General features: G+C 40.6%; 2 protein-coding genes across 8 annotated transcripts; one reads left to right on the forward strand and one right to left on the reverse strand.

The window, feature by feature from the left end:
* The first annotated feature begins 1,067 nt into the window (after positions 1–1,067).
* On the forward strand, positions 1,068–20,193 carry GINM1 (glycosylated integral membrane protein 1). 2 transcript variants are annotated; one of them, XM_045865730.3, is made up of 8 exons: positions 1,068–1,242; positions 6,154–6,213; positions 6,383–6,479; positions 14,478–14,629; positions 15,310–15,466; positions 16,041–16,171; positions 17,538–17,701; positions 19,490–20,193. In XM_045865730.3, the coding sequence occupies exons 1-8, from the start codon at positions 1,123–1,125 to the stop codon at positions 19,599–19,601; spliced, it is 993 nt and encodes a 330-aa protein (XP_045721686.1). In that variant the 5' UTR covers positions 1,068–1,122; the 3' UTR covers positions 19,602–20,193. The 2 variants fall into 2 exon arrangements, with proteins under 2 accessions (XP_045721686.1, XP_045721685.1); XM_045865729.3 differs by having other exon boundaries at positions 1,069–1,242; positions 16,038–16,171.
* Positions 20,194–21,593: 1,400 nt separating this feature from the next.
* Positions 21,594–60,148, reverse strand: KATNA1 (katanin catalytic subunit A1). Of its 6 annotated transcripts, XM_045865727.3 has the most exons (13): positions 55,396–55,535; positions 54,994–55,095; positions 53,886–53,944; positions 45,535–45,709; positions 42,242–42,399; positions 36,313–36,493; positions 30,358–30,479; positions 28,994–29,099; positions 27,766–27,924; positions 24,566–24,692; positions 23,912–24,046; positions 23,282–23,408; positions 21,594–21,957 (listed from the first exon to the last, which is right to left on the reverse strand). In XM_045865727.3, exons 4-13 carry the CDS (start codon positions 45,694–45,696, stop codon positions 21,759–21,761), a joined length of 1,476 nt encoding a protein of 491 aa, XP_045721683.1. In that variant the 5' UTR covers positions 45,697–45,709; positions 53,886–53,944; positions 54,994–55,095; positions 55,396–55,535; the 3' UTR covers positions 21,594–21,758. The 6 variants fall into 6 exon arrangements, with proteins under 6 accessions (XP_045721683.1, XP_045721682.1, XP_064454282.1 ...); XM_045865726.3 differs by lacking the exon at positions 54,994–55,095 and having other exon boundaries at positions 55,396–55,533; XM_064598212.1 differs by lacking the exons at positions 53,886–53,944; positions 54,994–55,095; positions 55,396–55,535 and adding an exon at positions 58,672–58,927.
* Positions 60,149–60,961: the final 813 nt, after the last annotated feature.

Below are 60,961 nucleotides of genomic sequence, written 5' to 3' on the forward strand. Positions count from 1 at the left end.
AGTTCTCAATCAATATTCAATCCTATTAATCTGAAATGCCCGAATTTCTTGGCATTCTCTGCTTTAGATAGTTTCATAAAATATTTTTTAAAAAATATTAAAGGGGTGGGGCGCCTGGGTGGCTCAGTCGGTTAAGCGTCTGCCTTCGGCTCAGGTCATGATCCTGGAGTCTCGGGATCGAGTCCCGCATCGGGCTCCCTGCTCGGCAGGGAGTCTGCTTCGTCCTCTGACCCTATCCCCTCTCACGTGTTCTCTCTCTCTCATTCTCTCTCTCTCAAATAAATAAATAAAATCTTAAAAAAAAAAATATTAAAGGGGTAAGAAAAGTCTACCATCTTCATTTTGTAGATTAAGGAACTGACTAGAAAAGCCCCCAGAGCCCAGGTGGAGTGGTTTCCTGTTGAGTGTTGTTCCCATGGCGTCTCACAGTGATCCCCTGAATGTTGAACATTTGATGCGTGGTTGATCCTCAACCCTGGCACAGTAAATCACTTGGGGAACCACCGATGCCGAACAGCAGCCCAGACTAAATCAGACACTCGGGTGTCCCGTAAGACCCCAGAGTCAGTAATTTTTAAAACTGCCCAGGCAATTCCCATGCGCAGTCATGGGTGAGAACTACCGATGTAATAAAATTCCCCCTCTAAACGTGACATATTGTTTATAATGTATAGTTTTCTGCGATATTACCATTTTCATTTTATACATATGTAAAACATGTACACACAGAGATATAGCTATGTGCATACGTATACATACTAGTCTCCTAAGCGTATATACTGATTTTAAAAATAATGTCAATGAAAACATTTTCACTCCTTCGGATTGGCACTTCTCTCCAATCCAGACCGCCAGTCTAATGACCAAAGCCGACCTTCCCCCGCTTGACTCCACCCCCCGACGTTTCGCGGCGGCGCGCATGCGCAACCCGCTTTCCCCGGAGCCCCAGCCGTCCGCTGCCACCGGCTCCTTCCCGGGCCCGTCTCGCCTCCGCCCCGCCCCGTCCCCCAGGGTCCCACCCCCCGGTAGCCTAGCCCCGCCCCTGACACCGCCCCTGACACCGCCCCTCGGGCTGGCTCGGCCCTCAGCTCCCGGCTGTCTGCCGCCGCTGGCCTGTCCAAAATGGAGGGCTCTCCACCGGCACCGTTTGCCCTCCGGCTGCTCCTGCTCGCGGCGCTGCCGGCCGCCGGGTGGCTGATGACGGTTACCAATGAGCTGCCATTGCCGCCCCAAGCCCCGAAGGTAGGGCAAGGCGGGCGCGGCTCGGCCGCTCCTTCGCACGGATCCTCCCGGGAGGCCCGGGCCGGAGCCGTGGGACTTTGGCGTCCGCATCGACGCCTCTTGCCACCGGCCGGCGGGCCAGGGGCAGGGGTCCGGGTGCCCAAGAGAGGAGTGGGGCGAAGCATCCAAGGAAATGGGGGCAGCCTGGGAGAAGGCGGCGAGAGAGCGAAAAGGGTTACTTAATGTGTGGTTAAGCCTAGTGCGGCGAAACTTAGGGATTCTTAGGGCAGTCCCAGCTGTTGCCAGCCGGAGGGGGTTTTGCCGTCGAAAGTACGCGATCACAAGTGCTCTCAGGCTTTTGTAATGGCGCCTTCCTGGGGTAGAGCCGGCACTGGGGCCAGGCAGCGTTCGGGAAAGGTGGAAGTGGCTGGGTGAAGAACAAGAGCGATTCCAGGCCACCTGTCTGCTCCCGCGGCGGCGGGAAGCGCTGCCTTCCCCACGGCGTGCAGGGCTCGGGGTGCGCCAACGCCGGGTCGTCGGGGCGGGAGAAGGAGAAGGGCTGGAGACCCGACACTTAACCCTGACGTCGTGCCTGTCTTTGGTGCATGTTAGGAGGAGTGGATCTTTAAGCGTGGCGGGACCAGCCTCGCCAGCATCCACTGGGAACCGGCTGGAAACGCACAAATCCGATGCCCTGGGGCTGGGGCCCAATAATTTGTGTCAGCAAGCCCTCCAGGTGATTCTGAAGCTAGCTAAAGTTGGATAACCACTGCGCCCTTGTACTAGAGGGTATTTGGTTCTTCTCGCTTTTGCCGGGGAGTCATGCTGAAATAAACCAGTATTTGCCGTTCATCGATTGAATGTATGGTTGGGGAAAGTTTGAGGATTTTAAAAGAGGAGTTTTCCCAGAATGAAAAGAAACAATACAGGTATACTTTTTCTTACTGGTCAAGACTTGAATACTCTAAATTCAGGGGTGACTTACACCATAAATATCACTTTAAAAAACTTTTTTTTTTTTTTTTTTTTTACTTTTAATGACATGACTCTCTCTGAGAACAAAAATAACGAGGATATCTCACTTTCAATTCTGCTGGGACATTTCAAGAAGGCACAACAATGCAAGCCGTAAGAACCACTTGTATCTGAAATTTTATGGACCACAGTGCAACTGGTCAAAAATATGAATGTGATTGGTGAGCGCCAAGAGACCAAATAAAAATGAAATGATTCTTAAAGTTCTGGAACTCCATTGTTTTCCAAATTTTAAAGATTCATCATAATCACTTGTGAATCCAAGGATACTTAAATCTATAGTCTGAGAAAAATGCATTTTGACTGCAAGCTGAAAGTATACTGCGCTGTGAACTTAGCTCATCATTTCAGTTCTCCCTTTTTATGCCCTCCTTCCACTTTTGGAAAGTCCAGATCTAAACTCAGAATTTCATAGATGAAAGAAAGCTGAGCAGGGAGAGGGAGACTCTCATTCCTTGGAAATGTTTATATGGGAAGCTGAAGCCTCTTGATCTAAATTGTTCAGTGTTTTATTTTTAAAATTTTCCTTTCTTTTCTTTTCCTTTCTTTTTTTTTAATGTTTAAGCCCCAGTTCGGGACTTGAACTCAAGACCCTGAGATCAAGACCTTAGCTGAGATCAGCAGTTGGACGCTTAACTGACTGAGCCACCCAAGTACCCCTATTTTGAAAATTTTCAAATGTACAGAACATTTGAAAGAATGTTATGGTGGTCACCACATTAGATGAGTGCCATCTAGTAGACTTTGGTGTAGTGATGGTGTTTGCTCTGTCCATTACGGTAGCCATCGGACTGCTGTGGTTAGTGAGTGCTTGAAATGTGGCTGACTAGGGAGACTGAGGAACTGGTTTTTAAACTTTTATTTATTTAATTTTAATTAATTTAAATACAAATAACCACATGTGGTTATTGGATACCATATTGAATAGTGCAAACTTAGACCACCATTAATATTTTACTGTACTTACTTTATGCTTTATCACCTATCTGTTCATGTGTTCATTTTTGTATCTAACCTGATCTGAATGTAAGAAAACAAAGTCAGGAAAATTCTCTCAGTGATGCAGATCTACTGGATTATAGGCATTTTTCTGTTTTGTTTACATGTGCAGTTGTTAGAAGTCAAGGTTACCCAGATTGTAAAATAATGCAAATTTTTATAGTACATTCTTCTAATATTAAAATAATTTGGTCACCAAAGAGAGGCATCCAGAGGACACATATTTGTAAATATTTATTTCATATATTTCCCTGAGACTTAATTCATTTATTATTATTATTTTTTAAGATTTTTATTTATTTAACAGAGAGAGAGAGAGATTGAGCACAAGTAGGCAGAGCGGCAGACAGAGGGAGAGGGAGAAGCAGGCTCTCTGCCGAACAGGGAGCCCGATGCGGGGCTCGATCCCAGGAGCCTGGGATCATGACCTGAGCCAAAGGCAGCCGCTTAACCGACTGAGCCACCCAGGCTCCCCGACTTTATTTATTTATTTTAAACGCGGTATCTATTACCTTTGTCCTTAGGAAGCCATGTGAACCAGCTGGGCATCTTGTGAGTGAAGGAGTTAGAGGAAAAATTGAAAATGGGTGGGTAGAAACTTCAGTTCTGCCACCCACTCTTTAAGTATCTGTCGTCCTGGCTCACAATCTTGAACTTCCAGTTCTGGTGGAGGTTCTCAGGTAGAGCAAGAAATATGACCTATCTCCGAACTTGGCCCCAGGAGGCAGTAAGGGATTAGGGTCTCCTCTGAAATGAAATCATTTCGAAAGAGCAAAAAAATTAATTGAATTTGGTTCCTGCAAAATACAGCAGGATAATATCTGTTAATTGTCTTTTACAAACCCCAGATTTTACTAGGCAAGTGATATATGTAAGTGCAGTAAATTACTAACAATATAGTGTATGTTCACTACTGAAATGCAGAAGCTAGGGAAAAGTTTCTTAGAATACGATCATTGGAGGGTTATCTCTGGCTGTTAGAAGAACAATAGAGTGTATAGTTAACAGATCCTCTAGTTTGAAAAGAGGAATTCTTGGCTGGAATTAGAACACAAAAAAAATATAACCACCAGTTTGATGACTTACTGAATGTTGGTTTGTTCTAGAGATGAGTGTACTGGTTCTAGCCTATGCTTAGTTCTAGATTAGGATGGACCAGGCTGATTCTTTTTTTTTTTTTTTTTTAAAGATTTTATTTATTTATTTGACAGAGAGATAGCGAGAGCAGGAACACAAGCGGGAAGTGGGAGAGGGAGAAGCAGGGAGCCCGATGTGGGACCCGATCCTAGGACTCTGGGATCATGACCTGAGCCGAAGGCAGACGCGTAACGACTGAGCCACCCAGGCACCCGGACCAGGCTGATTCTGAAGCTTCATAGGCCCCCATGCAAGTTGGCAAGTGTCCCAAATGTATGGTATAGGCTTTCCATGCTTAGGGTCCTGTTCCTTGAGTAGAATCACTTCAACCTCATAAAATCACTTCAGTCTTATTCTCTCATTTGTTGGAAATATATAAAGTATTAGAGATAGTCACGGTGCCAAGAGATACACTTGTATATTATTTTGACTATGAATAATTTTCCTATTTTCTAAGTTAAGAATACCCCCCAGGAAAAAAAATATTTTTTTTATTCTAGGATAACAGTGTCTAACTGTGAATAAACATAGGGAAGGATTTGCTTTACAAATGACAAATTGTAATTCCTGTGAGTATTGGTGAATACTTCTTAAAATTGTGCTTTCTTCTCTTTAGAAAGCAGGTCATTAATAAACTTAAATATTTGAGTAACTGCTTTTGAGCATACCTTGAGAGGCACTAAAGCGGACCTGTGCACAGTATATACTTGTCCACAGACATTAGGGGACATATTTAAGAAGAAGGGTTAGAGCAGGGATGCCTGGCTGGCTCAGTTGGAGGAACATGCAGCTCTTGAGTTCGAGCCTTACACTGGGTGTAGAGATTACTAGGAAAAATAGAAAAATTTTAGGGGCGCCTGGGTGGCTCAGTTGGTTAAGCGACTGCCTTTGGCTCAGGTCATGATCCTGGAGTCCCTGGATCGAGTCCCGCATCGGGCTCCCTGCTCGGCGGGGAGCCTGCTTCTCCCTCTAACCCTCCCCTCGTCATGTACTCTCTCTCTCTCTCTCATTCTCACTCTCTCAAATAAATAAATAAATCTTTAAAAAAAAAAAAAAAGAAAAAAGAAGAAGAAGAAGAAGGGTTAGAGCAGTTTTGTTTATGAAAACAAAAAAATTGGAAAAGACTCAAATGTCCTTTGATAGTGGAACACATAAGTAAATTGGTAATCATTTGATGGGCTTTTATACAGCACTGTAAATAAATGTCTTTACCTGCAGGCATCAACAGTTTTAAATAAAAGAAGTTCTAGAAGAATACATACAAAATTGTATTATGTAAAGCTTAGAAACAGAGAAAACTAAACAACATATTGTTTAGAGAGAGACAAGCACGGTAAAATTATAAAGAAAAGCAAGAAATGATTAATGTGGAAGACAATATAGGGATTCCTTCTGAGGGGAGGGAGGGGAACAGGACAAAGAGGGTCACGCGGGGGACTTGTGAGGTGTAGACGATACTCAAGTTTTTAACCTAGGTAGTAGGTACGTGAGTGTTATTTTTTTTTAAACTACATTTGCATATTATATGCTCGTAAATGTGAAATATTTCATAATTAAGTGGAAGAAATACAGATTATGAAAAGTTGGAATTGTGAGGACCTAAAAAAGGCTGTAAAAATAAAAATGCTGGCTTTTAAAAAAATGTTCTTTAGATGTTATAAGCGGTTATACAATAAATATAGTTGAGGGGAAAAGAAAAAGAACTGAGCTGTTTTTACTTTGTGAAATGCATTACCTATCCACTTTATATATGTTTTGCAGGACAGCATCAGAATTAATGTAACTACCCTGAAAGGTGTTGGGGAAGTATCTAAAGAACAGGTTTGTCTGTTTTTGATTATGTTTTAATATATCACTTAGCGAAGTAGTAGGCAGCCTATGTTATTTTTCCCTGCACATCTAATTTAGTTAGATAATGTATTTTTGACATGAAGAATTTGTCATCATTTACAAACCATTGGAATTAATGTATATGCTGCTTTATTTTAAGGTTGTTCTTAACATAACCTATGAGAGTGGACAGGTATATGTAAATGACTTCCCTGTAAATAGTGGTGTAACCCGAATAAGCTGTCAGACTTTGATAGGTGAGTACTACTAAATTATTTCCATAATTGTTCCGTTTTTAGTAATACTAAACTCATGAAACACGGTTCTTTGATGTGATGTATTTCCATTTTAAAATAATAATGTACATCATTACTGGAATGTATAATAAAACTAATGTGTTTAAAGTTCAAATCCTACTTTATATTGGTTATTCCTGGCATATTCACATTTCTTTCTCATGAGATTGTCATTGACTGGAGCTGCATTTCTGGTAGGTTGATATCAATGTAAGAATGTACGGAGAGGTAATAAGTGGAGATTTACAAGTACGAGGCAAAATCTTGGAGGAGTGCTTATCACAGCTGTAAGAAAATAGAAAAATAAATTGTTGCTCTAATTCTCTAGTTTTCTGTTTCTTCTACCCTTATGTCCAGATAACATTTTTTTAACCTTTTAAAATCTTGAGTTGTTTAAAGACAAGCAAATATGTTATATGTTATGTTGTATCACAGTATTTGGAGGAAATAAAGAATATGAGAAATATGTATAGTATTCTTGTAACATATGCATTGAAGGCAGTAAATTTTTCTCTAAACAATTGTATTTTGTGCTTGATTTGTTACGTACTTTCATTGTCATTCAGTTCACAGTGTTTTCCAGTTATTTGTCTTGATAGTCTCTTGTCCTGTGGGTCATTTAGAAGTTAAGGTGCTTAATTTCCAAACATTTTGAAACTTCTGTTTTTATTGTTTCCACCTCTGTCATCAGAGGTGCACTGTGTGTAATTTTAACCCCTGAAATTAGAGACTTGCTTTGTGGCTTAGCAGATGGTCAGTTTTTTTTTTTTTTTTTTTTTTTTTAAGATTTTATTTATTTGATAGAGAGAGACACAGCGAGAGCAGGAACACAAGCAGGGGGAGTGGGAGGGGGAGAAGCAGGCTCCCCGCAGAGCAGGGAGTCCGATGTGGGACTCGATCCCAGGACCCCGGGATCATGACCTGAGCCGAAGGCAGACGCTCAACGACTGAGCCACCCAGGCGCCCCCAGATGGTCAGTTTTAAGAAATGGTGATGTCCTTGTGTCCTTGAAAAGAAAGTACATCATATAATTACTTGGATATGATGTTCTATATATATCCAGTAAAATTTTTTGTTAATCATGTTGTTCAGTCTGTTAGAGAAGTACTCCTTTTTCTGTTTGTTTGCTTGTTCTATCAGTTATTGAGAATGGTATGTTAAATCTCTACTCTCTAGATTTGTCTGTTCTCCCGGCTTTGTCAATTTTTGCTTTCTATATTTTGACATAATATTACCAAATTCGTACAGATTTGAACTATTATGTCTTCCTTGTAGATTGATTTTTTTATCATTGTAATATGGCCTTCTTTATCTCTAGTGATATTTTTGCCTTAAAGTCAGCTTTATCTATATTATATTTTAACAGTAATTGCTTTTTGGCCAGGCACAAGTGGGAGGGAGGTGGACTGTTGTGTGGTATCTTTCCATTTTCTTTCAATCTTTCTGAGTCCTTATAATTAAGGTGAATCTGTTATAAGCAGCATATACTGGTGGGTCTAATTTTAAATCAGTCTGTCAATCTGTCTTTCATTTTGGATTTTGATTTATTTATATTAAATCTTTAATCTGAATCATTTGTTTCCTATTTGTGTCCCACCCCCCATTCCGTGTCCCTTTTTCTTCTCCTTTTGGCCCTCTTCTAGGTTATTTTTTCTTTCATCATTAGCCTCTATCTTGTTGGTTTTTATATTATTTTCCTATTTTTTTTTTTAAGATTTTATTTATTTATTTGACAGAGAGAGACACAGCGAGAGAGGGAACACAAGCAGGGGGAGTGGGAGAGGGAGAAGCAGGCTTCCCGCTAAGCAGAGAGCCCGATGTGGGGCTCGAACCCAGGACCCTGGGATCACGACCCGAGCTGAAGGCAGATGCTTAACGACTGAGCCACCCAGGCGCCCCTTTTCCTATTCTCTTAATGGTTACCTCTGAGATCAATAAACTAGTATTTTTATCACTTCCCAAACAAAGCAGGAACCTCAGAACATGGAAACTCCATTTATTCCCTTCCTACTTTTGTGTTGTTACTGTCCTACATTTTAACTCTCTGTGTTCTTAAATTCTAATACTACGTACATGCCTGTAATTATGTAACATAATTGTTCTTACTATATTGTGTAATCCAGTACTCATTTATGTTTACCTTAATGGTTGCCCTTTCCATCGCTCTTCATTCCTTTCTGAATGAAGAAATAAATTTAGGGGAACAAGAACCACAAAACCCACATCTGTCTAGAGGCACATAGACACTGAATGAACGTGTATGTGTGTGTTTCTTGTTCCCCTTGGGGCTTATCTTCCCCCTGCCTAAAAAATTCCCCTTAGTAGGGGATCAAGAAATCCATTTAGTGCAGATTTGTTAGCTGTGAAGTATGTGAGCTTTTGTTTAAAAACATCTTTACTTTGCCTTCATTTTAGGAGGATCTTTTTATTGGGTAGGGAAACAGGTTAGTACTTCCTAGGTTAGCATTTTTTTCTTTTTTTTTAAGATTTTATTTATTTGACAGAGAGAGAGAGACAGTGAGAGAGGGAACACAAGCCGGGGGAGTGGGAGAGGGAGAAGCAGGCTTCCCGTGGAGCAGGGAGCCCGATGCAGGGCTTGATCCCAGGGCCCTGGGATCATGACCTGAGCCGAAGGCAGACGCTTAATGACTGAGCCACCCAGGCGCCCCTAGGTTAGCATTTTAAAGACCAATTTCATGATCTTCTCACTTCTGTGGTTTCTTTTTGAGAGAGAGAGAGAGCACATGAGAAGGGGGAGGGTCAGAGGGAGAAGCAGACTCCCTGCTGAGCAGGGAGCCCGATGTGGGCCTCGATCCCGGGACTCCAGAACCATGACCTGAGCCGAAGGCAGTTGCTCAACCAACTGAGCCACCCAGGCGCCCCACTTCTGTGGTTTCTGTTGCGAGTCAGCGTCAGGCTTGTTGCTCCAGGGAGGATAAATTAAGGTTGGGTTTTTGTTTTTGTTTTTTTCGGTTGCCCTTAATATTTTTTTCTTAGTTTTTGGTTTTCAGTAGTTTCACTGTGATGTGCCCAGGTGTAGGGTTCTTTCATCTGTGACTTGATGCCTTCCTGGAAAAATTTTTGACCATTGTCTTTTCAAAAAGTGCCACAAGTCCTCTTTCTTATTCCCTTCTTGCTTTTCATTTACATGTATGTTTTCACAGGGTTCCATATAGATTTTACACTGTTTTCCGTTTTTTTTTTTCTATCCTTTTTTTCTTTTCATCCTCCCCACACACGAATTCATCAGCTCTGCCTAACTGAGTTAATTTCATTTACTGGACTTTACTTCTAGGATGTCCATTTTATCTTCTAAAAAATTTTTTTTGAAGATTTCATTTATTTATTTGACAGAGAGATAGAGAGAGAGCACAGGTAGGCAGAGCGGCAGGCAGAGGGAGAAGCAGGCCTCCCGCCAAGCGGGGAGCCCAACGTGGGGCTCAATCCCAGGACCACGGGACCACAACCCAAGCCGAAGGCAGCCACCCAGGTGCCCCTCTTTTTTCTTTATTTTCCATCTTCTGCTCAGGCCCTGGATACTGGCCCAACTCTTTTTTATTTTATATTTTTAATTTTGATTTTAATAGCTTACACTTATCTGGTGAAATTCTCCATTTTATCATCTATTTTCTTTTTTTTAAGATTTATTTATTTATTTTAGAGAGAGCATGAACAGGGTGGGGGCAGAGGGAAGAGGGAGAGAATCTCAAACACACTCTGCACTGTGCATAAGCCCAGCAGTGGGGTGTTTGGTCCCACGGCCATGAGATCACCACCTGAGCCGAAACCAAGAGTCAGATACCCAACAGACTGCATCACCCAGGTGCCCCAATTTTTTTCTTTTTCTTTTTTTTTTTAGATTTTGTTTATTTGAGAGAGAGCATGAGCAGGGGACGGGGCAGAGGGAGAAGCAGACTCCCTACTGAGTGGGGAGCCTGACGTGGGGCTCGATCCCAGGACCCTGAGATCATTACCTGAGCCAAAGGCAGACACTTAACTGACTGAGCCATGCAGGTGCCCCATCATCTATTTGTCTTGAACCTATTACTTTCAGTAAATTTAAAGTTCATGTCTGCCCAGTCTAATTTTTTGAGCCCCTCTGGATCTGTTTTGTTTTGATTCTTCTCCTTCAATATATTATTTTTGAAATTGTGTATGAAAAGTTATAAAGTCTCTGGATAATATTACCTTACTCCAAAGAGAATTTACTTTATTTTAACCCCTGGTAGGCATGATAATAAGGGGCAGAATACCTTAATTTTTAAATCAAGGATTGGGCTGATTGAAGGCTGGATTCTCATCTTTGTAAAGCTTAGTCTATTTCTTATTAACTGTTATTCCTCAGATGTAGCTCATCATAGGTCCCAAGTGAAAACTTGGGGGTGTTTATGAGGGCCCCTCCTTTTGTGGTTCCCACAATCCCACTGTCATGAGCCTGCCAGAGGTTCTGCTTAACTTCTTCTTAGTGTCTTAGGTATAGGGTCAGTTTCTCAGCCTAGCCTGACTTACTAATCAGCGCATGTTTCGGGGCGGGGGATGGGGGGGGAAGATTGCATAGAATGTTCACTTCTATTCTTCCCTTCTCTCTAGGATCTTGTCACAAGTCCTAGATACCTTTGTAGCCATAATCTTTATTGTATGCCCCTCTACGTGGGACTGCCAAAATCTGCCCATTTAGCTCTGTTTAGCTTCTCTGCCTCTGAGGCATTACTTTCTATTGAGCTCTCCAGCTTCTCTACCTGTTCCGCTTGGGAATCAGTAAATGCCTTGGGAGGGCTCTGGCTGACTTTTTAGCTCTCCGCTGCCTCTAGACAGATGTGGGTTTTGAGTGTATATGTGTGTGTTTCTTTTTTTACATCTTTTCTAGTGGCTCTCGGCGAGAAGGTTGGTATACAACAAGCTAATTGTTCATAGCTAGGAAAAGAAGTGCCGTTATTGGTTTAAGTAATGATTCCATTGATGGCATATTCATTAGGAATTTGCCACGGAGTGTGACCTGGCTGCCCTCTGTATTACTGTATGTCAGTCACCTTGCTGGTCATCCCAGTTGTTGCATTGAGTTTCTTTGATGGCTGAAGTAAATGCCCATCCTATCAGTTACAACAATCTTCAAAACAAATACAACAACATGAAGTCTTCTTCTTAATGCTTTTAAAAACTTCTTCTTCTTTTTTTTTAAAGATTTTATTTATTTATTTGAGACAGAGAGAATGAGAGAGAGAGAGAGCATGAGAGGGGGAGGGTCAGAGGGAGAAGCAGACTCCCCGCTGAGCAGGGAGCCCGATGCGGGACTCGATCCCGGGACTCCAGGATCATGACCTGAGCCGAAGGCAGTCGCTTAACCCACTGAGCCACCCAGGCGCCCTAAAAACTTCTTCTTTGTTAGGTGTATTAGTTAGTTGTTGCTATGTAACAGTTTAATTCTAAACTTAGTAGCTGACACCAGTATTATCTCATGGCTCCTGTAGATCAAGAACCCGAGCTTGGCTTAGCTGGGGAAGATCTGCTTCCTAGCTCAATCATGGTTGTTGACAGGATTTAGTTCTTGTGAACCGTTGGACTGAGGCCTCCATTCCTCGCAAGAGGTTGGCCGCAGGGCTCCCTCATTCCCTGGCCGCATGGACCTCTCTGGGGGCGTCTCACAACATGGCAGCCGGCAGTATCAGCGAGAGGACGAGGGAGACTGCCGGTAGGAGCGAATACTCACAAGACAGGAGGCACAGCCTTTCTAATCTGATCACAGAAGTGACTTTCCATCACTTTCACTTTATTCTGTTTGTCAGGAATAAGTCACGAGGTCCAGCCCACACTTAGTGGGAGGGAATCACGCAAGGACATGAATTGCCGGAGTCAGGGGTCCTGGAGAGCCATTTTGAAAGCTGCCTACCGCAGTCAGGAAAGTCAGAATATCAAGGGCTTTTTTGGTTTTAATTTTATTTTATTCTCCATCAGGGGTGCCTGATTTGGGGGCTGAAGAGTCACCACTTTGATGTCTTTATATGACTGCATTTTCCCATCCGTTGAATCTCTTGTGGCCTAGTGCGCCAGCCTTTGGACAGACAGATAAGCTGACGAGGAGCCTACTGGTCTGTGAGCAAGACCAGTGGGCAACCAGGGAAAACGCTGAGCTGGACCACGGGAGAGGGGAAGTTTTACAGTTCGGAGCCGTAGAGGATGGGAGGGAGGTTAGGCAGACCGGAGAGAGAAGAGCAGCAAGTCCCCCCAGAAGGAGCCTGAAGAAGGAGCATTCAGAGAACTAGCCGATAAGTCAGAGGGATGCTGCTTGAAGGTGTTTGAGCAAGGCGGCTGTATCATCAGAACTCGGTTGCAGAAGACTAATCTGGCACCGTTACATGAATGCTGTGAAGGGGAGGGACTAAAGAAGGGAACAGTTAGGTAACTGTTATGATGGCAAGTAGATGATGAGCTACATATTGGATGGGGAGGTAGCGGGGACATGGAAATGACAAATACAAGAGAAGCTGGACTTGGAATGGCCCAAAGGAAGCAACTAACTGGATACAGGAAATGAGGGTGAAGAAATCAAATGTAACCTTGCAAGTCTGGAGAAGGGTGGATTCATTTACAGAAGCAAGGACGTCAAGGAGGAACGGTTTTGTGAAGACTTAGGTTGAACTAAAATGTTAGGTCACTTGGTTCTCAATGGAAATGTCTGTACCTGTTTACAAAGTTAGAAATGGTAGTCTGTACCCCCCAGAGATTTTGATTTATTGAGATTGAGATGAGGCTCTGGCCCCTGTACCATTCCCCAGCTGATTCTGACGCATTGGTCGGATTTAGAACCACTAGACCGGTGTTTGAATAGTACTGATAACTTCTGATGGCATATTTTTTTAAATTATGCATTTATAATTCTGGGCGGAATCACTACTGAACAAAAGCCATAGAACAGTAAACCCGATGCATACTGTCAAGGGGACGCCGCCTAGTCAAGGAGACAGGCTTATAAACAAAGAGCTACACTGCAAGAAAGTTAGTGCTTAAAAAAAGGCATGAACTCAGCGATATAGGGGTACAATAGCTAGAACTACTTAAGTAGGAGTTTATTAAAAATGGATGAGGAGCGAGTGAGTAGTAGAGAACATTCCAGATAAAGGGGAATAGCCCTATAAAGGCACAGAATCCATTTAAACAGCTGGATCTGTATGCAGAATATCCATCTGGGTTCCTTTTTGGCTAACAATCCTTATACGATAACATTTGAGGGACTAACGTTTGAGAAACTAAATGTTCCTTTTGCACTAGTTTCATTGATTTATCTTTTTGCGTAGTGTTTTCTGCCTCTGTAGGGTAGTCGCTGGCTCTGTGGATCAGCTGCACTGTCACACCCCTCCTCCACTGCTGGGTTTGGGGGGGATTCTTCGCTAGAGAGGGGTATGACCAGCAGCTAATCCTGCCCTGTTGTCCCTTAGTGGGGAGTGATTACAGGGCTGTCCCATCCTCTTCCCCATTCCTGCCCTCTCCAACAGCAACAGGTCACTTCCTGGAGAAAGAATTGAGAAAACAACTCCGTGTCCTTACTGCTTGGGCCCCTTGTATCCCTGGATTTTGTGAATGAGTGAAGGGATGAATGAATGGACTTACTTTACTATAACATGGGATTAGCTGTGTCTTCTGGCCTGCTTCTAGGTAGTTATGCCTTGTTCGTTCCTCCTTGACAAACTATCTAAAAGAATAGGAATGATGTTGCTAGCGTGGTAGTCTAAAGACCATCAAGCGTTTTTCCCTTTTCAAATGACCGTAAACATTGTGAAGATTTGTCAAGTTGTCTTTATTTTCATAAATTCTGTAACATCAGTGAAGTCGGAGATTAAGAAAGGCAAAGAAATTATTAACACAACTGTCTTGTTCCATGTAAATGTCATCAAAATAATCAAATTCAGTAATAGATTTGGTGGCATTTGTTTTGTTCAAAGCTGTCCCTTCTTTTTTTTATAGTGAAGAATGAAAATCTGGAAAATGTGGAGGAAAAAGAATATTTTGGAATTGTCAGTGTAAGGATTTTAGTTCATGAGTGGCCTATGACATCTGGTTCCAGTTTGCAACTAATTGTCATTCAAGAAGAGGTAGTAGAGATTGATGGAAAACAGGTAAGATAATATGATTATTAGTTGGGAATTAAACTCTAAAGATTTATGCTGGGTATTATGCATGTGTTATATTATTATATTATTTATTTCTGGCTTGATAAGGAAAAATGGTACCCTAATGTTGCCTGTATACAATCATTTAGAATTTTTTTTTTTTAAGATTTTATTTATTTATTCATGAGAGACAGAGAGAGAGACAGAGGCAGAGGGAGAAGCAGGCTCCCCGCAGAGCAGGGAGCCCGATGCAGGACTCGATCCCAGGACCCTGGGATCATGACCTGAGCCAAAGGCAGACGCTTAACCGACTGAGCCACCCAGGCGTCCCAATCATTTAGAATTTTTTACTTGTTTTAACATTTGTTTAGCATTTGAATTCTTAATTTAAAAAAAAAAACTGATTATATTTATACATGTTTGTATCACTTTAAAATATAAACATTAGTAAATAGAGCAATTGAGTGAAGGGAATGAAGTGGGATGGAGAGCAAGCTTATAACACTGAATGCTACAACACTCAGATTAAAGTTGCTAATTAAATGCCTCAAAGTGTGGGGAATACAGAGTGATTGTGAAGAGGGTAAGTTTTTTAGTTAAAGAGAACAAGGAGGAAAAGTTACGTTTAGAGTCTTACGGGGTTGTGCCATTATTTAAAATAAAGAATAATTGTTTTTCTTTCATAGGCTCAACAAAAGGATGTCACTGAAATTGATATTTTAGTTAAGAACGAGGGAATACTCAGACATTCAAACTATACCCTACCTTTGGAGGAAAGCATGCTGTATTCTATTTCCCGAGACAGTGACATTTTTTTTACCCTTCCCAACCTCTCCAAAAAAGGTACTTTGAAAGACTGTCACTTAAAGTGTTAAGGAAATCATTTCTTTAGTGGATAGCTTCCTAACTGGAGTTAATGTGTTTGGAAGTAGGCTTCTTCCAGAAATGCTTTATAACACCACTATTACTTTATGTGTCCATTTAAGAACTTCCGGAACCTATCTTGAGTCTTAATAGAAAGTGATCAAAACAAAAAGTGATCAGTGATGACTGCTTGGTGACATTTTGTGGTAAATAGCTACCCTTACTCTGGGCAATCGTCACTAAATACACAATAAGAATATTGTTTAGGTTCATTTAGAGAAAGAAGTATTCGTTTTTTTCTATTGAAACATGGAACTTTTTGAAAATTTGACTTTCTGCTTTCTGTGTGATAGAATCATAACTGGTATAGCTTCCTATAACTGTCTGAGTTTATGGCATTTAAACATGAACAATCAAATGTTATTTTTTTCCTCCTACGGCAAAATATATTCTTAGTATCCTGCATGTGTTTGGCATAGTAACGTTAGAACTAGTAAGAAAGACAGGAGCATGTAGCTAGTGTTTTGGTAACGTGGCTCTTCCTTCTCAGTAGAAAGTGTCAGCTCACTGCAGACCACCAGCCAGTATCTTATCAGGAATGTGGAAACCACCGTAGATGAAGACGCTTTACCTGGCAAACTGCCTGAGACTCCTCTCAGAGCAGAGCCTCCATCTTCCTATAAGGTAAATCAGGTATTTGGGATTATCTTTATATTACAGACATTTGTGGAAGAAAATAGCATTCCAGATGAGGTGGAAACCATGAGGATTGGGAGTGTGAAACATCGTTATTAATAGTGGACTCATCGCTGTTGCAGTGTGAGCTTTTCAGGTTTTCCCATTTTCAAGTTTCATGTAATAATACAGTTAGATAATGATTATCAAGTCATTGGATTTCATTTTGCGGGGGGCTTTTCAGTTCCAGGGTCATTCCCATATTCCCATTTATTGCTTCTGTGACTGGTACCTGGCGCATGCGCGTGCTCACGCACGGTACCCTCGGGATCTTCACGGGGACCGAGCGCCGGTGGTGAAGGTGAAGGGTGTACTTTAAGAGTCGGACCGCGTGGGTTTGAATTCTGGTTCTGCCACGTACTAGTTGTGTGATCTTGGACAAGTTCTGAGTCTCTCTAACCTCAGTTTCTTTATCTGTACAATGGGGCATCCACTTTAATCGGTAAAATCATGCAGTTGTTACCAGGATTAAATAAACTGGGTGCAAATGTAAGTGTGTATTTCTACCTATTAAGTATTCCTGTATTACTAAGGGCATGATATGGCTGCCTGGAAATATATTCGTGGTTCAGACTGAGTATCTTGATACCTCTGCATGTATTAGCTAGGCCTCTTACTTGAAATAATTTCTATTTAAGTGAGCAAGGTCTGTGGTTAGTCTCAAAGGATTCCAGAGGCTGCTTTTAAGTTCCCACTGAAGGTTGGGATTGCTTATTTGGGGTTGCTGGAGAAACTCTGGTCACTTTTTGCTGCCTGAACGCCAGCGCCCTCACCCTGCCCACCTGCCTCCCTTGGAGCGAGGCCTCCCACGCCATCCGTGCGCCTTAGTGTCTCCTCTGACTCTCTAACTACAACAACATGTTTTGTGCACAGTGAATTCCCCATCTGGGCCAAAAGCCACAAACAGACGTTTGTCTTTCTCTTCTGCTGTTGTCCTCCAACTGTTAGAAATCCACGGTTGCCCAAATTTGGTCTGTTTTGCGTAGACTAGCCGAACCTCTTACCATGTAGCAATAACTTCCACTTAATTTATAGACAATGGTATAAATAATTGTAAAGAATAACAAAGTAACATTCCTATGCCTGTATTATTAGAACATAATTTTTAAGATTGTAAATAATTTTATCAAGGTACATTTTAAAATAAAATGCACCCATTTAAAATGTACAGTTATTGGTAAATGTAGGCACCCATGTAACCAGCATCACAGTCAAGATACAGAATTTTATCATCACCTAAAACTGGAACATGATTTTTAAAGTCTCTTAGAGATCGAATGATACTTGGCTTGTCTAATCAAAACTCCTTTTTTAGGTGATGTGTCAGTGGATGGAAAAATTCAGAAAAGATCTGTGTCGGTTCTGGAGCAGTGTTTTTCCAGTATTCTTTATGTTTCTCAACGTCATGGTGGTTGGAATTATGGGAGCAGCTATGGCAATAACCATCTTAAAGGTGCTCTTCCCAGTTTGTGAATACAAGTAAGTAATTATTGTTTTAGAAACAGCATTAGTGTTTTTATTTTTTTTAAAAAAGCCAGGTTTGTTGAGTGATAGCAAAGTGATGGTACAAAGCTCCCAAGGAGGGAGGGGACCGAGAGGGTTGCCCCAGCATTCGTGGGTTTTTTTTAAGATTTTATTTATTTATTTGAGAGAGAGAGAGTGAGCAAGAGAGAGCAGAGCCGGGGGAGGGGCAGAGGGAGAAGCAGACTCCCCGCCGAGCAAGGAGCCCGATGTGGGACTCGATCCCAGGACCCTGGGGTCATGACCTGAGCCGAAGGCAGTCGCTTAACCATCTGAGCCACCCAGGTGCCCCTTGATTTTTTTAACCATAAGAAATTATTTCATAAATGTAAAAGCGAATTTATTGTTAGCATTTTTACAAGTTACAACAGTCAGGGGGCACCTGGTCGACTCACTTGGTGGAACATGCAGCTCATGATCTTGGGGTCATTAGTGGGAGCACCACGTTGGCAGTAGAGTTTACTCAGAAGAAAAAAAAAAAGCAGCTAAATAGTCATTTTAGTAGTCTTGATAGAAGTAAATCTCACACAGCGAGCCACAGTTTTTGGCTTAAATTATATTGTACTATGTTGGAAAAGCCATAGGATTTATAGGAAAAAAGACCCAATTCAAACATTCACTTTTCCACTTGCTTGTCGTGAGGTCTTTGAAACTCCCATTTCTTCATGTGTAACATTGAACTAATTCCTCCCTTAAAGGGTTTGTTAAAAGGCCATCATGCAAGCAGAGAGCCTGCGGAGTAAAGAAATACTAGTATCCTTCTCACCTTTTAGTTTGGTTTCCCCTGAAGAATTCCCATTTCCCGTTTCTTTCTGAAAATGAAAATTCTGGAACTTAATAGTTTCTTCCTTTTTCCTTTGACTTCCAGGAAGCTCAGGACCTTTTTTAACTTTATTAGGTAAATCTGCCTAGAAAACCACTTTTTTTTATAGTTCTTTTACCAAATGTTTTGTTACGGGCTTCTCTTTGGGAAGAGACGCAGTGTAAAATTAAAAACCAGATTTGCAGTATACTTTTATCAGTGGCAGTTGTACTAAGGATTGGTAGTAAAAGATTACGTCAGTACAGAAATATAGAGAGCAATTAACTTAAAATACCTCTTCATTTCCCTGAATCGGAACGTTACCTTATTATAAACCAAATTCCCACATACATTCGTGTTATTTCTGGACTCTTCTTCATGCCGTGCCGCTAGCACGGTTTTAATCACTGTACTGCTTTAAGAAAACCGGGCAACTGTCTCTTCTCCCTATTGTTCTTTTTAAAAAATGTTACAGCTATTCTTGGGCGCCTGGGTGGCTCAGTCATTGAGCGTCTGCCTTCAGTTCAGGTCATGGTCCCAGGGTCCTGGGATCGAGCCCCACATCGGGCTCCCTGCTTCTCCCTCTCCCACTCCCCCTGCTTGTGTTCCTGCTCTCGCTACCTCTGTCTCTGTCAAATAAATAAATAAAATCCTTAAAAAAATACTTAAAAAAAAAAATGTTGCAGCTGTTCTTGCTATACTCCCCTGTGAACTTTTAGAATCAGCTTGGTCAGTTCTATAAACAACTTAACTTCTGTTGACATCTTGATTGGGATGAGACTGAACTTGCAAAACAGGTCTTGGATCCAATCCAGAGACCTCCTCCTTGGTCAGATACTTAAGTAACAAAAGGGAAAATACTGCCTAAAGATCCTTGAGGTAGCCTTGTCTTACTATCAAACTGTAGACAGAGGAAATATTTAATTTCTATTTTTATATTTCAGAGGAATTCTTCAATTGGATAAAGTAAGTGTTATACCTGTCACAGCTATCAACTTATTTCCGGATAATCCTGAGAAAAGAGCAGAAAACCTTGAAGATAAAGCATGTGTTTAAAACACCATCTCAAATCATGGACTCTGAATTAGTCTTTTGGCTCTAAATTTGCCACTTGAATAGAATTTTCTTTAAATCGCTAAGAATCTGTTTATACACTAGGGAAATTGCTGAACTCCTAAAACTGCCTAAAACTTGACCTTGAAGTGACAGGTTAAAGTTCACCTTATTCTATAACAGGGCTGGCTATTCAGATGATGAATTAAGGGAAATTTAAATGAAGTAGAAGAGAAGATGTGAAGAAACTTCAAAATTACCAAAAAAAAAAAAAAAAGGGCAGGACAAAATGCCACGTGCCAATATTTTTCAAGGTGCCTTTGTAAGGGAAATTCTGTCCACTTAATTACTATAATATATGAGACTTTATGAAAAGCACTTTATGAAATTCTAATTTAAAAGCTCAAGAATTTAACATATTTTTTTATTCAGTAAAATGTGCCTTTATATTAAGTATGTGACTCAGTATAAAATCACTGAAGTGTATCATGATCTGATTGTATCCTGAACCAAGACTACTTACCTGAATGCACCAGGATTTAAAAATAGTAGTGACATGTTTTCACTCTAAAATAAACTTTTTGAGGAAACAGTATAGAGTTTTGGTATAAAAACATTTCCCAGGCAAGAACTGCTTCTGTGTTTAAGAGCTCCTTTCACATACCCTGGCTGAAACCAGGGCTCAGATGAGTTAAGGAGTCCATCCGTCAGTGTCCTGGAATTTGACCGTGCCCTTGCTCTCGTGGTTCTTAGTGCTATTTACCCTTCAGCAGTGTTTGGTCTTTTTTTTAACCATCACTCACACTGACATCTATTTTATGTGATCTAGTACATAAAATACCTTTATTCCAAGTGGTAGATATTTCCTATTATTAATTTTTTATTGCAACTCATCATTTTAAACGTATCGTTCAAGAAAGTAATGACTGGTTTTTAAAACCACCTTAAGCAGGGAGGGGGGGCAAAAGTAAAACCCCCTTAGAGTTAGGCTAAATAGGTATGTATGTATGGGGGAAGGATGACAGGTAGCAGAGTGAAGAAGTGAGGTTTCATTTTGCCTGTTTTTAATAAGGAAAACAGCCCTGTGAAACACACTTTCTCCATATTATAGAAGAATAAATAATAGCAGGAGATTCAGTTTGATCCTCACATCACCCAGCTAGTAACACTTTACGTCCTTCCTCTGTCCTTTAAGATGCTAGAAATCTCCAGTTCTGACTCCAAGGGTCAGGGTCTACTGCATCCATTAAGTTTACAGAGGCTCCAGTGAGGAGGATCCTGCAGGGGGCTACGTGGCCCATTGCACAGTGTGGGCTTCAGCAGAGTCCTGTCCTGCCTTCCCTCCCTACCAGTGAGACCTGGGACCGTGGCATGCTGCTCTTTTCTATGGTTGGGATGATACAGTAAGTTATTTTTTAAAAAATCCTAAATGGGTATCTTACCTATAAGGTCTTATACCATTAACTTTCATTTATTAACTTACCGTTGCACCATTACTTTCATTATGCTTTGTATCCACGAGTGAACGGGTTCATGAGTTTCATTCATTCGAGCACAGTGAGCAGCACTGGCTTATGAGCATCTGCTTGCCTATAGGGCAGCCTCGTATGTAGGCAGAATAAGGTCAAGCAAGAGTGTATATATGTGTGTATTTTTTTTTTCTTTTTAAGTGCATTATAAAATGAAGGGTCTTTAAAGCTCTCCCAGGAAGAGCAGGGAAGCTACTGTAACCCCAAGCAGGGAGGCACAACGGGGGCATGGTTTGTGCATCAATTGGCTACTTGTGTAAAAATGTTCGGGAATTTTCAGTTATCCACTGGCACCCAAGGAGCTAGAGCCAGTCTTACTCCCTAGAAGGAATGGCAGCTGGACAGTGGAAGAGAAGATGCTGTACTCAGAAGCGCACATAAAGACACTTTTGCAAGCTAAGTAATCGCACCTGCGCTGCAAACAACGTGGGCAGTGAGAGAGAAATGGGGTAATACTCAAAACAAATTTGCTTTCAGCTTTAAAAAATTGCCTTTATTCAGAATCACACTTTTTTTTAATCTTACCATTATCAAAGTTTAAAAAAAATATAGCACTCAGTGCAATGAAATACTACATTTAATTATTACTCAAACACTTAAGGCAGGCTTCTCACAGTTTACATGTGAGAATTTAGCATGATCCAAACTCAAATATCCACTTCTCATATCTTTCAATGTCTGCAGCAGAAACGGACTTAGAGACCTTTTTTAAAGCCATTTCAAAATCCTCCATAGTTGTAGGCATGTGCATTTCTTCTCTTGAAAGATTTCTGATTTCCTCTGGGGTCAAACCTTCAATACGCCTTCTCATTGCCATCAAGGATGCATCCCTAGGTTAATGAAAACACACACACGAAGTGTTATTTTGATTGAATAAAAACCCGTGAACAGAAAATCTTTTCAGTATGTGTTATTTTGTAATTATCCGACCACAGATACTTAGTACTGCACAGAATCTTTTATCAGAATACAAGGCCTGGGGCGCCTGGGTGGTTCAGTTGGTTAAGCAACTGCCTTCGGCTCAGGTCATGATCCTGGAGTCCCGGGATCGAGTCCCACATCGGGCTCCCTGCTCAGCGGGGAGTCTGCTTCTCCCTCTGCTTCTCCCTCCCCCTTCTCATGCTCTATCTCATTCTCTCTCTCAAATAAATAAAATCTTAAGGAAAAAAAAAAGAGAATACAGAGCCTCTTTGGAGTTGTTTTTTAGCAGTTAAATCTTCCATGATGAATTAAGGATATTAATCAATTTAAGTAACTGATACTGAGGTAAGGAGCCCAAGAAAGAGTAAAGGTGTAATAAAGAAGCTAGCAATTGAATCATTGTAAGTGTCCAATAAAATGAAGACTGAACAACATCAGAGAGACAGGAGAGAACCAGAGAAAAACTATTTTCTACACGTGTAGGAAAAACTAAATGATCAAGTTAGCATGTTTCAGCTTTCCCCTCTGTATTAGTTTTGTCTTTTTGGGGGTTTTTTTTGGGGGGGGGGTTGTGTTTTTTGTTTTTAAAGAAGAAACTTTACACTCAAGGACCTCTCCTTTCACCAAATTTCATCTTTAATAACAGGCACCATTTATGCAGAGGGACAGCAACCTGCAGCTGCTTTCCATTCACACACATTCTGACGCCCACAAGCCTGTGTAGTATGCTTACTTTACAACGAGTACCTTGCTAATAAACATATGAACTAATACTCAGGACAAAACCTACTTGAATCAACTGGATTAGAGACTGTCTTTTTTCTTTTTTACTCCTGTTCCTATCATATTTAGGACACTTGTACTGAAAGAGATTGTACTCTCCTGGAGTATGCCCAATCCATTTCACATTTCTTAGTAAAAAGTATACTGAATAAGTAGACCCAACATTTTTTTAATCCAAGACAATTACTGATTTTCGATATTCTACCAATTGTTCTAACATTAGCTTCTTGAACTTGCAGCTTTCAAATGCACTGCAGACTGTTCAGTGACATGCAAGATACCCAAGTTCTTACCAGCACCTTATCACATAAACTTCATACCAAAACTCGTGTCGCTGACTAGAGATTCTCATGTGGGTCTTTATTCTTCACCCATCTTACTAATTCAGCACAAAACTTCGTAACAGAAGTTTATACCCACAAAACCCTATGCTTTCAAAATAATTCATACCTGCACACATTGGTAATGTCTGCACCTGAATAACCTTCCATATTTTCTGCTATGCTTGCAAGGTCAACATCATCAGCCAATTCCAGTTCACGTAGATTTATTCGTAACAGCTCCTCCCTGCCTTTTGCTAATCATGGAAACAAATTTAAAAATGTAAGCCTTCAACATAAACATACTGTTATTTTTTTCTCAAGTCTACTTTGTATGAGAAGTTGTTTTCCAATTCTTAGAGCTCATTTGCTTAAAAATTTAAGAGCCCTTCTAAATTTAAAATTTCCTGGTACCAGGTGACTCAGTCAGCTGAGTGTCTGCCTTCAGCTTGGGTCATGGTCTCCGGTCCTGGGATCAAGCCCCGCGTCGGGATCCCTGCTTGGCGGGGAGTCTGCTTCTCCCTCTCCCCCTGCTTGTGCACTCGCTCTCTGTCTCAAATAAATAAATAATCTTAAAAAAAAAAATTTCTGGTACCAAGGCTTTCAGGTTCTAGATATAGCCAAATCAGTTAATATAAGGAAAGACATCCTACATTTGTCTCTCTAAAGGAAAGTTAATTACTACCAAATTTTAAAATCTCTAAGCAAAACTACCTAAGAGTTAACATGAGCTTTCAGACAAGATTCAAATGCAGATAACCTGATGGTAATGGAATATAGATTCTTTTTTCAAGACGTCGTCTTAATGCCTCATCAATATCCCAGGGAAAATTAGTAGCTGCCAGAACCATAACCATTTTGGAAGGGTCATCATTTTCAGAAGCACCTCCAACACCTAAAAAAAAAAGGGAGAGGAGAATGTAAAAAGACAGGAAGTCAGAGTATAGAAAATAAAGCTCAACTACTTAAAAGATCATCATATATTTAGCACTAAATTGCAAAGTAGTGTAATTGTTAAGCTTCCCTAGGACTTCTAAAGCTAAATGGTACATATATGAATTTGTGGCCCAAGAAAAGTAAATTTTAATATGCAAAAAAATAGGACTCAAAATAGATTTATTCAAAAGACCAGCTCAGCTTAACTACATACCAATTTCTAAAATTTTTCAAAAGCATACATATTCCTAAGGCAAATTTATTTGCATTTATTTCAGTTTCATTGCTGAACATAAGAAATCCGAGCATATGCCCATGAGTGCTCTATGAACAGCCATTATTTCTGGCATGTCCCCACAGTCCGTGTCCCCAGTATACTGTCGATCTCCAGGACCTACTTGCCAGCCCTCTCTAGTTGGCAGGAGCTGTGTGGCTTAGCCCTAGGAGTAGCGCTTAGTCAATGCAGACACATGCATACCATCCATTTGAACCAGCAGCTCGGCTTTCACCCTTCTGCTTGCTTCGTGCTCCTCAGAAGTCCCTCTGCGACTACAAATGGAATCTATCTCATCGATAAATATGGTGGCTGGAGAGTAAAACCGAGCCTAAATAAAGAAACCATGTAACACCAGGTTTTTATTTCATTTTTATTTCACTTAAAAAATAATCTACAGCAATTAGAAAAGAGCCCAGGAGCCTACCACACCACATCTCTCTCTGGTCCTAATATTGGGAAAAGATAAACTGGAGCAGCTACAAGACAGCTTCTAATGGAAACTTACCATAGCCTTAAATATTACATGGCAGGTGATATCTGTTTATTCGTGAGTGATATAAATACAGAATTATCATGTATGCTACAACAATAAGGTCAACAATGGTGGGAAAATATTTACAGATATTGGTAAGTGTTCTACAGTTCTAGAAAAAAAATTGGTTTCAGAGAATCAGTACCTTAAATAAAATCATATAGATTCCTTCTAAGAAATCTTATTAAATTGCCATTGTTCATTTGACATTGTCATTGACAATGACAATACAGTAACTAAAGAAGTTCACAGTTAATCTTTTTTATTTTTATTTTATTTTTTTTAAAGATTTTATTTATTTTTTTGACAGAGAGAGACACAGTCAGAGAGGGAACACAAGCAGGGGGAGTGGGAGAGGGAGAAGCAGGCTTCCCACGGAGCAAGGAGCCCGATGCGGGACTCGATCCCAGGACCCCGGGATCATGACCTGAGCCGAAGGCAGACACTTAACCGACTGAGCCACTCAGGCGCCCCAATCTTTTTTATTTTTAAAGATTTATAGTGAGAGAGCAAGAGTGACGAGGGGGACAGAGAGGTAGAGAAGCAGACTCCCCCTCTGAGCACAGAGCCCAGTGTGGGGCTCAATCTCACAACCCTGAGATCATGACCTGAGCCAAAATGGAGAGTCGGACGCCTAACTGATTGAGTCACCCAGGCGCCCCTATAGTTAATTATTTTTAAATGAAATATCCAACGAGGGCTAATTTCTTGGGGATTACCAATAAAGACAATAAAAACAAGGGTTAAGGCACTCATGGCTATAGTGGCCACCACATAAAATCAAAGCCAACGCACAGGTAAACAGAGAGGCAAAGGTCAAAGAGACATCCCCCAAAACATCTGAATTGTTAGATCCTGTTAGGTCTAAAAAGCTGGAACATAACTTCTGAAAATTCCTACTTACGTGACCCAATATATTATTGTTTTGGTTTAAACTCATTTGATTAGGTTTCTGATACTTGAAAATTCTTGACAATACAACAAAAATTATACCATTAAGTTTTGGTATGTGTTTGTTACCATGTCATGAGAAAAATCCTGGACAGACTTATATTTAAGTGGCATTATTTAAAATACAGCCCTTGAAGAAAAAAAAAAGAAGAAAATACAGGCCTTGAGACATGTTTGCTTTGAGGGATTCTGGGGAATGGGCCTGGGCCCTCGGGGAGAGGCAAGTCATCTACAGAGCAGCCAAAACAAGATGTGAGAGGCTGTACAACTTCACTCCTGGGGAGAGTCCATAGGATGAACAGGAAAAAAAAAATTAAGCCAGTTTTAATTTGAGTTTTAAATATGAGCCCTAATCAAAAGTTCCAAAGGCAGAAGTTCCAAACTGGCCTATGACTGAGCCCCTACTCAGTAGTAGGCAACTCAAAGTCACAGACTCCAGAGAAGCAGGCACATATTTAAAGATGGCTAACATGAGGGAAGCTGGTAAAAAACAAGCCGTTTGATATGCCTTCATAAATCTCACCATAAAAAATAATGTAAATTAGCACTCTGTAAGAGGCTTCCCCGCACAGAATGGTCATTTTTCTTGAATATAAACTCTCCATTAGAAAATATATCAAATAATTCTGAAACAGAACAGCTAATATCTATTAGCCCCTGTGAGTCAGACTCTGTAGTAAGCAATTCACATGCATTAGCTCGTTTCACCATCCGAACATTACAGAGGTATCTCCTGTATTACGCTCATCCTCTTACAGAGAAAGCACCTGAGGATCAGGAAATATGCCCACAGTTAGCCAGCTAAGAAAGTGACAAGAGATGTGGGATCTGAAGCCGGGTGACCTGACCCTAAAGACTCCATACTTAGCCATTCATTCTATTTACCTTACATCTTTAAAAAGCCTAGATATTCTGGAATCCTGGCAATAGAATTCTTTCTCCCTGAAGCAAAGGGCAAACTAATTTTCCAAACTCACTTAAGAGGTTCTCCACTAGATTCCCCTACTGCAGTATAAACTACTGATCAACTATTAAGAACCTGTTCGAATTTGCATCCTGCCATATGAATTATCAAACTTGAAGGAGAAAAGGGGAATTGAAACAGGGAGAATCCTTTACAGAAAATGAAAATGGATAACCTGAAATTGTATGGGTTTTCATTTGCTTGTTTTGTTTTATTCTGAGTCTAGGAAGTAAGATCTAGTATCTATTAACATGGTCATCTAAGGTTTTGTCCACGATGGGAGTCTTTAGAGTTAAGAATGCCAAGTCACTGTCCATATAATAAGCATAACTCTGTCCTGATACATATAACTACACTATTTCTTAAATGAGGCAAGACTGAAACAATCAGTGAAGCTTACCAGGGTCTGAAGTCTAAAAAGCTGTTGAAATTAATCCAAACACTCTTACTACGAACTTGTTGAATTCCTTCTACTGATACTCAGATTAGTGGGAGTTGAAGAAGGAAAAAAGGAACTCAAAGTAACAAGTAAAGGAGTAGCAATCCAAAGTCTGGATCATTAAACTCAAGGTATTCAGCATAGTTAATAGATTGGAGGTGATCTCAATTCCGTAACTACTTGATTTTCACTGTTCCACATTACGGTCACAACACTGAATTTACCATATTATAAATAAGGCTACTGATTTAAAAAACATAATAATTTCAAACTCCCACGATCCTAACCTGGAATGATCCCATAATGTGAGCATGCCCATAAGCCAAGAGAGATGGCTCTTCCTCTAGAGGAAAGGAAACAGAAAAACTCCAGCTACTCATGTGCTTCGAGGGCACGGGACTCACACTCTGGGCGCAGTGCCATCCTGCCTAGCTTTTCTACACACTGGAGATAGTACGACTCACTTCCTCCCTGCTTAGAGGTAGAGCATCATCAGAGTGGTCTCAAACATTCACCATTTCGAACAGAAGACGAACAAGCTTCTCAGACTCCCCTCTGTATTTGGAAGTCAGAGTTGACGAAGACACATTGAAGAATGTTGTCTTGCATTCCGTAGCTACTGCTTTAGCAAGGAGGGTCTTTCCTGTGCCAGGTGGGCCAACCATCAACACTCCCTGTAGGGAAAAGAATAACATAAGTGAAAGATTTTTTTTTTTTTTAAAGATTTATTTATTTATTTGAGAGAGTGAGAGAGAGTACATGACAGGGGGAGGGTTAGAGGGAGAAGCAGCTCCTCGCTGAGCAGGGAGCCCGATGCGGGACTCGATCCCGGGACTCCAGGATCATGACCTGAGCTGAAGGCAGTCGCCCAACTGAGCCACCCAGGCGCCCCATAAGTGAAAGATTTACCTGCCACTGTTCTAATTCACAAGAATTCCATTACTAAGAATTAATTTTCAACTAACATATAATATTAAGATAAATAAAAAATAAACAAAAGGATACTTTATCACCAAATTACTTTTTCATTATAAAAGGTAACCACATTATTAAAAATTTGGAACTCAGAAATGAGAAAAATATAATCAATGTTATAACACTGACATTATAATAATCATACCCTAACACAGGTACCAATATTATTTGGATATATTTCCTGCTAGTCTTTAGGTCAAACAAATTAGTTTTTTTGTTACAAACTTTGTTACTCAAAGAATGTCCAGAATTTTGTAGCTTGCTTCTCACTTAATAAGTACAGAGTTAGCCATTGGCACATTTTCTAAATCCAAGAAAGTTTCTTTCAGTCTCTTTTCAGATCAGCTCACGACTTTTTTAAAAAGTACCCATTTAATGCAGACAGGTCTCAATTTCTTAAGGACAACTGCAAGAAGTAGAGGATACAAGTTCTGTAGCAGATACACCAAATGGAGAAGTTCTGCATTAGGCAACTTGTTCTTATTTGCAAATACGAGCTCATTCTAAATCAACTTTCCAAAGGTCACACTATACCTATTTCTTATTCTGGGAACCTTGCAATAAGCTTTTGGTCTAAATAAAATTTGGAGTAACATATTTTTTAATTTAAAATTTTCCTTAAAATAAAATAAAAATAAAATAAAATAAAATAAAATTTTCCTTACCTAATTCTATCCTCTCACTCCCCTGAGTAAGATAAATACTGGTTTTCTATAGCAATGTACTTGCCATTCACTTTGACAACACCATTAACAACAATAAACTTACTTTCCATGGTCTCCTAATGCCCTTAAAGAATTCTGGCATCCACATTGGTAACACCACAGCTTCCTTAAGCAACTTTTTAGCTTCTACTAAGTCAGCAATATCATCCCTGAAAGAGGAGATATTTCATCAGTACCCTCTCAGATGACATATTTAACTGTATGCAGTCATCCTTACAAACCAAAAGCAGCATGGCTTACACTGCCACCAGACTGCGAAGCCCCTGCCTGGGCGCGGTGAGCCAGCACACTGTGATGAGGCCTGCCACACCAGCCAGTCTACATGGAGCACAATCGGAATCTTCAATTCTTGGCAATAATGATTTCCAACTTGGTGAATGAGACCACTGGTCTATAGGCACCCAAGTATTTATCATGCCGTCTCATTTTAAATTCCTGCCCCTGTGATGCTCATCCCATAAACTCCATGATTTAAAAACAATGAGCCCATTAAAAAAAAAAAAAAAGTACAAAAAAGGGCATAAAGCAGAGACAAGGCTACAGTATTGCTGCTTTGCCCCCAACCCTATTAAGAGGTAGACACCAAGGATAGAGTATCATAGAGACTACTATGAAGTCATCACCAACCACTAGAAAACTCTTACTGCTATTACTATTACTGGCATATGTGGCATTTTCATGAAAATATATGTTCACTGTGTAAGTACCAAATACCAAAAAATATTTTTAAAATATCCCCAAAAGCATACCTAAAAATCGTTAAGATTTTAATGAAAAATATTTAACAGAATGTACCTAACTTTGTGAGAAAGGGGGCCTCTTATTTTTTTAATTTTTTTTTGAAAGGGAGCTTTTAGAATTCAGAGTGATAATTACAGTTCTTCGATTAGATATAATAAGTCAAGTTGAGAATCACTGCTCAAAGTCAGAAAATACAAGCAACATCCATGGGACAAACTATAGATAACAAGCAACAATGGGGCACCTGATTGGCTCATCAGTCAACAGAGCATTGCAACTCCTGATCTTGGTTGGGGTTGTGAGTTCAAGCCCCACTTCAAGCACAGAGCTTACATAAGAACAAAAACCAAAAGCAAACAATGCACATGTGTAAGAATCCCTGCCATTTCACCATTAGAGGATGTCCCCAAAAGAAGATGAAATTTCTGTGATCTTTAGATTTTTTTTATTTAATAGAAACTTATGTATCATTTGTTACTTTATTAAATAAAAAGCTCAGACAAAAATTTGGTAGAGCCTGAACCAAGTCCTGGGTTCACATTGCATGCACTCTCGTTCCATCTCCAAGGACTGATCTTCAGTGCATTTACTGAAAAAGTAATGGTTCCCTTTGCTTTTCCTAAAAGCATTATCAACACCCAATTATCTTGTTATGATATAACTTACCATCGAACATTGGGATTCTGAGAAATTATATCTCTTTCCAAAGCTTCTACTAAGTCCTTATCATATCCAGTACTATCAAATTTACTTGTCTCTGGGTCGGTAACTGCAGCAGGTGATTTGTTCTACATCGGGAGAAAAACACAAGAGCTTCTGATTGACTCAAAGATTATACTCAGAAACACAGACTGGACTCCAGTGATATTTTTAGAAGAGCTAATATAATAGTACAAGTAATGAGAGAGTCAAAGACTATTAAAGTCACTGTTCTATACCAACATCAGAATGAGTTATTACAGTTTCATATTCAACTTTTAATTTTACATAAAAAGTATGACAAAAGTGTTAAAGAAAAACAAAAATATTATGCATACGAATTGGTGAGAATCAAAAAAATCAACACTGAGATGAACTGTGGTTACTGGTGAATATCAGATATGTGTGGCATTTATCTCAAAACTTTAGAGGAGATAAGGTTAAAGACAGATGGTTTATGTAGCTAAGATTACAGCTCACTTTTTTTGTTTTTTAAAGATTTAGTTAATTTATTTGAGAGCGAGAGTGAGAGAGCGCACGTTGAGTTGAGGGAAGAGCAGAGGGAAAGGCAAAGAATCTCAAGCAAACTCGACGCTGAGCACAGAGTCCCATGCAGGGCTCCATCTCACAACCCCGAGGTTGCAACCTGAGCCAAAACCAAGAGTCAGACGCTTAACCGACTGAGCCACCCAGGCGTCCCATCTACGGCTCACTCTTAACTACCTACCCAGCCCTCATCAATGCTCCTAAAATTTTCCTTTTTTCACTGTTCCCACCCCACTGCAAAAGAGACTTCTCAGTTCCCTGGTGCAATTCCCTCCCACCCTCTGTGACGGCAACCTTTAGGACCACAGTTCCAAAGCCCTGTACTAAAGTACTCCAGGATACGACGGCAAACTGACAGAGCACTGCAGGGTATTTTACATTTTTTAGTGAAACCCAGCATTATCTGTTGAACACTGGGTGAATTACCAGCTCCAGGTAGTTCCGTTTCTACATTAAAACTGCTACATTCCTGGGCGTCTGGGTGGCTCAGTCATTAAGCGTCTGCCTTCAGCTTAGGTCATGATCCCAGGGTCCTGGGATCGAGCCCCACATCGGGCTCCCTGTTCAGCGGGAAGCCTGCTTCTCCCTCTCCCATTCCCCCTGCTGTTCCCTCTCTCGCTGTGTCTCTCTCTGTCAAATAAATAAATAAAATGTTTAAAAAAAACAAAACAAAACAAAAAACCCTGCTACATTCCTTTCAATAATGCCACATTTTTGTGAAGCTGGGTTTCTGGCAGTTTCTGTGATAAAAGAAATAGTGGGAAAAATCAAGGTGAAAGAGGAATCAGAGTGAAATATCCACTCTGCCTCCAAAGTCTGAGAAACTGAGCAGTGCCCAACATGCGCTGTTAGGACACAGCAAAGTTGTCTGAACCTAACTTCTTCACCAATGGATGGGTATTCTTTTGGTCCTTGAGGTGCTGTGAAAACATACAGACACTCATGAATTTTATAAGGCAAGAAAATTTATGAAGCTCTGCATTAATTAAGGTAAACAGTCATTTACTTGGTCTTGTACTAGAATTCTTACCCTGTCTCATTAACATTGTTTTGCCCATACATGATTTGTCAGTGGTGCTATCTAAAGTAGATATTAACATCTATGCTTAACCAATATTTATATATTCAAAGTCTTAAACTAGATGGTCAAAAAAGCGTCTGTCTTACAATATACATATTCACTATCCAATGCGAACATAAAAAATTCAAGGAAGGTATTGTGCAGCCTTTAGGAGAAGGTTGGGGCACCTGGCTGGCTCAGACAGAAGAGCATGAGACTCTTGATCTCAGGGTCATGAGTTCAAGCCCCATGTTGGGTGTAGACATTACCTAAAAACAAAAAAACAAAAAAACCCACAACTTTAAAAAAATAAATAAATAAGGGGTGCCTGGGTGGCTCAGTCGGTAAACAATAAAACAAAGAACTAGTTCCTTGAAAACGTGAATGAAAATGACAAACCTCTAGCAACACTGAAAATGAAAAAAACAGACAACACCTATTATTAATGTCAAGAATGACCTACAGAGGCGCCTGGGTGGCTCAGTCGGTTAAGCGTCTGCCTTTGGCTCGGGTCACGATCCCAGGGACCTGGAATCAAGCCCCACATTGGGCTCCCTGCTTAGTGGGAAGCCTTTTCCCTCTCCCACTCCCCCTGCTTGTGTTCCCTCTCTTGCTGTCTCTCTCTCTGTCAAATAAATAAATAAAATATTTAAAAAAAAAAACCAAAAACTTTAAAAAAATAAATAAGGAGCAGCTGGGTGGCTCAGTTGGTTAAGCATCTGCCTCCAGCTTGGGTCATGATCCCAGGGTCCTGGGATCGAGCCCCGCGTGGGACTCCCTGCTCAGCAAGGAGCCTGCTTCCCTTCCTCTCCCTCTGCCTGCCGCTTTGCCTACTTGTGCTCTCTGTCAAATAAGTAAACTTTAAGAAAGAAAAGAAAAAAGAAAAGAAAAGCAGGAAGGAAGGAAGGAAAGAAAGAAAGAGATGGTTATCTTTAAGTATTTATGCAAATGTTATTCATTCACAAATATTTACCAAGAACCCATTCTGTGCTAGCAGCTGCGGGGGTAGAAAGAAGACACTGTCCCTGATTAGTGGGAACTCACACTGTGAGCCTAGGAAGACACAGATAGAAAAGCACTTTCTAGTTGTTTTCTTTCCTCCCACAGAACACAGTGCTGAAGGGATGTCTGTAGACAAAGCAAAATGAATTTAAGCTAGGCAGAAAGGAGAAACATAATAGGTCAGCCAAAGGGAGCTATGGAATTTCAAGTGTTGACGTTTTTGATAGGATTTTATGTAATTAGCTGAAATAGTACAATTTCTTTGAAGCACATATTGACTCAATAACCTGCTCTGAGTAAAAATGCTAACAACTACTAGTAGGTGAAACAGCAGGAGAAGGGCTAAAAAGAACACAGCCTCCTTCTTGTGCTCAAAATAATGTTAAAGATGAACCAATTACCCAGGAGATAAATACCCAGGTTTAAAACCAGTTATTGTAAAAGCTGGCAACATTATAAACCCAAAATCCAAATCCTTAATCTCAGGAAACAGAGTTGCTGGAGTGGGGGGGGGGGGGGTGGGAGGGCTGGGGTGGCTGGGTGATAGACATTGGGGAGGACATGTGCTATGGTGAGCGCTGTGAATTGTGTAAGACCGATGAATCACAGACCTGTACCTCTGAAACAAATAATACATTATATGTTAAAAAAAGAAGAAGATAGTAGGAAAGGAAAAATGAAGGGGGGTAAATCAGAGGGGGAGATGAACCATGAGAGACTATGGACTCTGAAAACAAACTGAGGGTTCTAGAGGGGAAGGGAGTGGGGAGATGGGTTGGCTTGGTGATGGGTATTAAAGAGGGCACGTCTGCATGGAGCACTGGGTGTTATGCACAAACAATGAATCATGGAACACTACATCTAAAACTAATGATGTAATGTATGGTGATTAACATAACATAAAAAAAGAGGAAAAAAAAAGAATTCTGTTCTTTCTAGTCATCAGTTACTACCACTGTTAAGCATCTAATTATTCTATAATTACCTGAAATATATTAATCTGGTCTCCCCAAGTACAATTTCTCAACAATGGGTACATATTTTCAAGACACACTAGCTGACTCGGGGAGAAAACCTATTTTATACATTTGTTCTCCGGCTGTCCTATACCCCTCACTCAAAGTCCTGAGGATTTTAGCAATTAAGCAGTCTACACTAAGCAGAGACACAGATAAGACCTCCTCTCTTATTGCAGCTAATCTTATGTTTATTTAGTATACTTTCTTCTCTTACTCTTTCTTGAAACAATAGAGAACCAAAGAGTGGTGGAAACACAATACGTTTTAAAACTGAAGGCTAAAATACTTTCACTGATAAACAAGAACTTTTTTCTTAAGTGAGTTTCCTTTTAAGGGATTTATTTTTGTCTTGATTTTAACCCAATATTTCTACTTTTGCACTGTATCCATTAAGGACCATTTTGAATGTAGTCGCCAACATCTGAAATATCTCATTAAACTTTTGAAAAAATGCAATAATAAAACTATTTAAGCAACAGTAAATACAGTAAAATCTCAGTTACCTGGAATGTGTGGGAAATAGTAACAGCTAACACTCACGAAGTATGTGTTGGGGGCCAGAAAAGATTATTGCACTTATCCTACGAAAACTCTAGGAGACAGGTGTTAAAATAATTCTATATATGAGGAAATAAAACTTTGGAAGACCAAACGGCTTATGGTAACACAGAGCAGAGTTGGTGCTTCAATGCAAGTCTACCTGTATCTAAAGCCCATGCTCTTAATCGTCATGCTATATTTTTGAAAAGCTTTGTATTTTCCTGCCTTACCAGCAAGATCATATTAATTTAAAATCTCTTGGACAACTGATTTGTTGATTGCTACTGTGCCAGAAAACGAGGAGGTACTCAGAGAATGATGAGTACATGTCAAAAAAGACATAGTGATCTAGTTTCAAAGGTCACCCCTTCAAATCTTAAACAATTTAAGCATCAAAAAGATAGCAACAGATTATAATTCACTGAATCAAATAAGAATCCATGACTCCATACTGATAACATTAAATAAAGAGAAAGAGATGAAGTTTTTCCTTACAGCAGGATGCCAATTAATGTAGAAGAAATAATAGCATTAGAAAATCATGATTTTTTAGGGGCGCCTGGGTGGCTCAGTTGGTTGAGCGACTGCCTTCGGCTCAGGTCATGATCCTGGAGTCCCTGGATTGAGTCCCGCATCGGGCTCCCTGCACAGCAGGGAGTCTGCTTCTCCCTCTGACCCTCTTCCCTCTCATGCTCTCTCTCATTCTCTCTGTCTCAAATAAATAAATAAAATCTTTAAAAAAAAAAAAAAAGAAAATCATGATTTTTTAACTGCCCCAGGAATAACTGATTTAGGCAAGCATCACTGAATGCTAAAACAAGTAGATAAAATTTTGATGAGAAATAGGATATTTACAGTCTCAAGGTATCTCCCCCCAAATTAATATAAAGGGAGAAAGAGTAACTTTATAGTGGAAAGCCCAGGCAGACACCACCCTAACGAAGCACTCCAATTTATCACAAGTCACAGAACCAATAAACATCCTGTGTCTTCTTATACACTGTGAAGAACAAGACTTCCCTTCCATGGTATTCCTGCCCAAAATGCATACCCTTAATCTAATCACAAGGAAACATCAGAAAAGCCCAAACTGAGAGGCATTCTACAAAACAACTGGCCTGTACTCTTCAAAAATACCAAAGACCAAAAAAGAGAAAGGCTGAGAAAGTTTTCACATTAGAGAGATGAAAGAAACATGACAACCAAATGTAATGTATACTTCCCTACTGCGTCCTGGCATGGGGGCACAATGAGCTACGTATGTCAGCACTGGGATAACTAGCTGAATTTTATGAGGGTCTATGGATTGATACAACACTGTATCACTGTAAAATGTATGGCTTTTGACAACTGTATTGTGTTTATGTAAAAGAATGTCCAAGTACCTAGGAAATACACTCTAAAGTATTTAAGGGTAAAAGGGCATGATATCTACAATTTACTCTCAATGCTGCAGGAAAAAAATGTATATAGAAAGTAGAAGATAAAGCAAAAGGGGCAAAATATTAATAATTGGTAAAACTGGGTAAATTTATACTGTTCTTGCAACCTGTCTGCAAGTCTGGAATTATTTCAAGATATAAAGATACAAAAAATACTCCAAAATATCTGTTTAATAGTGAGTGGGAAAAATCCCAGTCTAGGTGGAATCTAAGGTTCTAAGGTCATTTCAATGACTAAAAATTATTAAAATTTATACAGTCTTCATTTTTATGGTTAATAAATATTTCATTTATGAAAACCAGTAACATTTACCTTTTCCTCTCTTCCTTTACTCTGTTCTTTCTTTTCCCGACAACGAACAGCTTTCCCTCTGTCGTTGTGAAGATTGTGTGCAGAAGAACGGTGAACTCTGACGGTTGTACTTGGACGGTTACCGTGTGGCTTAGGGTCACTGTACTGAGGAGACTGGCGTTTTCTAGGTCCCGGTGAGGGTCTAATTAGACACAAGATCATGAAAATCATAATGAACTGGAGGTGGTCCAAAAACAGACGTACACATATCATGTGTAAGTTAGAGTCTATGAACTAAAGAGGCAATAACGGAACACAAGATAGCACTGAACGAACAAGTCACTGAAATCTAAGATCTGCTGTTTATATCTGACACAGCGGTCTGTGGTGATTTAACGAGAAGAATGGACTGCAGTACGGTTATATGGTAGGAATAATAGAAGGCAAGTGATCATCACCTCTCTTTTGAGAAGAAATCACTGGTGTACATCAAGGATGAATGACAACTTAGTCTGATTCTTAGAAACTGAAAAGACAGCAATTATCAAAGAGAGTTTTATCAAATGAACCAGAACACAGCACAGGTACAGGATTCACATTTATCCACTGGTACATGTGCAAGCTGAAACTATTTTATTTAGAATATATCATAGTTCTCATATTTTAATTAATAAAATTAAATCATTTTCCCCGCTTAAAACACTGACATAACCACTGGCTGAGGACAGTCACAAGAAGTGATGTAGAGCGCTTTACGTTTACACACATCACCTCATGTCATCTTTATTTCTGCGGCAGGACTCGGACCTCTCAAATATTTCTCAGGCTCCTCGACTTGGCTGGGGCCATTAAAGTGAAAAATAAAAAAGGTAAAAGAGGCCTATCCTCAAATACCTCCAGTATAGTTAAGAAAAAGGTATGTAAAACTAGGCAAGTATGCCAGAAAATGTAAAAGAGACCAAGTGCTACAACCTCTAGAGGACAGAAAATAAACTGGACCTGGAAACACAGGAGATGAACTAAACAAGAGGGTATAACTGCAGACAAGAAAATCAGTGTAGAAAAGCAAAAAAATCAAAATGAGCTTCACCTACATAAAGGTTTATAAAGACACTAACTATAGACAATGGTGAGCATTCAGGGAGGGTACTGGACAGAGAAGGTGGTTCGGTAAGTAGAAAATCTCAATACTAGTTCAAGAGGCTTAGCTTTTAGCTAACTGCTGGCTGCAAAGGTTTTAGAAAGATGGGGCCAGTGCTGAGTAAGATACACTGATAAAGGAAACAGAAAGCCGGGGGATATTTGCAGGTTACAAATGTTATGGAGGCCTGAGATGAGTGCCTGGCCTAAGGCAATGAGCAATGGAAGTCCGAGAGATACACTATCAAAAAAGATACTCCTAGACATGGGAAGTTGAGAATGAGGATCTGGGGAGGGCCTGGGTGGCTCAGTCGGTTAAGCAACTGCCTTCGGCTCAGGTCACGAACCCAGGGTCCTGGGATTGAGCCCCGCATGGGCTCACTGATCGACGGGGGGGCTTGCTTCTCCCTCTGCCGCTTCCCCTGCTTGTGTTCCTGCTCTCGCTATCTCTCTCTCTGTCAAATAAAATCTTTAAAAAAAAATAAAAATAATAAAAATAAAATCTTAAAAAAAAATAATGAGGATTTGGCAGAATGATAAAGACAAAAAGGAATGATGGGGGTTTGATTTTCGATTTAGACATCTGGATAGCCAAGTAGAGATATTCTTTTAAAATATGTATTCCCCTCTTACTAGAAAAATAATATAAAACAGACACTGAGATATAATCAAGTATAAGAATAAAAGTCACCTGTAACCCCATTACCCAGAGTTAGCCACTTAACATATTAGTCTATTTTCTTGTAGCTGTCTTTCATTTAAACAGAACTGAAACTGTTATATATACATGCATTCATATTTATCTCTGATCCTATCATAAGGCATTTCCTGTATCATTACCTCATAAATGGCTTTTAATGACTAGATGGCAGTTACATGTAAAATATGCCACATTTTATCCACTTCTTACTGTTAGGTATTCATTTCTCCAAAAACTAATTTACTGAAATATTATTATTGATTATTCTATGCACTGGGGATAAAAAAATTTCAAGTAAGTTTAATAAAACCTTTACCCTTAGGGACTTACATCCGTGTGTGTATATATGTGTGTGGAGAGGAGGCTTCAATGAAGACATAAACAGTATATCATATGATGTTATGTGCAGTCTAGAAAAATAAAGAAGGGTAGGAGCTCCCATTGGGGGAGCGGGGGTATTTCAGGTAGGGTGGTTGGAGATGGCCTTTCTAACATTTAAGGTGAGACCTGAAGGAAACGAGAGAACAAGTCATCAAACATCTGAGCTGAAGGAAAGGCAAGTGCAAAGAACTGAAGTATCTGTGTGTTTGACTTGCTCGAGGAGGAAGAGAGTTGTAAGAACTCAGGTTCTAGAGGTAGTGTGGAACCGGACCGCATGTGCTGTTGAAGGATATGATGAAAACTTTGGGTTTTATTGTGAGATGAGATATCTGAGGGATGCTAAATGGCTTTTAAAAGACATTTTTAAATAATCACATTTAATAGCTTTGAAGCTATTTCTAATCTTTGCTCTAAAAGGCTCAGTGAACCTCCTTGTACAAACATTTCTGTGCATGAGCATAGAGGAGACTGAATCTGTTCTTTAAATGGGACTAAAATCTAGCTGATGACAAGGTTAGAATCACTAACAGTTCAACAAAGAGTAGGTTCTCATAAGCATGAGTACAAATGAAGACTAACAAAACAAAAAGTTTTGAGGGCTATCTAGTTGAGGAAGCAAGTAAAATAAACTACAGGAATAAGCAAAGACGCAGCAAAGAAAGTCAAAGAGGAGAACTTTACAGTTAATAGTGATCCATCCAAGGCATTTAAGATAAGGGACAAAAAAAGATACTGAAGAAAGCAAAAAGCAATCAGAACGGAAACTAGGACTCATCATCATAGAATTTCTTAGACGAAGAGGCTCATGTAATTCAATTTCCTACCACTCCCAAGAGAGAATCCTCCTGCCTCTGCTTGTTAGATTGAGGTGACCAAATAACTCATTAAATTTGAGATGAACTAAATTTTCATTGGGCACATGTATTCATCGGAAAGTTCTTACCAATAAGTGAGAAAGGAGTTACAGGGCTGTTATGGACTGAATGTTTGTGTCCCCCAAAATTCATTATGTTAAATCCCTCATCCCCAGTGAGACCATTTAGAGTAAGGGAGTACTTAAAGTTAGGGGCACCTGGATGGCTCAGTCAGTAAAGCATGTGACTCTTGATCTCGGGTGGTGAGTTCAAGCCCCATGTTGGGCATGGAGCCTACTTAAAAATAAATAAATAAGGGGAGGGGGGTGGGAGGATGGGTTAGCCTGGTGGTGGGTATTGAGGAGGGCACATTCTGCATGGAGCACTGGGTGTTATGCACCAACAATGAATCATGGAACACTTCATCTAAAACTAATGATGTAATGTATGGGGATTAACATAAGAATAAAAAAAATTATAATAAATAAATAAATAAATAAATAAATAAATGAAATAAAGTTAAATAAGGCCTTGATCTGAGGACTTTGTTCTTGTGAGAGACACCAGGGAGCTTGATTATTCCCAAAGACAGAGACAGGGCAGCTGTCTGTTTGGAAGAGTCCTCAGGAACCAAACTAGCTAGCACCTTGATCTTGGACCTTTAGCCTCCAGAACTGTGAGAAATAAAGACATAAATTTCTGGGGCACCTGGGTGGCTCAGTCGTTAAGTGTCTGCCTTTGGATCAGGTCATGATCCCAGGGTCCTGGGATCGAGCCTCGCATCCGGCTCCCTGCTCGGCGGGAAGCCTGCTTCTCCCTCTCCCACTCCCTCTGCTTGTGTTCCCTCTCTTGCTGTCTCTCTGTCAAATAAATAAATAAAAATCTTTAAAAAAAAAAAAGGAATAAAGTATTTTTCAATTAAAAACCGTGTTTTTTAGATATAATCCTATTATACACTTAATAGATTACAGTATAGTGTAAATAACTTCTATGTGCACACTGGGAAACCAAAATACTTACTTGACTTTGTTTACTGTGATACTTTATTGTGGTGGTCTGGACCTGAACCTACAATATCTCCTAGGTATGCCTGTGTTGTGTCAGACTCTCTGGGAGTGGAAACCTTGAATCCACATTTTAATAAGTGCCCCAAGAGATCTTTAGGTATACTAGAGTTTGAGAATAACTGGTATGGCAGAGAATGCCAGCTTTGTAATCAAATATATCTGTGTTCAAATTCTAGCTCCACCAGTTATTAGCTTTGTGATAATGGGGGAAAGTTACCTAGCTTCACTGTACATCAAACTATCTTATCTGAAATATAAAGAACACATGACTTATTTGAAAGGCTAACTGTGAATAAATGAAATAACATGTGTAGCCTCCAATGTGCTTAGGACACATGAGCACTCAATATCTAGCACCTATCATAAAATACAATCAAGAATTGAGAGTTACAGGGGCGTCTGGCTGGCTCAGTCGGTTAAGCGTCTGCCTTTGGCTCAGGTCATGATCTCAGGGTCCTGGGATCGAGCCCCGCATCGGGCTCCCTGCTCAGCAGGGAATTGCTTCTCCCTCTCCCGCTCCCCCTGCTTGTGTTTCTGCTCTCGCTCTCTCTCTCAAATAAATAAATAAAATCTTTAAAAAAAAAAAAAAGAATTGAGAGTTACAAATGACAATGTGAAACTGAAAAACATCTGAACAATGTCTTCCTTAGTGCAAGGTTCTCAAACTGATTAGGGGGCAAAGGACCTGCAAGTCAGTGTTTTTTGTATAATGCTATTATACACTCACATGTTTAAGTCCACAATACAAACTAGGAAATCTATTACGTGAGTGGAATAGACAAGTAACATCCATCTGATCCCTGTCAGTAAAAAATATGCAGTGAAACTAAGCACTACTGGCTGTGTAGAGAATTTCAGTAAATATCACTTTCACTAATTGTTCATTTGCCAGCTCCAGGTAATAAGAAGCGGAGGGAAAAAGTGCCGAAGACAAACCTAAAATATGGGTGGTCTGGTTGGCTCAGCTGGTTAAGCGACTGCCTTCAGCTCAGGTCATGATCCCGGAGTCCCGGGATCAAGTCCCGCATCGGGCTCCCTGCTCAGCGGGGAGTCTGCTTCTCCCTCTGACCCTCTCCCCTCTCATGCTCTCTCTCAAATAAATAAATCTTTAAAAAAAAAAACAAAAACCTTAAAACAGAGAACATTTTATCCTTTTCTTCCTGTGAATTAAAAAGCTCATTTTTCATTTTAACAATTTTGATGAACAGCAGTATTCTGTGATAGCCTGTTTGAGAACCAGTGTTTTAATCTAACTCCCTCACTTTACGTTAGAAAAATCTGAAGCCTAGAGAGGTTACTTTTTTTTTTTTTAAGATTTTATTTATTTGATAGAGACAGCGAGAGCGGGAACACAGCGGGAGTGGGAGAGGGAGACGCAGGCTTCCCGCTGAGCAGGGAGCCCGATGCGGGGCTCCATCCCAGGACCTTGGGATCATGACCTGAGATGAAGGGAGACTCTTAGCAACTGAGCCACCCTGGCGCCCAAAAGGTTACATATTTTTTCCAAAACTACAGATAGTGGCAAAGAGAGATCGAGAGCTCAGATATTTCAATTCCCAGCTCCTTCTATAAGATAATGTTGTCTCCACTACTGCAAGCTCATTCACAAAAGCATATTTTTGGGTTATTTCCACCTAAGTTTAATTTATCAATATGGGTCATAGTTACATGATATACAACATAAGAGTTCTAAAAGGTATTCAGTAAAAAACCTCCCGTTCCTGTCTCTCGGCCACCCAGCGCTCCTAGATATAGCCAAAGCTATTAGTTTCCTGGGCTAATCTGTTTCTTAAAAGGTCTCGACTTACCTTCGTTCAACAGGTACAGGCAAGGACCAGACTTCCCCTTCAGAGGCTGGAAGCTCATGTTGTGCAGCTTTCAGTGGAGTGTTGTCTAGCTTAAAGCTCTCCAGTGTTTTCATAATATCCTTAACATGTTTAGCTTCCACATTTATTTCCTGCCAAACCTGGTTTCAAAGGAGAATATGGCTCTTTAAATATTGGTAACCAATAAATCACTGCCAAGATTAAACCAGGGCCATTTATTAGAGATGTTGGAAACTTCTAGTTTGACATCAGTTATCCCATAAATCACGCCAAAATATTGCTGAAATTTTAAGGATGGTTCATTAAGTTTTTGTTTTCAATTGCAAGAGAAAATGAATTAAATATTCTGACCAATTAAACCATGTTACTAACTTACGGTTCGTATTCAAACTGCATAATATATTGAAGTTAGCTTTAACTTTCTTTTCGGAACTTTTGATAAAAATAATCCTTTTGTAAATTGCTTCTTTGATGTTTTTTATGCTATGTTAGTGGACTTTTAAAATGGTGATGAGAGGGGCGCCTGGGTGGCTCAGTCGTTAAGCGTCTGCCTTCGGCTCAGGTCATGATCTCAGGGTCCTGGGATCGAGCCCCACATCGGGCTCTGCTCGGTGGAGAGCCTGCTTCTCCCTCTCCCACTCCCCCTGCTTGTGTTCCCTCTCTCACTGTGTCTCTCTCTGTCAAATAAATAAAATCTTTAAAAAAAAAAAATGGTGATGAGAATGCACTAATTTCATAGACCATTAATGGACTGAAACCCACAGTTTGAAAAATATGGCTTCATATGACAAATGGCCCAAATCACATATAGCCAAGATTTTTTTTTAAGCATTCTTGACTCAATTTATAAATAATATATATAAAATATTGAAAAAAAGTTGGTAATGTTTGGTTTTAAAACTAAATGATTTAAGTATCTTTACAAGAAAAGTGTAGACTTTTGGGGTGCCTGGGTGGCTCAGTCAGTTGTGTCCCACTCTCTCGGTTTTGGCTCAGGTCATGATCTCATGTTGTGGGATAGAGCCCTGTGTTGGGCTCTGTGCTCAGCAGGGAGTCTGCTTCCCCTCTTCCTCTGCCCCCCCTCCCCTGCTCATGTGTGCACTCTACTCTCTAAAAATAAATTAACAAGGGTGCCTGGGTGGCTTAGTTGGTTGAGCGTCAGGCTCTGGATTTTGGCTCAGGTCATGATCTCAGGGCTGTGAGATTGAGCCCCACGTCTGGCTCCAACTAAGCCACCCAGGCATTCAGCAGGGAGTCTGCTTGAGATTCTTTCTCCCTCTGCCCCTCTCCCTCCTGCCCACCCCCTGCCTCAAATAAATAAATAAATCTTAAAGAAAAAAAAGCTTAGGGGCGCCTGGGTGGCTCAGTCGTTAAGCGTCTGCCTTCGGCTCAGGTCATGATCCCAGGGTCCTGGGATCGAGTCCCACATTGGGCTCCCTGCTCGGCAGGAGGCCTGCTTCTCCCTCTCCCACTCCCCCTGCTTGTGTTCCCTCTCTCGCTGTCTCTCTGTCAAATAAATAAAATCTTTAAAAAAAAAAAAGAAAAAGAGGGCGCCTGGGGGCTCAGTCGTTAAGCGTCTGCCTTCGGCTCAGGTCATGATCCCAGGATCCTGGGATCAAGTCCCACATCGGGCTCCCTGCTCGGCGGGAAGCCTGCTTCTCCCTCCCCCACTCCCCCTGCTTGTGTTCCCTCTCTCGCTGTCTCTCTGTCAAATAAATAAAATCTTTAAAAAAAAAAAAAGAAAAAGAGGGCGCCTGGGGGCTCAGTCGTTAAGCGTCTGCCTTCGGCTCAGGTCATGATCCCAGGATCCTGGGATCAAGTCCCACATCGGGCTCCCTGCTCGGCGGGAAGCCTGCTTCTCCCTCTCCCACTCCCCCTGCTTGTGTTCCCTCTCTCGCTGTCTCTCTGTCAAATAAATAAAATCTTTAAAAAAAAAAAAGAAAAAGAGGGCGCCTGGGGGCTCAGTCGTTAAGCGTCTGCCTTCGGCTCAGGTCATGATCCCAGGATCCTGGGATCAAGTCCCACATCGGGCTCCCTGCTCGGCGGGAAGCCTGCTTCTCCCTCCCCCACTCCCCCTGCTTACGTTCCCTCTCTCACTGTGTCTCTCTCTGTCAAATAAATAAATAAAATCTTTAAAAAAAAAAGAAAAAGAAAAAGAAAAAGAAAAAAAAGCTTAGACTTTTAAAATAAAAGTCTCCAGCCCACAGGGGCGCCTGAGTGGCTCAGTCAGTTAAGTGTCCAACTCTTGATCTCAGCTCAGGTTTTGATCTCAGGTTGTGAGTTCAAGCCCCACCTTGGGCTCCATGATGGGTGTGTAGCCTACTTGAAAAAAAAGTCTCCAGCCAATGAACATAAATCTTTCAGTGACAAATTTAAGACTCTTTATGAAATAAAATACTTTCCTCTTCTGGTAATGGAAGGGATATGCAGAGGCAGATTAAGGAAAAAGGTTTAAGTTCAAAGAGGTAGGATATTTCTCTCAAAGAAATTAAGTACAAAAATGGAATACTATCAAAAAAGCAGTTTAGCAGAATCTGTGGGATAACGTTCTACTGAGAAGAACAGCTCAAAAAGACTATTAAATTCTGTAACTTTTTTTTTTAAGGATTTTATATATTTATTTGACAGAGAGAGAGACAGCGAGAGTGGGAACACAACCAGGAGTGGGAAAGGGAGAAGCAGGCTTCCCGTGGAGCAGGGAGCCCGATGCGGGGCTCGATCCCAGGACCCTGGGACCATGACCTGAGCCGAAAGCAGACGCTTAATGGCTGAACCACCCAGGTGCCCCAAATTCTGTAACATTTCTTTCCTCTGTGATGTAGCTGAAACTTGTTAGAAATGCCACCTTCAAGTGGACTTGTAAGTTCTACACTTTCCATCTCCCCAGTGACTAACATTCCTCATATGGGATTCAAATATGGTCTGCTTTAGAATATTCTACAGAAAATACTGTAGCCATGAGATTCAGCTGTCATCTGCAGTTTCAATAATGGCTTAATAAAGTCAATTCTGATTTTAACAGGTAAAAAAATGTGATATAGAAAAATATGTCAAAACCATTTTTTTTAATCTATTAGATTCCAACAACTAAAACTGAGTAGAACTCACAATACTGATGACAGTGAATATGGACTATTACTAATATAACAAATCAAATTTCAAGTAACATTATATACAAATCCACGTAACGTGTATGGTTATACACTCTTCACGTGTAACTGCAAAGGACAGTGACGATCTCTTTAAGTCTTCTGAGTACTGAGTACAAGTCTCACCTGTTGCCATTTCTGCTGGAGATAGGTATCTTTGACCGAGTACAGATACTTGTTCATCTGGTCAAGAACGCCCTGATAATACACCATCGCAGAGTCATAGTTGCCCAGCAGCGCATACTCACGGGCCAATTTTACATTCTCACTAATCATAACAAGACTCATGCTCAATCGTAAGCTAAAAAAAAAAAAAAGAAAGAAAGAAAGAAAGAAATATTATATGTCTCCTAAAAGTAAGTATACAAAGACCTTCTCTAAAGTATACTTTGCAGGGCTCCTTCAAGAAGCTCACAATCACACACACTTTCCATCTCCATTTGCTCAAGCATTTTCTCCTCCTTCAAAGAAAGTTCTTGGTTCCCACAAGCAAACCCCACCCAGCTCAGAGGGCAGTTCTCCCAGCATGTCTACCCTCTGAACTTCTCAATCTAAAATAAACTCTCCCCCTTCTAAAACCCCCTGGCGCTGTACCTGGACCTTTCACTCAAGGCACCTGTCTACTCTGAATTATAGTTACTCATCTATATGCATCCTATCTCTACCTAGAGAGCAGGATTTATATCTGAAAGGTATGAGACTGTATGCTCAGTGCATGACACACAAATCTTTTTTTTTTTTTAAGATTTTATTAATTTTTTGACAGAGACAGCGAGAGAGGGAACACAAGCAGGGGAAGTGGGGGGAGAAGCAGGCTTCCCACTGAGCAGAGAGCCCGATGCGGGGCTCCACCCCAGGACCCTGGGATCATGACCTGAGCCGAAGGCAGACGCTTAACTACTGAGCCACCTAGGCGCCCCATGACACACAAGTCTTACTGAGCATCTGAAGAACAAATGCACCATGTCAGATACAGTTTCTGGAAGGCAGTGTGGAACAGCAGAAAGCACATGCGTTTCAAAGTAAGAAATTCTTTGTTAGAATTATAATTCTGCTACCCTGGTCAAGTCCCTTAACTTTTCTAAGCTTCGGTTTTTCAATATGTAAAACTGAGATAGTAACTACTTCCAAGACTTGCACTACAAGGAATAAATGACTATTTAAAGTACCTAGCATACTACTTGGCAAATAATAGCATGTCAATAAATGCTAACTGCATCCTCCCTGGAACTTGCTATATATGAGAACCAAGCACAGTCTTTGTATTAGTAGGATATGGATATATGGATGTGGATATAAAGCATCAGAAGTAGGCACTTGATAAATGTCAGCTCTATTGATGTTGACAATTACTATTATTTATTAACTGTACATAGCATGGTGTAGTTGAAAGTCTGAAAGATCTGCATATTTTTGAGAGAGCAATAAGTTAGGGTCGTGGCTTTCAAAATAAAAAGAAATTTGAAACACATGGTGAAAGAAATGCTCAGTTAATATGAAGTTTCAAGGTGGTGGAACTAAAAAATGAAGGAATCGTGAAAAGATCACAGGAAAGCTGAGAAGAGATAGATGCATGAAGGAAAAATTAAGGATCATTTTTTTTTTACTCCTTTTGTTTGTCAGTGGGATATTCAAACAGATGTATCTCATAGATGAACAGAGAAAACTTCAACGTGGGGACCTCTCTACCTAGCTTAATTTAATCTAGCCAGAGGCATTTCCTAAAACTGTGGTTTTTGACACCTCCCTCCCTCACCATGCACCTATGGTTAAGGTCAAGTGATGCAACAGAGTTTAAGTCCCACAGAGACCACTACGGCTCTTATGTTTTTTATTATTTAAATCCTTCGTTCAGGGAGGAGGTTTTCTGTGAAAAAGCATGCCAAGCAAACTTCTTGAGTTTAATTTAATGTAGACTGTTTAGCTGGCACACAGAGCAGGCCAACCAGGAATATCTAACACTATGTGTTACACACAGGACCAAAAAGATTTTCTACCAAACAGACAAAAGATTGTCTACAAATAGACAAGAGAAGGTAATCATATCCACACAGCCCAGAATTAGAGGACTGCATAAATCAAGATTAATGGGAAATGCTGGCGGGCAGAAGAGTTACAAACCAGCACTGCTATCCATACCAGAGCACAAGAGGGAGGGTACTATGCTCCTCAGGACAGAGATTAGAGAAGATGGGATCACAACCTCAATGGAGAAGCAGAGATGTCAAAATCACACCAACAGCCTCAGGCTTCTGTTCTCGGCCAGTCCTTGGCAGTTCTCATTTCTAACCAGCTAAAGGTACAACTGCTGCACCTCTACCCAGTTAGGTTTGATTAATACATGTCATGTATATTTATTATGATCTTTAAACCCAAACATCTTGAATCTCAGTATCAGGTTCAATTCCTAAGTACAAGGCAAGCCAGGAAGCCAAGATAGCGACTGGCCCCCTTCCCGAAAACCAATCCTAGAAGAGCCACAGTTGATTCGTAGAAGGTTGATGGATCCTAGAACTGAATATAAAGTTCAGAAAAACACTGAAATAATAGATGGTGATTTGGGTCCTAGTGTGTGGGAAAGTACAAGGCAGCTCAGAGGGAAATAGGGCCAGGTTAGAGTTTCTAACTGTGCCTTTTCTGAGGTCTGTTGTCCTGCCATCCTTGCTCACCCTCCCCACACTTTCCACTGCAGGACAGAGAAGCAGCAGTGCAAGCCCAGTCCCTGATGGAGATAGCAGGATACATCACGGCAAAGCCAGGCCTGGACAGAGTGGGGAGCTGATAAAAACAGAGGTCAACAGGACAGCTCTTGTGAGTGGTCTCCTGCTGCCACTCTCCCACTCAGGTTAGGCTAGATGGGAACAACTGAGAAAGACAGTTCTTAGGAAGATCAGTTCCCAGGCTGAGAATCCCTTATGGCACACAATCGGCACATCAGGAAGCGATGAGGGGTGGTTGAAGATGACTGCAGATTCACCACACCCCACCACCATAAGAAAGTGTGATAATAATTGAGCTAAGCTGTCAATTCAGGAAGCTAGAAAAAGACTAACAAAGCAGACTGAAAAGCACAAGAAGGAAGGAGCTAAAGGGCCAAATTTAAATAAAAACTAAAGGGCACCTGGCTGGCTCAGTTGGTGTAGCATTTGACTCTTGATCTCAGGGATGTGCTTTCAAGCCCCCCGTTGGGTGTGGAGATTATTTACAAATAAAATCTTACAAAAAGAAAGAAAAGAGAAAGAAAACCCCAAAACACTGGAAAAGACTAAAAAAATCAAACTATGGGTCATTTAAAAATTGAGAAACAAATCTTGGCAAAACTGATAAAGGAAAAGAAAAAAGAACATGCAGGGACGCCTGGGTGGCTCAGCATCTGCCTTCGGCTCAGGTCATGACTCCAGGGAACTGGGACTGAACCCCACCTTGGCCTCCCTGCTCCGAGGGAAGCCTGCTTCTCCCTCCCCCACTCCCCCGCTTGTGTTCCCTCTCTCGCTGTCTCTGTCAAAAATAAATAAAATCTTAAAAAAAAAAAAAAAAGAACATGCAAATAAACAAAACAGAATGAAAAAGAGAAAATAACTAGATGGATCTGAGTTGAAAGAAAATGAAATTTTGGGGGCACCTGGGTGGCTCATTGGGTTAAGCGACTGCCTTTGGCTCAGGTCATGACCCTGGGGTCCCAGGATCAAGCCCCACATCGCATCGCATCAGGTTCCCTGTTCCGAAGGGGTCCTGCTTCTTCTCCTTCTGTCTGCCGCTCCCCTGCTTATGCTGTCAAATAAATAAAATCTTAAAAAAAAAAAGATTAAAAAAAATTTTTTTAAGATTTTATTTATTTATATGAGAGAGACAGTGAGGGGGGAAGGATCAGAAGGAGAAGACTTCCCGCTGAGCGGGGAGCCTGGTATAGGACTCTGGGACTCTGTATGTATGTAGGATACTGGGACTCTAGGATCATGACCTGAGCTGAAGGCACACACTTAACCAACTGAGCCGCCAGGTGCCGGAAATTTTTTTCTCCTTTAAAAATTTTTCTTCTCTTATTTCCTAGAAAATGGAGTTTTAATGAAAGACCTCTACCTTTGAAAGGCTTCAGGTCCAGAGGATTTTTTATAGGTGGGTTCTACCTACCTTCTAAACAGAAAGTAATTCTAATCACATAAAAGTTGACTGAGAAAACAAGGGAAAAACTGACCAACTCTTTTTAGGAGGCTGGGCTCACCTCAATTTCAATTGAATAAGAACAATATAAAGCCCGTTTTGCTTATGAACATATAGATGTGGAAATCCAAAATAGGAGCTAAATTTTTCAAAGGACACACACACTCTCTCTGATCAAGAATATTTACTGCAGAGGGGTGCCTAGGTGGCTCAGTAGGTTGAGTGTCCACCTCTTGGTTTCACAGCTCAGGTCATGATCTGGGGATGCTGGGGTGAGCTCCTGAGCTCCGCAGGGAGTCTGCTTGGGGTCCTCTCCCTCCCTTGCCCCTCCCCTGTCCTCTCTAGGATAAATGAATAAATCTTAAAAAAAAAAAAAAAAGATTTACTGCAGGAATGCAAGGATAATTTAAGATCAGAAAATCCATCCTTGGGCGCCTGGGTGGCTCAGTTGGTTAAGCGACTGCCTTCAGCTCAGGTCATGATCCCAGGGTCCTGGGATCGAGTCCCGCATCGGGCTCCCTGCTCTGCGGGGAGCCTGCTTCTCCCTCTCCCACTCCCCCTGCTTGTGTTCCCTCTCTCGCTGTGTCTCTCTCTGTCAAATAAATAAATAAAATCTTAAAAAAAAAAAAAAAAGAAAATCCATCCTTATAATTCCCCATACTAATGGACAAAAGGACTTCATATAGAAACAAGTAAAGAGCATAAAGGACAATTCAAGAAAAAGAAAAGCCAAATGGCTAAAAGTACAGATACTATTAACAGATAAATGCAAATGAAAGCAATCAGAGACCCTCTTATACATTCACCAGATTAAAAACAAATTAGTAACTCCAATAATACTAAGTCTTGGCAAGGATTTGGGAAAAAGGAAACCCTCACATACAATTTGTAGACATAAACTGGTATAGTTATTTTGGAGAGCAATCTGGCAGTCCTTAGAGAAGTTGCATATGCATATATCCTATGACCCAGCAATCCCACTCTTCTGTAAATATTCCAGAGAAAGTCTCACACAGATCCACAGAGACTTGTTTTGGAATGTTAATGACAGAACTGTTTGAGAAATGAAGGAGTTGGAGGTAATCAATCTAGTTCCTGCTAGAGAAATGGGTAAGAAAATGTGCTGGAGGGGTGCCTGGGTGGCTCAGTCGGTTGAGCCTCTGCCTTTGGCTCAGGTCATGATCATCTCAGGGTCCTGGGATCAAGCCCTGCATTGGGCTCCCTGCTCGGTGGGGAGTCTGCTTCTCCCTCTCCCTCTGCCATTCCCCCACTGCTTGTGCTTGCTCTCTCTCTCCCCCTTTCTGTCAAATAAATAAATAAAATCTTAAAAAAAAAAAAAGAAAAGAAAAGAAAATGTGCTGGATGCATACTCTGGAATACCATGAAGAAGATGGAAGCAATTAACAAAATTTACAAATAGCAACATGCACAGATCATCGAAAAACAGGGTTGGGTAAAAAAAAAAAAAAAAGCCTCAGATACAGAACAAGATCTAGATTACAATACCATTTTATAAATTCAAAAAATACATATGCTATACAAAACACTCTTTTGTCAGGGATATACACACATCCAAAAACACATTAAATATATTAGAGTGCCTTGGAGGATTAAGATACAGAAATAAAAGTGGAGAAAGAGGATGAAGGGTAAGGAAGAAACAATAAATACTACAGAAGAAGGGTCTTCTATCAATATACAATTAGAGACCGCCTCTAAGATGGCTCTCAGTAGCCTCTGCCCCCTCGTTTCCATACCCTTGTGAAATCACCTTCACTTGAATGTGAATTTGTAACAAACAGAATATGCAAAAATAACAGAATGCCATTTCTGAGATTAGACTGCCTCTTGCTGGTCTGCTCTAAGCTGCCTGTGCAGAGGCTCACGTGGCAAAGAACTGAGGGAGGCTCCAGGCCAAAAGCCAGAGAGGAACTGAGGCAGTCAATCCAATAGTCCAGAGGAGCTGAATCCTGCCATAACCATGTGAGGGAGCCTGGAAGCCGATCCTTCCTCAGTTGAGTCCTCAGACGACTGCAGCCCTGACTGATACCTTGATTACAGCCTGTGAAAGACCGTGAATCACAAGCACCCAGCTATGCCAAGCCCACAGCCTGACCAAAGAAACTGAGAGAAATGTTTGTTGTTTCCAGCCACTAAGTTTTAGAGTAATTTGTTATGAAGCAATACAGCTATGAACTGAGGTTTGTAAGTTACTCAAGATTGAGCATTTGAGGTCCAAAAGAAAAAAAACCCATGACCTACATAGTGATTCCATGGAGTCATGACCACTGATAATATTCCATCTTAATAAAAGCTCCATGGCCAGGGAGCATGGCTCCCTGTTATCTACTGATAAACCCCCAGCACCTGGAACCATGCCTGGCACACAGCAAATATTCAAACAATCTTTGAATGAAGAATGCCAGGTTTTTGTTTGAACTACTAAGATTTCTTATCTTTGTCTAGTTCCTGACCCTCACTCAGCACTCTCACATTCCTTGATCCTCAACTCATCCCTACCAGAACTGTGACTGCTTCTGCCCCAAGGCTCTAAATGCCCTATAGTGACACCTAGTCTGGGAAACAATGTTAGAAGAGTACAGCTGGGGTCAGGTGCTGCCAGTATACAGTGTATCTAGATGAGCCTGGATAGCAAGACTCTGTTGTCTTCTCCCTTCTCTTCCTCTTTTCCTCAACTGACTCCCTCCAGATCTTTCTTCCCATCCCCTCTACTAAAAAAAATCTAAATCAAGTTGCTACTGATATATAGGTGTCCCCCCTACTTTTTTTTAAGGATCATGATTCAATGTCCCACAATGCATAGAGTTCACTCCAGGCCTTCTTTGAAGGTTCTATGTTACGAATACTTCTTTCTAGTCAGATAAAATTCCTTAGCATCCAATGAATTGACATTTTCTAACAAAAAGAAATACAAAGTCAATCCAAGGCCGCCTGAAAAATGACCTGAAAAATTTTTGATTATCAAAGAAACAATGTGTTTACTGAAAAATAGTATCAAAATACCCTTAGTTGACTAAATGTGAGACAGAAATAAATTTTCCTATTCTTCTAGTAGTGGTCTCTAAGACAGCTTTCTTTTCAAATGAGTATCAACACTGCAAATTTACGAGACTCCAATTTTCAAGAATATATTCTTATCATTGCTAAAACTACACTGCAGGAGTACAAAAATGAGGTCTACCTGGCACAATATCTGGCAATTTTTGAAGAAATGAATATATTGGAGAAAAGCCTATAGTCAAATTTTAACCACCATGAACAGTAAAAAGCATCTACTGGTTCAATTAATAGAACACTTATAAACATGATATTGCCCCAAAACTCAGATTCTTGATTAGACAGATTACTAAAGAGAAAAATAACCATATGTGATGCCTACTTTATCTCACAGCAAGCATTTCCTTTACATTATCCTGTCAGAACCAATGTTTTGCTTACACAGCTTATATATTCATTTTCACTAATGACTAAATCAATTTTTTTAAGCTAAGTAAGGTGCAACACGAAATTTTAATTCAAGTAACAGAGTCAAAAACTTTAGACAATAAAAAATATTACAGCAAAATTTCTAGCAAGCTTAATAGTTGCTGTGGTGTGGAATCTCTACAAAGAGACTTAGGGTATCTTTTTCTCCTCCAGAATTAAGGAAAAGTGATTAAAGAGACAGAAAAAGAATAGGCAATAGATCCAAACATCTGAGGTTCTAAGATTCCTACGCTCTCCAATATGGGGCCTTCCCTATTCCACACCTAAAAAGGATACCGTATCCACTTAATTTTTTAAGGAGTTAGACTGGGTTCCACTAATATTTCAGTTTTTACTGTAATGTGCATAGGTCATTCATTCAAGAAGTATTTACAGAGCACCTACTCAGTTGCAAGGAATTGCACTGAAGACAAAAATAAGAATTAAGCCTTTAAATCCTTGAAGTTTAGTAGAAGGGACATCATTTGATCTATCCTAGGTGTATTTTCTTCACTTAGGAGGAGGAAACAAGCATACCATAGTATTAAGCACAGGCAATCAACACCTATGTTAAAAACACTTATCTGTAAAACTAATGTCCTAAAACAAAAACAGATGAACCTCAATCATACATTTTCTTGAAGGCATTTCAATAAATCGAGTGTAACTTTAAAAGTGACAATACACTGTTAAGCAGTGTTCAGAATGTTCATCTCTGGGATACGAAAACAACTATAATGCTAATTTACAGTCAGTCACTACTGATTATAAATACATACAATAAATGAGTGACCCATGACCAATTACAGCATGGAATACATTCTTCTTACCTTTATAATCACTGTATAATAAATTCTCAAGAAGCATGGGAAAGTTATCAAAAGAATGCCTGCTCAGGAAAAAAAAGAATACATATATCTGTATTTGGTAAACTTTCTGTTTACCCTGAACAAAACAAAAATAAATCAGTGAATATAACAAGTAAAATGTAATTCAAAATCCATGTTCAAGCCGTACCAGTAAACACTACAAGCAAAATCTATTTAGCATATAATCAACATTGACCACATTGATTTGATACATTATCTTTTTAACCAATCATGTACCTAAAAAGAAAAACCTAAACCATTGTTGCAAACAGAAATTCAACAATGCTGTTAGTACAGCAAATTTTACAAGATTCTCTAATTCCTAGTATTTGTCAGAACTGGGACACCACTTTCAAAATAAAATGCAGAATCTGTTCTATAATATGCCAAGTACTGAATCTGTAAAATGTAAAAGCTTCTTGAACAACCAAAGCCATAGAGGAGCTTTACATAGCTTTCCACAGTCTAGGAATGTTGGAAATTGAGCAGCACTGCCTTTTTTTTAAAGCATGATACAGTGATAGTAATAGTAATACAAAATAAAGAGTTCTGACTCGATTCCTGTGTGAGAACTCACTGATTACAAAAATCATCTCCTTTGGAAAAGACAATAGGGCTGCACATTGAGACATTTAGTCCTGTGAACTTTACAAGAATCTTCTTGACACCGTGGCGTTCTATCATTGTGGCAAAGATTCTAAAACATTACGCATGTTTTCAGCAGTAACTAAAGGTCTGATTTCAAAGAGGAACACATAAATGAATGCTTTCAAGAGAGAAGGATGCAAAGTTGTGCTGTTGGAATTTAGTAACTGATATAAAATGGCACTTCGCAGTCAAAAGAAAAAATTATTTTTGATTAAATAAGGGCTGAGACTATCCACTGTAAGGTACTTAAGGATCCACGTTTATCTCTAACTTCGTCACCACATACTATACGGTATGAAACAAATGTTTCGAGGGATACATATTTTTAAAAGGTACCAACTCTAAACCAAAAGGGCCAAAAACCTCCCAGAGGACGCCCAGCACCAGAATAAAGAAACATCCTCAACAATATCACACCTACCTAACAAAATGTAAGAAAAGAAGCTGCATCCCATTTCAAGGCTTTCGAGGTTTTTCAGGGCTGAGAATATGGGGCGGGGGCGTGGACGAATTCGGGAGAGAACTGCTCAAAAAAGCGAAGAAATAAAGAGAGATGTGTTTTTCCGACCAGAGACTTCTCTAATGACACAGGCCTGGAAAGGGGATCGCCAGGAACCCCCGAAAGTCCCAGGCTGGACAGGATTCCTCAGGTAGGGGACCCGTCACCTGAGCTACAGGTGTCAGCGACAACAGCGAGGACCTAAGACCTCGGCGCAGGCAAGGGCAGGCTCATGGCAGGATACGCAGACGGCTCTCCTTGCCGGCCCCGAATCTCGCCAAGCTGGCCACGGGGGCCGGGGTTCCCCGGAGCGTGAACACTCACCTGTGGCTGCCGAGGATCCTTGGGAAACCGCCCACCGCCAGGCGGAGGGGAACGGCCGTGCGTGGCTCAGGGCGGCTAGGAAGTAGGGCCCTGCCCAGCCCCAACCACTGGGCTCCGTGCTCACGGCCCCAGGACGGCGGTGGCCAACCGTCACCAGCCCCCACTGCTGCTTCAGCTCGCCGAGAATTTGAAGGCAAACCCGTCAGGGTCACTTCCGGTGCCGGGGCTGGCCTCGGCGATTCCAGCGCACGCGGGGCGACGCCCCGGGAGCGAGGACGCCGGGAGGCGTGCGCGCGCCGGGCGCCAGGCACCGGGCGGGGAGCTGGGCGGGGTTGGCTGGGACGCGCCTGCGCAGTCCGCACCGCCTCCTGGCGGCGGTCGGGGCGGAGAAGAGGGATGGCAGGGGTTTAAATTATTATCACGTATCGTACCTTGGTAACTTTTTCCAAAGTTCTCGCTCACTTTTCCTCCCATTTGATTTTTACCGCACTCCTCAGAGATTAGAAAGTCAGAGTGTCTATTTTAGAGGTGAGAGTCAAGGGCCAAAAATCTGTTTATGACAAATCCAAATACGCAGAATTCGACTGAGGCTCTTGTCACGACATAAGATGAATAAAACAGGGAATGGGTAAACAAAGATATTCGGACAAGCTGCTAGTGGAGTTTTATTTTCTTGGTCATCGTTTTAATACAACCGGACAACACACAATACTATGTTGTTTCAGGATTTACAGATACGGACTCCACAGTACGATTGGCCATGCTTCTTCCTCCAGTCTCAATCTCCATCCTCTTCCTCCACCTAAGGTGGAATGAGGCACTAGACACGTTTTCCTTAGGGAGTGCATGGTAATTAAACTTCTAACCTTAAGTCATCAATTTAACACAGATTTATATAAAGGCAATTCAAGGGAAATACATCAATTTAGTCCACAAATATTTATTGAACTACTATGCTGTTGACACTGTTGTAGGCATTGAGTATATATATAGCAATCAAAAAAATTTAACGTCTCATGGAGCTCAAAGTCTTGTAAAATTCTCACCTAAGTAGAAAATAGTAGTTTTACTAGGGTGGATAGGAACTCCATTGTAATGGAGCAAAGGAAATTGTAATTAGTATATCTTTAAAAAAAAAATTGGGGGGGTGGTTCAGATTAATTACCCTAGTTAGCCTGAATCAACCTTCACCTTTTATATATGTGCAAAGGCATGCTGAATTATAAAGCCCATTTGTACTTTTAAAACTTCTTAAAACAGAGGTGCCTGAGTGGCTCAGTGGTTAAGCAGCCAACTCTCTTGGTTTTGGCTCAGGTCATTGGTTAAGCAGCCAACTCCCTTGGTTTTGGCTCAGGTCATGATCTCAGGGTCCTGGGATGGAGCCCGATTCTCTCTCTCCCTTTGTCCCTCTTCCCCCGCCCCCGCCCGCACTCACTCTCTCTCTACATATATCTTAAAACAAAACAAAACGAAACAAAAACTTCTCAAAACAAAATACATATTATATAATTGCATTTATATGAAATTCTAGAATGAGCAAATCTAATCTATAGCAACAAAAAGCTCGCTTGAGGCTGGATTTAAGGGTGGGAGGAGGGAGGAAAAGAATTATACTTCAGAGAGGCATGAGGAAAGGTTTTGAGGTGATGGAAATGTTACATATCTCAATTAGGGTAGGGGCTGCACAAATGTATATATTTATTAAAAAACTCTTCGAAGAGAACACATAAAATGGATGCATTTTATTGTGCATAAATCATACCTCAATGAAGTTGATTTTTAAAAATTTTATTATGTTATGTTAATCACCATACATTACATCATTAGCTTTTGATGTAGTGTTCCATGATTCATTGTTTGCATATAACACCCAGTGCTCCATTCAAGACGTGCCCTCTTTAATACCTATCACCAGGCTAACCCATCCCCCCACTCCCCTCCCCTCTAGAACCCTCAGTTTGTTTCTCAGAGTCCAGAGTCTCTCATGGTTTGTCTCCCCCTCCGATTTCCCCCCCTTCATTTTACCCTTCCTACATCTTCTTTTTTTGAACATATAATGTATTACTCATTTCAGAGGTACAGGTCTGTGACTCAACAGTCTTACACAATTCACAGCGCTCACCATAGCACATACCCTCCTCAATGTCTATCACCCAGCCACACTATCCCTCCCACCCCCCACCCCTCCAGCAACCTTCAGTTTGTTTCCTGAGATTAAGAATTTCTCGTATCAGTGAGATCATATGATACATTTTTAAAGTAAAAAACCTGAAAAGAGCGGCTTACATTCACTAGTTCAGTTTCTTCACTAGTTGTCCAGTTAGGGAAGACTATGCTAAGCTGTAGTAGCCCCTAAATCAGAGGTTTCAAACAACAGGATTTTTTTTTTTTTATATGAGTATAAACCCCCTTATACCAAAAAAGAACTCTGAGTTTACCAAAGGGGCTATAAACTCATGCCCCTTTGAACACTTTTTTTTCTCGTTTACTCTATATGTTCATAGCAGAGTGAATGCAGGCACTGGGACCCTTGGCCATGGGGAAAAATAGGGTGGGGGGGGAGTAACTTGCACAACTTCTGCCTGGATATGATACATGCCAGTTCTGCCCACATCTCGTTGGCCAGAGCAAGTCATGTGACCAAGCCTGACTTCAAAGGGACAAGGATGTGCAACTGCAGTCTGCTCTGAAGGAGAGACAGTATTTGTATACCACACTCCTGACTACTACACTAGCCATTTCTTCTTTTACAGGGTAGCTTCTACAACCACCAGCCTTCTGAAGCGATTGTGTCCAAACTGGGAGTCAGAAAATTATTATTATTATTATTATATTATATATTTTTTCCTAGTGAGTAGTCAGATTACTTTGGCAGAATGACAGGGCACATGAAGGGATATTACGGAAAAAGAAGTAGAAAGGTAGGTGCCAAAAAAGGGTGTAAACTTTATTCAATAGGCAAAAAAGGAGCCAATGAAAGTTTTCAAATGAAAGCATAAGTGACACAGCAAATAGGGAGATTAATTTGGCAGCTGTGAGTAGGAAGATTTGAAGGGGAGGAAGAAGAGATTGGGAGACTGTTGTAAGAGGTGTAGTGACCTCTGGAATTACACAGAAGATAAAGATATTTCTAGAAAAAATAAATACATTAAATCATTTTTTAATGTAAATTTTTATTATTTACTGTTTTATCTATTAAATTTAAATTTTAAAAACTTATGTTTCATCAGAGAAATCTAAAAGGACTTTCAGGACCGATTTATTAATTTTACTCACCTGGTCAGTTGTATCTGGCAATCCTTGCCTACATCTTCAAACATTTGAGCCATCTCTTAGAATACAGAGTATGTATAAGATGAGAAAATTCTAACCATGATTAAGAATCTGTTGAATTTTTAGATTATGTGGCAATATTTGCAGTAACAAACAGGGGCAGATCCCCAGCGTTGTTCACTAAGCTTTTCTTCCCAAATAATAGCTTCCATCACTGTCGTGCTACTGCCAGACTGCTGGATACTACGGGAAAAAAAAAAAAAGAAATCACACCACCATGAAGATTGATGCACCACAATTATGTAACTTCCAACCCACCTGAAATACACTTTTCTGCATGTTCTGCCTCAGTTCTCTCCTACTCGCTTCACATCAGTTATTTCAAACTTTCACCACTTTCCTCAAGCCAACTTCTACCCATTTCCGCCCTTTCAGCAAATCACGATGTCTCCACCAGAGGAGAAAATGGAAGCTATCAGATTGAAATTCCCTCAACTTGCTCCCTGTGGCAGAGACTACCATCTGGCCACCAAATACTCATTTTCTTACTCAGTAACAGAACCAAGCTTGATGGAATGGGACCATCTGGAATGCAGACTACATTTCCAGACTCTCATGCAGTTAGGTGTGGCCATGGATCTGACTTCTGGCCAGTGGAAGTGTTATATAGAACTCTTAGGAAGACACCTTAAAGGGAGAGGTCCTGAAACTCTCCCTTACCCCCTTCTCACCATCCCCTCTTTTTACCAGGTGAGAACAGGGAACAGATGGATAGAAATAAGCAGCCAGCTGCTGATGTCAGTCACTTATAGGATATAAGCCATATGATGAAGGTAGCAGAATTGAACAGACGAAGTGTGGGCTGACTTTGTGGAGCTGCCATACCTGCTGTGGAGTGCCAACTCCAGATACTGTATGTCTAAGCAGTGATTGGGTTTTGGGTTTTATATGCAGTTAAACCTAATCACAATGCTTGTACCCTCCAATTTACACATGCCTCTGCTTCACACTTGCCCTTTGGCTTTTGCCTCCCGTTTCAATGAAAGCTTAGTTTCCTTTGTCTACGCTCAGGTCCTCCACTTGAACTTAAAAGATTTTGGTTTTATTGCCACTTTATGTATTTATATTTATATGGTTCAAAATTCAAATGATACAAAAGGCTATATAGTGAGAAGTCTACTTTCTTGCCAACCTTGAAATCCAGTTCCCATCCCCAGAGATAATCAATGACATCAAATTCATTAATTATCTTCCAGAGATACTTTTATTCTACATGCAATTAAATAATGCAATTTATTGGCCCTCTCATGGGTTTTCTCATATTCTGCCAGTTTATGTCTTCAATCAAAGGACATTCCCTTTTGGTTCTTACACCCTTTATTTTCCTACTGGGATTTCCTATCTTTACATTTGTTATGAGAATATTTTTCTTTACATCATTGTGCATAGTTTTTTTTTATGATTTTATTTATTTATTTGAGGGGGGGAGAGCACAGAGGGAGAGGGAGAGGGAGAGGGAGAGGGAGAGGGAGAGGGGAGAAGCAGACTGCCCGCTGAGCAGAGAGCCCGATGTGGGACTTAATCCCAGGACCCTGAGCTCATGACCTGAGCTGAAGGCAGACACTTACCCAACTGAGCCACCCAGGCGCCCCATCACTGTGCAAAGTTTTAAGAGCCATTGTACTCTGCCAATTCCAGATGTTGGAATAGGCTCTTGGGGTTGATCTCCACTGTTTTTTCTTTTGAGAATAGGTCATATTTTTTTGTATTTCTTTGTATGACAGGTAATTTTGAAGTGTATCCTTGATATTGGATATGTTATGTTATACTCTGGTTTAAATCTGTGATAGATCTCTGGAGGTGTTTTTTAGTTTGTTTTGTTGTTAAGCAGGCAATGAACTTGATTTGATTTGCTTTCTGTTGGGCAGCACCTCAAATGCCAGTTTAATTCTTTTGTTCTTAGGATGCCTGGATTCTTCCCCACAGATGTGTGGCAATGATTCAGCTAGAGATTTGGGGCTTTCTCAGGCAAGATATCATGAAAATTAGATACTCAGGGCGCCTGGGTGGCTCAGTTGTTAAGCGTCTGCCTTCGGCTCAGGTCATGATCCCAGGGTCCTGGGATCGAGTCCCACATCGGGCTCCCTGCTTGGCGGGAAGCCTGCTTCTCCCACTCCCCTGCTTGCGTTCTCTCTCTCTCTCTCTCTGTTGAAAAATAAAAATAAAAATCTAAAAAAGAAAGAAAGAAAGAAAGAAAGAAAGAAAGAAAGAAAGAAAGAAAGAAAGAAAGAAA

Source organism: Mirounga angustirostris, unplaced genomic scaffold, assembly GCF_029215605.1.
Source record: "Mirounga angustirostris isolate CCGP_5_RB_7025 unplaced genomic scaffold, mMirAng1.0.hap1 SCAF_8, whole genome shotgun sequence".
Classification (NCBI taxonomy): domain Eukaryota; kingdom Metazoa; phylum Chordata; class Mammalia; order Carnivora; family Phocidae; genus Mirounga; species Mirounga angustirostris.

Coding starts and splice junctions, on each gene's coding strand:
- KATNA1 (XM_064598212.1), bottom strand. CDS start 58,724: ATGGCTCAAATGTTTGAAGATGTAGGCAAGGATTGCCAGATACAACTG. Junction 24,693..27,765: donor TTCGTCTTCTGTTCGAAATG/GTGAATGTTTGA, acceptor TTCTTTATTTAG/GCTCGGTTTTACTCTCCAGC. Junction 24,047..24,565: donor GCTGCTGGTTCAAATGGATG/GTATGCATGTGT, acceptor TTTTTTTTTTAG/GTGTTGGAGGTGCTTCTGAA.
- GINM1 (XM_045865729.3), top strand. CDS start 1,123: ATGGAGGGCTCTCCACCGGCACCGTTTGCCCTCCGGCTGCTCCTGCTC. Junction 16,172..17,537: donor AGCCTCCATCTTCCTATAAG/GTAAATCAGGTA, acceptor CTCCTTTTTTAG/GTGATGTGTCAGTGGATGGA. Junction 17,702..19,489: donor TTCCCAGTTTGTGAATACAA/GTAAGTAATTAT, acceptor TTTATATTTCAG/AGGAATTCTTCAATTGGATA.